This window comes from Medicago sativa, chromosome 5, assembly GCF_051527215.1.
Source record: "Medicago sativa cultivar Bolivia chromosome 5, Bolivia_mono, whole genome shotgun sequence".
NCBI classification, from domain to species: Eukaryota; Viridiplantae; Streptophyta; class Magnoliopsida; order Fabales; family Fabaceae; genus Medicago; species Medicago sativa.
Window position 1 is genome coordinate 47,908,321 of NC_140753.1, and position 65,730 is coordinate 47,974,050.

At 37.3% G+C, this 65,730-nt stretch overlaps 2 protein-coding genes and 1 pseudogene across 2 annotated transcripts; 2 read left to right on the top strand and 1 right to left on the bottom strand.

The window, feature by feature from the left end:
- Positions 1-13,418: 13,418 nt before the first annotated feature.
- Positions 13,419-16,904, bottom strand: LOC146922555 (auxin response factor 17-like; annotated as a pseudogene).
- A 9,754-nt stretch (positions 16,905-26,658) lies between these two features.
- On the top strand, positions 26,659-29,123 carry LOC146922556 (uncharacterized). The gene is made up of 2 exons (XM_085710847.1): positions 26,659-28,561; positions 28,637-29,123. The coding sequence occupies exons 1-2, from the start codon at positions 27,100-27,102 to the stop codon at positions 28,984-28,986; spliced, it is 1,812 nt and encodes a 603-aa protein (XP_085566973.1). The 5' UTR covers positions 26,659-27,099; the 3' UTR covers positions 28,987-29,123.
- A 25,514-nt stretch (positions 29,124-54,637) lies between these two features.
- LOC146922557 (uncharacterized) lies at positions 54,638-55,462 on the top strand. Its single transcript, XM_085711559.1, has one exon. The coding sequence runs from the start codon at positions 54,638-54,640 to the stop codon at positions 55,460-55,462; it is 825 nt and encodes a 274-aa protein (XP_085567685.1).
- The last annotated feature ends 10,268 nt before the right edge of the window (positions 55,463-65,730 follow it).

A 65,730-nucleotide genomic window follows, 5' to 3' on the forward strand; every position in this document is an offset into this window, starting at 1 on the left:
TTGCAATTTAATTTGTACCAAAGTTAGAATGTAAACATTTAGGAGTTTTTTGTAATATTTTCCTTTATGCACTTTTAATTTCTTGGCAAAGAGGCCATAGAATGTATCTAGGGTGTGATGTAAAGGACAATGGACTCTAATGATGTACACCGACACAAGCACCGACACATGCACACACATCACTATATAGTTAGAATATGCATGTTTAGATGTATGTTTAGGATTGTATGTTTAGATGTATGTTTAGGCTTTAGACTTAGAAAAAACCAATTTTCCAAAAAATATGAACAAACTTCACTCCAATCTTTTTCACAATAAACTTTGGGGTCAAAACCCCATTGATTTTCCTTTTCGTTTTCTTAATCAAATCTCAATAAATTTTAATCACACTTTGACTTGTTTTTGCAAAATGACTAATCCAACCTCACAATTTCATAAATCTCATGCCCTTGAGGCCTCTTTCTCATTCTTCAAAACCCCATTTTCAAACTTAAAATCAACCAACAAAAACAAAAACATTTTTGGAAGCGAACTACGGTGGATTTGATCCCTTAAACGGGTACGTAGGCAAGGAACAAAATTCCTTCAATTCGAATAAAATAAAAATCCAAAAACATTCTTCTCCCTCCAATTCTTCATTTAGAAAACCTTTAGGTGTAAATATCATTTCAAAATAGCATTTAAAAATAAAGCGCGCGCGTAGAAAATAAAGACGGTTCCTATAGGATACTATAGTCGTTGTGGGTGCCTAACACCTTCCCGTAGCGAAAACAACTCCCGGACCTCGATTCTCAAGGGTTTTGCTTACTTTTTCCCTTCCCAAGAAAAAATAAGATATCACCGGTTTAAAAGGTTCAAACGTAATCAATGTTTGACACCCGAAAACCAAGATAAAACACACGACCTTGACCATGGCACATCCACGAGTTTTCCCGTAGTGATCATGTGTTGCTACATTCACTTATGGGAATGGAGCACTACAAGTGGGAAGATCCTCATAATTTTTCATCAAATCCTCGTTATTTTGTTCTGCTACAAGAAGGTAAGATATCAAGTCGGAATTTTTTTTAAATCCTTTTTCACGATATTGCTGCTGCAGGAGCACATTAGATGCATAAAAAGTGGAGAACATTATTTCCAACATATCTTCTTTGGTCACTTTTTCTCCACACAATTTCAATCGAGACGTAATTCTAAATACAACAGAGTTATATGCTGTTACAGATTTAAAGTCTTGTAAACACAAATGCATCCATTCATAACTAGCTTTTGGGATGATGATGGTTTTTTGATGTTAATGTATTTCTTTTAAACTATTCCAAAGAACTTGTGAATATTTTAGGATAAGGTATTCATTTTTTAGATCATCATGAAGATGGAAACGAAGGAATATCATGGCTTTTGCATTTTGTTGATCAGATGTTATGTTTCCTTCTTTAATAGTTTCTCCATGACCTTTGACATTTAAATGAATTTCGGCATCTAGAGCGCAAGCCAGATATTTTTTTTCTTCGAAATATCAAGAGCCTAAAATCATGTTTTGTAAGGTTTGACATAATGAGTACTATAATAAAAATTTAAAGAATTTAGATAAAATATATATTTCTGAAACAAAATTGAATAACATTTGAATTAATCATGACATTTCTAACTCGGCCTCAATTGAAGAATATAGGAAAAATATGCCAGATACAGTTAAGAGTCTCACATGGGACAAGTGATGGCCTAACATTGTGTTTATAAGTGGGGACAATCCTCACCTCATAAGCCGGTTTTGGGTTGTGTTAGGCCCAACCACGATTTATAACATGGTATCAAAGCTTGTCGAATTCAAGGGCCACCTACCTATCCACGCACCAAGCCCAAAAAAGAGTGCTGGACGTGAAGGGGTGTATTGGTAAAAAATCCAAGTCCCATATTAGATAGATAAGACTGTTGATAAGAGTTTATAAAGAGGAGACACTCCTTACCTTATGAAGCGGTTTTGTAAGGATAAGTTAGGTCCCAAATTTCAACATGGTATCAAAGCCTCTCTAAGATCTGCTGGGTCACCTGCTATCAGGTTTTCACTATAGTGCCACCCACCATTTATGTCCATGAACCAAGCCCAATAGTGCTGATCGTGAGGGGTGTGTGTTAAGAGTCACACATCAAATATGTGATGGCTTGCCAATGTATTTATAAGTGGAGGCAATCCTCACCTCACAAGCCGGTTTTGTAGGGTTGTGTTAGGCCCAACCACGAATTCTATGCCAATGTATTTATAAGTGGGAGGCAATCCTCACCTCAAAAGCCGGTTTTGTAGGGTTGTGTTAGGCCCAACCACGAATTCTAAGATAAATAAAGAAATGTGAGAAACATACACCAAAAGGTCTATCATCCACTCTTTTCAAGTGTCAAATTGTGTTAAGAGTCCCACATCGGATAGGTGATGGTCTAATAATGTGTTTATAAGTGGGGGTAATCCTCACCTCACAAGCCGGTTTTGTACGGTTGTGTTAAGCACAACCATGATATCTAAGATAAGGTGAGAAACATATAACAGAAGGTCTATCATCCACTCTTTTCAAAAGTGTCAGTTCATTTTGAATCTCTTCTCTAAGTTGAGTTGAGAAGTAGACAAAATTTCAAAGGGTCACAATTCAAAACTTTTTTTTTTTTTTTGAAAGAGAACCCTCATTTTCTTATGACAATTATTTTTACTTCAAAATAAAATTAGCAATTCAAAAAAATTTCAATGAGAAACCGCATTCGTAAAAAAGGTAGTGTCACAAGGTAAATACAGATCAATTTTCTATATCAACGTGAATTAAGATTTTATATTTGACCCTTTAATAACTGTGCTAAATGAGAATGTTAAAAAAAAATCTTGGAATTACATAATCTTATAATAGGTTCAACTTGTGCATAAATATGCTATCATACCGACTCTGAATTATGCATAGATAACCTTGATATGTTCCTATTATTTTTAAAATGTTGCTTTTCATTTATCAAAGGTTGAAAAATTAACTATAAAAAAATGCACTATATTGACGATAATTTTTTTTACGTTACCCCTTTATTAAGTGTGCTAAAGAGACATTAAATTATAATAACTATTATTTTAAGAAGTGTTTTTAACAACTCCTTAAGTTCTACGAATATTATACTTTTTTAGTGCATGTCTTTTAAACACAAAAAAGTGATAAAATTTTATTTTTTGTGTGACATAAAAAGAGAGATATGGTTAAAACTCTCAAGTTTGTGTATGATATGATTTTATTTATTTTCCTATTTCTTATTGCAAAAAATATTGCCGGTAAACTATTTTTTTCTACTTTTCATATTTTCTTCTTTACTTTTTGGAAAATGATATAGAGCACGACAACATTTTTCGTGCATGTTGCACGACAAGGTTATTCTCTCTTTTATTTGATGAGAAATCACAAAATATCTCTTGTGAGTTGTGATAGTGTTATGTACTGTAGATCAATCCTATCCTATTAATTAATATTTAAATAAACTCTCATGGTTTATACTTTATCCCACCGAAGAAAATACTGCTTTGGAGTGTAGTGGTATTGATGATCATAGTGACCATAGCAACAAAGAATATCGATGCTTATTTTTTGTTTTTAGTATTTACTTTATTGTTTTACTATTAATACATATAAACTAGCATCAATATTCAAGGCTATTCATTGAGCAAATTGTATGTAGCAGCGTGTTGTGCAATTTCGTTGGAAAGGGAGTCGTACCATATAGCACAGCTCTTACTTTTTTGTTCGTACAAAATATTTTATCTTATTTTATAACCAATATTTTTTTTCTCTTTTCATTACAGAAAGTATTGAATGCAGAACCGTTGCTGATTGTCCAAAACTTATATCAAGCAAGTTTGTGATCAAGTGCATTAAGAAACGATGTGTAGCACAGTTCTTTAAATAGCAAAATATTTATGCAATATCCCTCATGCTAGAATATTCCGTTGTTGCCATTTAGTTCTCTCGCAATCACTATGTTTTTCATTTCTTTTTATTTACATAATTTCTAGGACCTCGCAATTATGGTTTTTTACCTGAAAACATTGGTAATGAAGTAAAATATGACACTAAAGAATATTAATAAAGATGGAATTTTATTCATCCAAGTTATAGAGCCCTTTGGGAAGCATTTTTGTGTTGGATGAGTTCTTTTATTTGTCCATGAAGTTATCGAATATATTGAAGGTGTTGTTTAAGGTTTATGTAAATATTTTATATTCATTTGCTTGTTGAAAAGTTTAAGTTTTTTTACAATTTTATGAACGTGGGATTAAGATTGTTAACCTCACCCTCTCACCTCTTTCTAATGTCATGCCTTCCTCCATCCTCAATCTAAACCTTCCTATATGATGTAGCTAAGATGGTGGTTGTGCATTTCACGACAACACCGCCATTTAACCATTTGATTCTTATGGTTGGTTTGTTAACCTAAAAGGATCAGGTTCTTACGAACGTTGAAGCCACATTTCAGGTTCACCTCTATCGATTCAGATGTGTAGCCATCGCCAGCCGGCAGTTCATTTAACGGTGTTCCCATCCTGATATGTTCTTTTGTTTATATCGGTGAGCGTTCTCTACCAGGGTTCTTTCTTGATCGTGTTGTTTTTCCTATATTTTTGGTTTATCGTCTTCATTCCAATTCATTGTTCTCGAATTCACTGAGTTCAATGGCATTTACTGATATGGGTTTTCTTGATCTTGCTTCTGAACCTGCTTTGCTTGGTTTGTTGATATGGGTGGTAATTTGAGACTTCAATGACATTCGATGAGATTCCTACTACCGTTGTTTCCTGTTCTATTGTTTGATCTTCCTATAACAAAGGGCCTTTAGGTTTTTGTTGATATTAGCTGAAGGATGGTCAAGCACACATAACACATTATCATACAGTTAAAGCAATTGATTGTTCAAATGAAGGGTTGGTCATTCACAAAAAGAATAGAAAGAGTCTAAATGTTCATGATTTTCTAAACCTTTCTCTTCAATGAACAAAAACAAATTGACAAAACCACTCACTAACTTAACAAATTCAAAGTGTAGTTCAAAGTCATTTTAGGGTGTAACACTCCTAGATCATGAAAATATTCAAAAAAAATCAGATTAAGCTCTGCAACTACTTTCAACTTAGAAGAAATTATAAATCCTCTGAAGTGTCATTAGCTCATATTACACTTGTAATATTTACTTTATTGTAGTTTATCTCTTTCCGAGTTGTTGTAAATATCACCATGTAATTCTTACCCTAAGTCCTCGAGTTAATGGCAAGGAAGTCCTCTAGCTTTTGACAAGGAAGTCCTCTAGGTTGAGGAAAGAAGCCAGTTTAAGGAAAGGAAATCCCGAGTATGTCTAGGTATTCAGATATACTTCGGTAAAAGTCCTCTAGATATGAGTCAAGGATATCAAGGACAAGGTTGTCTCATTAACTCTCTAATCGTTGATTATAGTGAAAATTCTTTTGTGCACAAGGACTGGACTACCTCTGATTTGTGGAGTGAACTAGGATAACTTTTGTGTGTGTTCTTTCTTTCCTTTCTCTTTTTACTTTGATCATTACTTTATATTGCTAACTAAAGTTTAAGAAAAGAAAACACATGAAAGAGAGAAGTATGGAAGTATCAGATACCAAACCAATAACAGAAATGAAGGCAAGATAAAAACATGTCATTACTTGAGTAGGACACTTAAGTATCAGATAACATAGTTCCAGAAAAGGATAAATTTCTAATATAGTGCAAACAAATAAACATAAAAAACATTCTAAAAAACAAATACTCTAGTCCAATTAACACTACAAGAATAAATGCTTGCAAGAGAATACACTCTTGTAGTTTAACGCAATTATGAGAGAAAAATTATACCACCGTTTTGGGGAATAAATTATACAAATTTTTTTTCCTAACACTGGAGCTCAAACCAATCAAAATAGAGGCAGATCATGATGGATGAAAACATATACATGAATGGAAGGAATCTTACTAAGTGTAGTGACAAAACCCTTCTAAAAGCCACATGATGAATAGCGAGAGAAAATTGCTAAAGGCAATAATTAAATCAAAAGCTTTATTTAGTGCAAATCATCTTGATAATCTTTATCATGTTTAATGGATCCATCTGGATTCTACCCACCATTGTTGTTCTAAGCAAATTGGCGGCGGTTCTTGCAGCTCTGACTTGTTGGCGGCGGTTCACAGTATTATGAAAACAGAGAAATGGGAAAAATAGCTTCATTCAACATAATGAGAAATGAAAGTACAACCAGTATTTATATGAATTGGAAATTACACTTAGCCTAATTACATGCTAATCAAACTGAATTAAGACTAAGCATGCTAAGAGACTTGAAGTGCAAGTAATTGCTTGTTGCTTAAGTAACAGCAGAAGCATCTATTTGTTTTTCTTCTTCTTCCTCTAATAGCCCCCCACAAGCTGGAGAATGGTAAATATTCAACATTCCCAGCTTGAATAGGAGAGTATGAAATGGTTGTGGAAGCAGAGGCTTGGTAAAAAAATCTGCCAATTGATCAGCAGAGGTCACAGGAAGCAACTTCATGATGCCTGCTTGCAGTTTTTCCTTTACCAAGTGACAATCAATTTCTAAGTGTTTTGTCCTTTCATGAAACACTGGATTGGCTGCAATGTGAAGGGCACTCTGGTTGTCACAATAGAGCACTGGGAGTTTAACAGTGGTGACATGAAGATCCTGGAGGAGATAAAGTAACCACTGTAACTCACAAGTGGCTGCCCCTAATGCTCTATATTCAGCCTCTGAGGAAGACCTGAAGATAATTAATTGCTTCTTAGTGTTCCAAGAAATCAGGGATTTACCAAGAAAGAAGCATTGGCCAGAAATAGATCTTCTTAAATCCAAACAGCCAGCCCAGTCAGCATCAGAATAGCCTAATAAAAACAAAGAAGAATCTCTGGGAAAGAATAAACCTTGGCCAGGAGCATTCTTCAAATACTTCAAGATTCTTGTAGCTGCCATGTAATGTTTCTCAGTAGGAGAATTAAGAAATTGGCTAAGTTGCTGAGTGGCATATGTGATATCAGGCCTAGTGTTTGTAAGGTAAATCAACCTGCCTATGAGTCTCCTATATGAAGGAACATCTGCATAAGGAGGGCTGCCATCAGCATGCACTTTACAAGAAGGATCTGATGGTGTAGAAGCAGGTTTGGCAGCAAGAAAGCCTGTATCAGTTAAAAGATCAAGACAGTATTTTCTTTGACAAAGAGATATGCCTTGTGATGAATGAGCAACCTCTAAACCAAGAAAATACTTCAATTGACCAAGATCCTTGATCTTAAAGCAGAATGCAGTATGGCTTTGATCTGTTGAAACTCAGAAAGAGAAATACCAGTGATAATCACATCATCAACATAAACAAGCAAGGCTGTGAATGAAGTATCTGTCTTTTTGATGAAGAGAGAGTGATCAAAGACAGATTGAATGAAGTGGTGCTGAACAAGAAGAGAGGTAAGCTTTTCATACCACTTTCTGCTTGCTTGTTTGAGTCCATAAAGAGATTTAATGAGTTTGCAAACTTGATTTGGTTTGGATGGTGTGATACCTTGTAGAACAAGCATATACACATTTTCCTGGAGATCACCATGTAAAAAAGCATTGTTGACATCCAATTGATGAATGCGCCAGTTGTTCATGGAAGCCAAAGCTATAATGGTTCTGACAGTTGTAAGCTTGGCAACAGGTGAATAGGTATCAAAATAATCCAAACCCTCAATTTGGTTGTAACCTTTAGCAACCAATTTGGCCTTGTATCTCTCAATGGAGCCATCTGCATGATATTTGATCTTATAGATCCATCTGCAACCTTTGGGTTTGACATTAGGTGGCAAATCAACCAGTTTCCATGTCCCAGTATTCTCAAGAGCAGACATTTCAGCTTGCATAGCTTGCTTCCAACAATCCAATTTGCTTGCCTCAGTATATGTGGTTGGTTCAGTGTTGGAATCAAGAGACAAGGCAAAAACACAATGTGAAGAAGACAAGTTATTATATGACAAGAAATTAGAAATAGGATACTGAACAGCAGAAGCAGTAGCAGGAATGTTACAGACATAGTCTTGTAAATGAGCAGGAAGTTGGGTAACTCTAGAAGATTTCCTGATGACAGGTGAGGGAGGACTAGGAGAAGGAGAGGGAGTGTCATTAGGAGGTATGTCAATATCAATAAAAGGTGGGGAAGTAGCAGGTGGATGGATGGGAGCTGGTGAAACAAGATTGCTTGGAGAACAAGAAACAGAAGAAAAGTAATCCCAAGCAGTAGTAATAGTAGAGGGATTTGTAAGGTATGGTAAAATGTGTTCATGAAACTGAACATGTCTAGAGATATGAATTTCTCTAGTATGAATGTCTAAGAGGACATAACCCTTATAACCAACTGCATACCCTAAAAAAACAGATTTTCTGGCTCTTGCAGATAACTTGGTTCTGTGTGATTGAAGGGTAGTAGAATAACACAAAGAACCAAACACTTTAAATGAATTTGCATCAGGGAGAGTGTCATATAAAAGTTGATATGGGGATTTGTTGTGAAGAGTTGGTGAATTGACTCTATTAATGATGAAAATGGCATGAAGTAAAGCATATGATCAATAGGAAGCAGGTAATTTGGATTGAAATAAGAGAGCCCTGCCAACATTTAAAATATGTTGGTGCTTTCTTTCAACTCTCCCATTTTGTTGGGGAGTTTCAACACAAGACTTATGGTGGACAATACCCTTTGAAGCATAAAAGGAGTTGAGTAAAAACTCAGGGCCATTATCAGATCTGACCACTTTAGGTGTGACATGAAACTGAGTATGAATGAGGTTTATGAAATTCTTGACATGTTGAGGAACCTCAGATTTGGATTTTAACAAAACAATCCAAACAAATCTACTGTAATCATCAAGAATAGTAAAAAAATATCTATGATTATGTATAGAAGTAACAACTAAAGGACCCCAAATATCAAAGTGCAAAAACTCAAATTTACTAGAGGCAACAGAAATACTGGTAGGAAAAGGCAATTTTCTTTGCTTAGCAAACTGACAAATATCACATGTGGCATGATTGTCAACAGATAGGTTGGGATAAAGTTGAGACATATGATTGAGTCTCTTATTGGACACATGCCCCAATCTGAAATGCCATAAGGCAGACATAGGTATAGTAGAGTTACTAGTGGTAGCAACATTATTAACAGAAGTTTTATTGGAAAACTGACAATGAGAAGGTTCTAAAACTAATCTATACAGACCTCCAACCTTTCACCCAAACCAATCATCCTCTGGGAGTGAAGGTCCTGACTGTGTGGAAAAATGTTGATCTGAAGCAGGTGAAACATGGGCATGATTAGCACTAGCTGAAGAGGAAGGTGTGGAAGCTGCATGAAGCAAATTGACCTATTGTAACAAGCTGACAAGCTGATCATACTTCTCTTGAGAAATACTAGAACTGGAAGGAGAAGCACTGCAACTTCCTGGTTGAACCTCAATATCATCATTGTTACTAGAGGCATTAACTGAAGAGTTTTGTTTGGGAAAGTTTGGATGCCCATGCTTCTGATATCAATAATCAACAGTGTGGTTGCTTTTACCACAAAATAAACAATTTCTAGGAGGTTTATAACTATTGTAATAACCTCTACCTCTACCTTGAGGTTTACGAGAATCAGAAGCATTCACAACAGAGAAAGGTTCAATGTTAGAAGAGGCAATTGACAAGTTATTGCTTTCTTCTTGAACAACAAGAGAATAAACTCTGTTAATGGAGGGAAGAGGATCTAGCATAAGAATCTGCGTTTTTACCACATTGAATTGGTCATTGAGACCTGTAAGAAACTGCATGACTTGATCTTCAAGTCTAAACTGGCGTGCCTCTCTCATAGCAGCACAACGACATGGATAAGGACAAGTGCAGTGAGGCATAGGCCTGTGAGAATTCAACTCTTCCCATAGAGTTTTCATTTCAGTGAAATATTCTAACACTGATCTAGAACCTTGTTTCAAGTTGTTCATCTTAGAACGAAGCGAAGAAATACGAATCTTATCAGCTTTGGAGAAACGTTCTTTAAGATCAGACCAAGCATCAATGGCATTTTCATGGAAAACTAGGGTTTGAGCAATTTGTGGTGAAACTGAATTGATAATCCAGTATTGAACGAGGTGATTGCATCGTTCCCAAGCAGCACGATTCAAATCATCTTCATCAGGAATCTCCAAGGATCCATCAACAAATTTCAATTTGTTTTTCGCGCCAAAAGCTCGAATCATGGATCTACTCCATGCGAGGTAGTTTGTTCCATCCAATGGAGGTGTAACCAGAACAGAGTTTGGTCCTTCACTTGGATGAACGTAGAAGACAGATTCAGTGTCTTGTTGAGTTTGGCGAGGCATTGTAGAGAAGACAGAAATTCAGCAAGACGAAGAAAGAACAAGAAGAATGCTGAACAAAGAAGCAAAAATCACGAAGAATCTTCAAAGAAGGATGAAGATCGAAGCAAAAAATGATGAAGACGAAGCTGTAACTAACTTTTCCGCCATAGATGAACCAAAAAAAGCTCTGGATACCATATTATGAAAACAGAGAAATGGGAAAAATAGCTTCATTCAACATAATGAGAAATGAAAGTACAACCAGTATTTATATGAATTGGAAATTACACTTAGCCTAATTACATGCTAATCAAACTGAATTAAGACTAAGCATGCTAAGAGACTTGAAGTGCAAGTAATTGCTTGTTGCTTAAGTAACAGCAGAAGCATCTATTTGCTTTTCTTCTTCTTCCTCTAATACACAGTGTTCTCTACCATCAAATGCACAAAAAATATAGCTTATAAAGCCGTTGTCCAGTTGTTGTATCATATCATGGCATCTTAGATCAACAGCGATGACAGAAAGGAACATAGTGATCTCAAGTTCTGGTTCAGTGTTGTTTCTTTTGATCCCTATTTCTTTTCTATCAACGCCAATGTTAACAAGAGCAGCAGTACAATGCTGCGAGTATCCCTCAATTTTCAATTGATCCCTATGAACCTCTTTCGTGCAATGATTCTTACCATAACTATTTCTGATGCCTTGATTTTAAATTAACGCCGTGTAAACATAACTGTTGGAAACTTGGTCTTTCCTAATGAGTTTGGTTTTTCAAGGTATAAATTACTTGTTATACACCAAATTGCGGCCAAACAGTGCGGCTTTAGCAACTGCTACATTGAAACTTATGTGAAGGTCCAAAGCTTTTGGACATTTCACTATAACTTTGCCCACTGTTATTTTTGGATTTCATGGTCATTTCACCCTTAAATCTTGAATGGTAATGAAATATGCCCATTCTCTCTTGTTATTTCTTCTCCTCAGAAGAAGCTTTTTCCCTTCTCTCGTCACCTTGTGCCGCTTTTCGTCAGCCTTTTGTGCGACTTTCTGACGGTCACCCACCTACGACATATCGATCCCATTCAAGGAATCACTTGTCTTTATTTTAACTGCATAGACGGTTACTTTACACTTTGTTCGCTAAAACTTATTTGCTTTATATTGAGTTTGAATATATATAGCAATGAACTTTGATTTAGTTGTGAATATGTCTTTAGTCTTGTGTTTTCTACTTTTTAGCTCTTATGTTTATGATATGACTATATGAGTTAAACATGGGAGCTAGGATAGTACGACATGAAGTGACTCAAAAGCTCTGAAGATATTTATAATATACTCCCTCTACATAATCTAGATATCATACGACTTGAGGGCGGGTCAAACCAAAACCCGAAATAATTACCCCAAAGCACATAAAAATAAGAAGGAAAAAGAAGAAAAACGGACCTGAAGGAAAAAGGTGCAACTCAACCATCCGCAGGTTAACCCTTTAAACTAAGTGCTTTAGGAATTGAATTTGTTGAGTGGTTTCTTCTGCTTCTTCGTCCGTTTTGGGTTGCAAAGCCCTCACCTGCCTAAGAAGTTTAAGGTCCTTTTGAAGTACCGGGCAACGGTGTGGAGGGCCGACAGCTTACGACTACAACTGTATTTCAGGGACACTCTCCTCCTCCGGCGACGTATTATTATTATTAACAAGATCCTGGATCTGATGTTTCCGAACATGCTCAACATTCCCCGTCTGGTAAATCTTCTCAATATTCTCAAAATGCTCAACATTTTGTGGAGCTGCAACAAAAACAGTTTCCTACATTATCGTATTCGCATCCAGCCCTTGTGTTATAGTATTGTCCAGCAGTGAGACAAAATGGTGATTTGTTTGCTGAATTACCGGTTCCGAGATGAATGGAATCTGCTCATTACCATTATTTCGAGCCAATGCAGATGTATCAACAATTTCGTTTGTGATATTGTTTAGAACAAAATGAAAAGAGGAGTTGACCTTAGAAGGCTGGACTGGTTGCTTCTCCACCACGTTCATGATTTGTTTCCACATGAACTTCTGATTGTTGTTGCACTGAGGGATCATTGATTTAGATGTATACTAAATGTCACCGAGTTGATTGTGAAGACAATGCAAAGGAGCTTCTTCGATTAATGTGAAATGAGGGCAAGAGCCTTGATTTGATTACCTCTAACTTACTGATTAGAGGCCATGAAAGATATTGATAGATAAAATGAGGTGTTCATTCATGGATATGCATTCAAATATAGTTTAGAGAAAGTGAAAACGTAATTGAATACTTTCTCTTTATTGATTTATTTCATTCAAGATAGTTTTTCCTGTGCATTTTTTGCATAATTAAATAACAAAAAGTTTATTGATTCTTTCTTTTTTGTCAAATTTATTGAATCTTGAACTTCCATATTAAGCTCGAAAACTAGCAAGTCTATGTTTGGGAATCACAAGAAGGCATTGAACATGTGTCAAAATTTAAATCTCTTGTTTGTGGTTTCCATTAGAAATTGTCTGTCTTGTATATAATTGAATTTCAAGTTAATGGTCATTGAAATGATGTGTTAAGAACGAAGTTAAAATAAAATGGACAAAACTTATGTCCATTTCTTGAGTTGTTTTTTTGTATAGTTTTTAGTTAAACTAAACATGGTTTCCTCAAATCCATGAATTTTGCAATAACAAAAGTAAAAAAAGTATCTTAGGTTATTAACCATAGGAAACACCAAGTTTTGTCCAATTAAAATTGCATCTTCCTCATGCTCATAAAACTAACTCACAAACTTATTGCTTATTTTTCTCAAACTAGTTCCTAATTTGGAAAATAAGAAATTTTAGTGTTAGCTGCTTAAAAAACATAACATAATTGAGTACATAAAAAAGAAATCTGGAAGTCTTAAAACCATACACTAGAAAACATGAAATTTGATAGCCAAAATAAAAAATATGAAATTTGAAAGAATACACAATGAAAGTCAACTATTTGGATAATACTCTAGACCATTAAACATCATGTTTCATCATTCTAAGTTGCAGTGATAACCCAAAAACATATATATACATTAATAGACAACTCTATCACTTTTATAGTAGAAAAACTCCACTCAATTAGTAGACATGTACAACTACTTCCACAAAGTCTTCTAAGCAATTGTTATCAAGTTTTGTCAATGCATCAAATTTCATTGGATCCCTTAGAGGAATCTTCTCCCTTGGAACCAGAATCATGGACATCACTTTTCAACGGTTTGTATGATCTTACCAAATAACTTAATTGAACCAGAACCAACTCCTTTTGTGTTGTTGTTGTGAGTCTCAACAAAATCTGTCCCGAATGTGTTCAAACTACTAAGGTTATTTGGCGACAAGTCGTTAGATGTGGGACTGTCAATGTTTAGATTGTTCACAAAGAAACCATAACTATTATCATTCAAAAAGTTGGAAAAACCTGATAGAGATAAATGATCATGCCTGGCTCCCTGCATGCCTGCTGGAAAATAACCCCAATTCAACAATGTTTGGTTCAAAGATCTCATAGGGAACTCTATCATAGGAATGAAGGGATCAACCTTGTTATCACTAAACAAGGCAGAATCCTGAACTAGTCTAGGCTTTTTTGTTGAAAGGAATGGTAGATGCACTGCAGGATTGCGGGAAATAAGTTCAACTTGCCATGGATTGACGCGGTTTTGATTTTGCAAGATTTCAAGTTCATCCCAATTAACCTATGATAAAGAGATAAAAATGGTAAGAATCCAATATCAGTCATTTAAAATATACGATAAGTTATGGTATGTATATGCACATCAAAGGTTTCTTAACAAATACTAACATGTGAGTAAAATATAGATCGTACTTAGGAATAAGAGCAAATGCATTTTATTATAAAAATATGGTAACCTAAATAACTAATACTTTTCCATAAGATACCTGAAGCTTCTCCATTATTTATATGCCCGAAAACACTTGTCACTCTTTTATTCTCGCATTTCATCAATCACTCAATCATATGAGGAGCAAGAAGGGTGCATGGTTTCACATCTAATGATCTCAAATGATACAAGTGCAAGAACGAATTGTGTTGCAGTTGATTCATAATTATGGATTAATTTTGGTATCAACTATAAAATACTTCAAATGTATTTCTAATTAAACTAAAGTATTCTCTTAAAATTAGCTCTGCTGTAAATAAATTGATAAATTGATGTTCAAATATTTCCCTTCTACTAGTGTTGAAGGTAAATAATAACAACACCAAAAAATAGTAAATTAACGACTAACTTAGTTGATCGGATAATATTAGAATTTTATTTATATCTTATCCCATAAGGCACAACAAAGCTATACATAGTATATTAGCCTACACTCATATAACTTAACCCTAATATTTATATACTAATTTGATCAAAGGATAAAACATGAATCTTTAAACTTGGAGCAACAATGATCAAGGCTCTCAAGGAATGTAACTCTATGTTTGCATTCCAAGTTATCTATAACTTCACTCTTCCTCTTGCTGAAACATATATACCACTGTTGCTGCTGCTATTGTGGAGAGAAAAATGATGACACTACTATAATTATTCAGCTAACTATTGTTGTGATTGTGAGCATTGAAGGTTTGTTGTGATTTTTCCTAACTGTATTTTGGTAATCATGTCACATAATTGTTGAATAATATTTTCAGCAAGGATTGTGTTGGTTGAGCTGAGACGGTCAGATGATTGAATACTAATATTAAACATTAATAATTACTTGTATTAGAATTTTGGACATCTATTTCATGAACCATCATCTGATTACAGTATCAACCATAGTCACATAATTCTCTTGCAATGCTGCGAATTGTGAATTGAAACTTGTGTACCGGTTTGTGGTACTTTTAGGAATTGGTTTGCACTAATTCCCCTGTAATTCATGGAGATTGGCGAACCGAGATAAGTGTGTGAAGATCAAACAAAGAGGACGAATTAAGAGGTTGAATAAGAGATAAAGAGACAGAAAAATCTGCGGTGGAGCAAATAAATTTTGTTGGAAAACCTCTTTGAAGCTCTAAAAAGGTGAACGTCTCTTGCAAAATAACATTGATACAAAAGTAAAAAAGTGAAAGAAAAGTAAGTGTAAAAAAAAGGTTTTCGGGAGTGGGCACTAATTTGTTGTAGCTTGTCAATATAATCCTTCTAATTGTTTTTAATATTAAGATAGTTTAGTATACTTAATTAGGTAGTAACAATACTATGAATCGATGCAAGGTTTATCCCTCCGTATGCATCGAATTCTTCTCATGTCGTGTACCGCAAACCCGTAACAACGCGAAATGCGAATTGTGTGACTATAACGTCTAAATGAATCATTGCCTAATCTTCTTCGACAATAATTATAACATTATGCAGTCAAATATAATTAGCCCTTGATTCAAAAAATAAAATAAAACTACAATAAGACCAAAAAAGAAGAGCACCTGAAGCATGCGCCAATTAGGGACACTGGACACATTAGAGATTGTTCCTTGAGGCTGAAAAAATGTCATCTTTGAATTTGAAGATTCATCAATCTTCAAAGGAAGCTTCACTCTCATTCCAGATGCCCAACCAATCTTCATAGCATCATCCACAACATTTGCATCAACTACAAAATTGCACCAAGTAGCCCTAGGGTAATATATAACTTCAAATGCCATATTCTTTTCCGCCAACTCCACTGCGTCAATAACCGCCTTCTCGGTTAGTATTCCCCTTCTCCCGCCTCGAGAAAAACCCTCTCCTTTGACCTCCAAACCATTTTCTTTACCCTCATCCCCCTTCCTATTATTCACTGCCTTTGATTCAGCTGCAGTAAACTTCATGTTTCTGCGGATTCCAACAACTATATCTCCGGCAGTGTTTTTCATGAAAACAATAGAATCACCAGCAACGAGTTTTTTCGTGTTCACAAACGGAGTCCAACCAGTAGTAAAAAGGTGTCTTTTGGGTCTCCCTCGATAGACATGAGCAAACTTCCAAACTCCGTCATGAACATCAGTAACGGAGAGTTCCTGAGACGGAAAAGGAGAATTTAGATCAAGCTTAGGGAAGATCAAGTCAGCACAAAGGCGAGGTACAGAGAATCCACCGCCGTTATTAGAATCAGATTTTGTAAGAGTCTTTACGAAGGAAACAACCTTATCACCGTCTTCTTCTTCGTCAACAACCTCAGGAAGTTCTTGTCCTTCAGTTACCGGACTGAGTAGCAATTTGGCGAAGACCTCATCGGTGTGAGGATCGGCTAGGAGATCAACGGCCGTGATGATACAGGGAAAGGAAGGACGGTAACCATCAATAACGGTGATTGTTTGAGGGTTAGGGGAAGGGCAGGCATGTTCCAAGTGACCATGTGGGAAGTAATAAACTTTAGAAAGTACCTTTGGGACATTCACCGATGGACCGGCACATGTCTGCCAGATTTTGGATTTCACGCGGCGTGCCGGAGGGACAGACATGGTGGCCGGTGGGGAAGACATGGCGGAAAGAGAGAGAAGGAGTGAGCGGGGAATAAAGTTGGATTAGGTTTTACAAACTATTAGAACAATTAATAAGAGTTATTAGTTAAATTACGTGTATCATGTACGAGACTGTTGAGTTGTAATTGTGAGAATTGTGTGCTAAATCGGTTGTAAATGAGAGAGAAAAAAGAGAATATCCCAACAAAATAGGAATTTTTTTAGTGTCCAAGTGAGTAATTGTCAATGTCTTTCCACTAATTTTTCTCCTTCTTTATGCTTGTTCCAAGGAAGGATAATTATGAAAACTAATAGTAGATCGTGGATTTTGTCTTTTTTTTTTTTAAATAAAATTAAGAATGAGCTTTTTTCGAAAGGAAAAAAAAAAATTAAGAATGAGCTTAACAACACTAACTATGATTTTTTCTTCGGTTCCCTCAAAAAAAATGATTTTTTCTTCGGTTGATAAAATCACTTTTGAATATTTTTTGAATTTATTGTGTTAAAAAAAATTATGCATAATTTATAATTTTTTATTTAAATTTATATTTAGTACTTTAAATATTATTTAAAGAAATGTGCATTAAAAAATAAAAACTAATAAAATGTTATTAAAAAAAACTTTTATAGTCAACCTCTACTTATGAAGAGAGTGATGATCATCTAGATCGCAACATGAACACGTTGAAAATGAAAATTTGAACACACAAACAACATACAACACTTGAGCATTGTGATCAATACCTTTTATTTTGGCATATTATTTTGAAAATAATTTTTTTTAACACACAATCATAAAATTTACATCATTTAATTAATTCAAAATACATATTATTTTAATTATTTTATCTTTCATACTTTTTTCAACGTTTAAATATGCAGATGATCCTTGTAAATGTCAAATATTTTGGTTTTAGTTCCTATAAGTTGATTTTTGTGTTTTACTACTTACAAATATATAATTTTTTGTTTTTGGTTCTTACGGTTTTGTATTAGTCTTTGCAAAATTAATTTATATTGGATTTGGTCCTTGAAACATGTAGAATATTTAATTAATTCAAAATACATATTATTTTAATTATTTTATCTTTCATACTTTTTTCAATGTTTAAATATGCAAACGTTTAAATATGCAAACGATCCTTGTAAATGTTAAATGTTTTGGTTTTAGTTCCTATAATTTCATTTTTGGGTTTTACTCCTTGCAAATATATAATTTTTTGTTTTTGGTTCTTATGGTTTTGTTTTAGTCTTTGTAAAATTAATTTATATTGGATTTGTTCCTTGAAACATGTAGAATATTTTTTTTATATCATGTGACATGTAGAATATTATATTCGGTTTGAAGTAGTTTCTATTAAGGTGAAGTTTTTAGTTTTTTTTTTTTAGTTGTACTTATTTAAAAGGCTTCAATTATTTTATTTTTATTTTTGAAAAGTTTCTATTACAATATACGTACTTATCATTTAACCTTTTAATTTCATGACATTTTTTAATAGTTATTTATACAAAATAAATTGAATTTTGAATTAATTTTACATGTATCAAACCATTTTTGTTTTTTGTAATATGGGACTGGTCTCACCCAATGATAGGGAGTTTGACATTTTAACTTAATAGTTACGTGTACGATCATAACTCTTCGTATATGCTAAAAACAGAATTGGAAGGAGAAAATCAACTTGTGTTTAAAAGATTTATCAAAAAAGAATAGTCGCTACTAAATGGTTGCTGAATATTTGTTAAAAAAATAATATTATTATAGAAATGTGGATTCTATTGTTTTGCATATTAATTTGGGGAAGTCTTCATGACGCCTTTGGAACGAAACTCAATATCAGTTCACCTACCATTCACATACATATTGTAAGAGTGGTAGAAGCAGTGCCGGTGGCGGATGGGGATGCCAAATATTTTCAGAATATATATTAAACAATTTTAAGAAATAAACCAAATTGTGGATTAGTGTAGTGGTTTATTTTCTTTGAACTACCATAGATCATAGATAATGGCGGTTCAAGTACCTAAAGGACCTCTTTTTTTGAATTGAATAAAGTATTATTAATACAATGTAAAATAAGAAGCTATCAAGTGTCATCAATCCACTCCAACACCAATGTAATGTTTAATATATTATGCATAATATGATAATTATAGTAAACTTGGGGGATGCAGTGGCACCTGCGGGTCTCCACTAAGATCCGCCCCTGGGTAGATGTATTAATCACAGTTGGGGTGCTTCAGCCTCTCCCTGATGTCTAACCTTTCTGTTTGCCTATCAAAAAAAAAAAAAAAACACCAAAAGATTTGTTGAGAGCGTCTTTGAGGAAATTGGTAGTTTGGAGAAGTTCTTGCGTCTTATAGAGTTCGCATGGAAAAAAAAGTATCCACTAAGGATGGTTTTGTATGAAGATGTGTTCGAAAAGAAATGTAGTACTTTGCTTTGTTGGTATGAGACCAGTGAGAATCTTATTTTGGGACACGAATTGGTACAAGAAATACTTGTGCAGAGTACACATAAAAGCTACAATGACAAGAGGGCAAAATATTTGATATTTAAGGAAGAAGACCACATATTTTGATATTTAAGCTACATAAGACTCAAACTGTTATACCCTAATTTTGGACCTAAAAATACTTATTCAATTCTTCTTTTCTTGCATTATAACTCATTTGATATATCTCTGATCAGTTACATCTTTCTCTGCATTTTATTTCAATATTACTTGCAAAATTCACATAAAAGGGTATTTTAGTCATTTCCTGCATTTAACTCATTTTAATCCTTGAAAATTGTTTGAGTCTTTTAAGTTGGTTTGTATAAGTCCTTGTTTCAATCCCATGTCAAAATTCATTTCAAAAAATATCAGTTAAGTCATTTTTTAGTCAGTTTAGCCCCTAGGGGCATTTTAGTCATTTCCTATGTTAAAATTTCTTTCAGTCTTTTAAAAATTTGGTTGAGTCCTTTCAAATAGTTTGAATAAGTCTTCATTTCAATTCTATGTCAAAATCCATTTTAAAGTTGCATTTGAAGTCATTTTGAGTCAGTTTTGCCCCTAGGGGCATTTTAGTCTTTTCATGTGTTAAAACTCTGTTTAAAACTCTTGAAATTGTCTATGAGTCTTTTATTTTTGTCTGCATAAGCTCTTGTTTCAATTCCCTGTTAAAAATCATTTTTTAAATTGCATCTGAGTCATTTTAAGTCGTTTTAGTCCCTAGGGGCGTTTTGGTCATTTCACGTAAAATCTCTGATTCATTTTGATCTGCTTTGTTGTTTTTAATCGTCTCACTTTACGTTAATTTTCAATTTACTTTTTTCAATTCAATTTTAGTTTTGATTTTCATTTTGGTCCTTGTACTTTTGTTATTTGCATTTTAATCCCTTTTTAAGTTTGTTAGAGTTCAAGTGCCATGTGTCCAAATGCTATTGGTCCTTAAGAGTTTGTTACAAGTCTAGTGCCACATGTCCCACTCCAATTGGTCCAAAGCTTACCACATCACCTATATAAGTCAAAGTCAAGGTCAATTTTCAATTCATTCAATCATTTTACACAAAAAATCATAAAACAAAAATCCATTTTCTTCCCTCTTTTCTTTTCCTCACGTGTCTATTTTCTCACCACCATAACTAACTCTTTTTCTCATCTTCCTCCACCACTCAACCACCCTAACAAACTCCTCCACCACCATAACAAACTCATCAACCTCTTTCCACCACCATAAACCACCACCCTAACCAACCTAAACCACCACAAACCACCACCATTTTCACTACTCAACTTCCATAACCACCAATATTCATCACCAACATTCATCCACTCCACTCAACCGAATCATAAATCCTCACAAATCATAAGCCTCAACACATCACTATCACCGAATCTTCGATCGAAGTCGTCACGTCACAACAATTACGAACCTATCTACCATGAAATTGCGAATTCGAATCAAGCTATGTCCAATCGAGTGAAATCAAGAATCAGCGGTATGGGCACAGAGCCGATTCAACCAAAGCAGTGGTTCTTCAAGACCAATCCTATCAACAACAACAACACGTTTTGAAACTGTTTTGAGGGCGAGTTGCGAAACTGAAGCAGGTTCCAGATTGAAGAAGAAGGTGAGTCTGCAACAAGAAGGAGGGAGAAAGAATAAAGGCGAATCCAGAAGCTGATTTCGGAGAAGATCGGAGAATATTCCTTTCTATTTCCTCCGATTGAATCCTAAGGTATCACCGCTTCATCCTTTGATTCGATCTGTGTTGTTGCTGGCTCTTGCGTTAATCCATCATTCCCTTTTCCTTGCGTCGAATTTAAGCTGTGGATATGTGTTTGTGTGTTTTCGGTGTGATTGTTCATGGCTGTGTGTTGGAGCGATTGAGAGAAAGGGTGTCGTAAGGGAGAAGAAGAAGAGGGAACCGTTTTTTTCTTTTTTGTGCTCACGTGTTTTTATTTTAATTTCATTCAACCCATGAACCTAACCCAAACCCGATCCAAACCCATGGATCCTACCCGTTTTTGATCCTGGGTTGGGCTTGGGCCTTAACTATTTTGAGTTTCTACCTTCTGTATGATTTTCGCTATTCACACACCGTTTTTTGCTGCTTACACTACTGGTTTATTCAAAATTGCATGAAAAATTCCACAAAACTCTAGTAACCTTCTTGATGCATTTTTTTGATAATTTTTGGTGTATTTTGCATGGTAAACCTTGGTCACAATATGTGGAAAATATTTTGGTCTTTTGTTGATTCCACGTGTTATTTCTTGTTCAAATCTTGATAAAAATTTCCTAAAGTTTTGTGGAGTTTGTTGTGATCATTTTTTTTTAGCACTTGATACTAGTTCCTTGAAATGTAATTACATGTTAAAACCTACTTCAAAAATAATGGGTGCTTGTTTTGTCATTTTTGCCACTTTTTTTGTTAGCATTTTTGTGAAGCTTTAATATGGTTTTGAACTTGAAATTTTGTTACATAATTGTGGCTTTAAACACGTAATTTCTTGGAGTGAATTTGCCTATTAAATATGGTATGTGCTTGCTGTTTTGAGTTAGATTTTTGTGGACTTTGTGTTGTAAATAATGTGAAATGCTCTTGTGAAATAAAGTGCATAAGGGACTTGAAAATCTTATAATCTTTGGCACGTCGATTTTCCTTGATTCTCATATCTCTTTCCTTGAAATAAGTCACCTAAAATTTCCAATGTTGTGAGAATTTAGGCCTCAAACTTGCTTTAGAAGTATATTGAATTTCAAGTCCCTTTGTCATTTTTTTTTACTAAAGTTGTTAGTTTACTTTACTTGCAAGTTATATTTGTTTTACTATGCATTTGTCATTTTGTTTCTATATCATTTGGTTCTACTAACCCTTTTGTTTCATGGTTCATAAGCATACTTCATTCTTCCATCTTAGTTTCATTTCTTGCAACTTAATTTCATGCAAAATTTAGAATGTAAAAAACTTAGGAACTTTTGTACTTTACTTTTATGAAATTTTAATTTCTTGCAAGACCATAGAATGTATCTAGGCCAATGATGTAAAGGACAATGGACTCTAATGATGTACACCGACACAAGCACCGACACATGCACACACACCACTTTAGGTATATAGCTAGAATATGCATGTTTAGATGTATGTCTAGGATTGTATGTTTAGATGAATGTTTAGGCTTTATACTTAGAAAAATCAATTTTCCCAAAAATATGAACCAACATCACTCAAATGTTTTTTTCTAAATAAACCTTGGGGTCCAAAACCCCATTGAATTTCCCTTTCATTTTCTTAATCAAATTTCAATGAACTCTAATCATGTTTAGACCATATTTTGCCAATGACTAATTCAACCTCACAATTTCAAAATCTCATGCCCTTGAGGCCTCTTTCTATTCTTCAAAATCCAATTTTCAAACTTAAAATCAATCAACAAAAACAAAAACATTTTTTGAGAGAGAACTACGGTGGATTTGATCCCTTAAACGGGTACGTAGGCAAGGAACAAAATTCCTTCAATTCAAATAAAATAAAAATCCAAACACATTCTTCTCCCTCAAATTCTTCACTTAGAAACCCTTAGGTGTAAATATCATTTTCAAAATAGCATTTAAAAATAAAGCGCGCGCGTAGAAATTAAAGACGGTTCCTATAGGATACTATAGTCGTTATGGGTGCCTAACACCTTCCCGTAGCGAAAACAACTCCCGGACCTCGATTCTCAAGGGTTTTGCTTACTTTTTCCCTTCCCAAGAAAAAATAAGATATCACCGGTTTAAAAGGTTCAAACGTAATCAATGTTTGACACCCGAAAACCAAGATAAAACAGCTGGCGACTTCACTGGGGAGATTCGAGAGTTACGCCTAGTCTTTATTTCCGCGCTTGCGCTCTTTTTACTTGTTTCTTTTATTTGCTTTCCTATGTGAATAAATGTTTAATTTCTTGCAAACGTGTGGGGTGAGAATATCAAAATTCCTGCACCCGGGCTGAGTGAACTTAGGATTTAGGAGGGATATAATCGACAATTCATTCCGGGGGTTGCCTCGTGTTTTGGATTATGCGATCAATCCCACATAGTTGAGGCATTTTGGGGGTGATGTTGTCGGCGCGTGTTGTCGCGTTTAGGCACTTTACTTCTAATTGTTCTATGACGCTATGAACCGTAGATAACCAAACCCATCCATGGCCATTTTTTAGGATGTAGTGCGGAGGCTAAACCGAGTGTTGTCTCGAGTTTTAGTCGTCACGCGATACTACACTCAAGTTAGACCTTCCGCGGATAATCATGGAGCGAGTGTTGTCTCGTGACACCGTGATATACGTCGGAGAGGTTGCAACTTGGGAACCTTTTTAGAACCTGGTTACTATTATCCTAAAGCCCTAGTTTCACCGGACGCCGTGTCCACCCATGACTCCTCGACTTTGAACTTCAACCCACCATGTTTTCTCCGAACTTGAACATAATCATGCATTCATGCATACATGCATACATGCATAAACTTTTTCCATGCATTGTTATCGAAGGGCTTAGACAAGTTGAATTTGTAAACATTGTAGGAATGAAGAGGACTAATTCCTACAAGTTCAAGGAAGTGGATTTGGCTAGTTTGAGAGATTTGGCACTCAAGATTGAGGATCCGACTGGTTTCCGACGTCGTTACGGGGCTTTACTTACTATTCTCCAGACCAATGTGGACGAGAAGCTTTGGCACACTCTAGTGCAATTCTATGATCGGGACTATCGGTGCTTTACTTTTCCGGACTTTCAGCTGGTGCCTACTCTAGAGGCTTATTCTTCCTTGATGGATCTGTCTATTGCTAAGGGGTACCTTTCTCAGGACTTGAGCATCCTCTTACTCCATTGGTTATTGCTAAAGATCTCTCTCTCAAGACCACCGATGTCTCCAAGAATCTTGTCACTAAGGCACGTATCCGAGGGTTCACTTCAAAGTATCTACTTGAGAAAGCCAACCTCAATACCACTTGTCAGGACACTCTCGAGGCTATTCTTGCACTTCTCATCTATGGGCTTATTCTCTTCCCGAATCTTGATGACTTTGTGGACATGAATGCTATTATGATCTTCCACTCCAAGAATCCTGTTCCTACCTTGCTAGCTGACACATACCATGCTATTCATGATCGTTCCGGCAAGGGTCGTGGATACATTCTTTGTTGTGTGCCTCTCCTCTATAGGTGGTTTATTTCGCACCTTCCGGAGTCTTTCCATGACAATCCGGAGAATTGGTCTATTTCACAGAGGATTATGGCTCTCACTCCTAATGAAGTGGTTTGGCTCACTCCCGCTTCTAGAGTCAAGGAAATTATCTTTGGTGGTGGAAAGTTTCTTAATGTACCTCTTCTTGGTACCCGGGGTGGAATCAACTATAACCCGGAGCTTGCTTTGCGACAATTTGGTTTTCCGATGAAAGATAAGCCCATCAATCTTGCTACAGCTCCTTACTTCTTTCGCTACTCCAATGCTCCCACAGGCATAAGAGAGGATTTCATAGGAGCTTGGTCCAAGCTTCGGAAGAAAGAGGTGAAGCACATGGGTGTAAGGTCCGGTGTTGCTCATGAAGCCTATACACAGTGGGTGATAAACCAAGCTGTGGAGATTGGTATGCCTTACCCCCCTATGAGATATGTGTCTGCATCTGTTCCTACCATGCCTTTGCCTCTACTCCCACCTACCCAGGAGATGTATCAGGAGCATCTAGCTATGGAGAGTCGGGAGAAGCATCAGTGGAGAGCTAGATACTATGAGGCTGAGAACTTGATCATGACTTTGGATGGAAAGGATGAGCAGAAGACTCATGAGGTCTTGACACTGAAGAAAGAGTTAGCTAAGGCTAAGAGAGAGATTGAAGAGAAAGATAGGTTGCTTATGAGAGACTCTAAGAGGGCTAGGGGTGCCCGTGACTTCTATGCACGATACTGCAGCTATGAGTCTGAGTCTGAGGATGATGCTTCCACTTCCTATGCTTGAGGATTTCTTTTTCCTGTTGTTATTTCCAGTTGCTTATGTTGTTTTACATTTCAAAGTCTGTCCCTTGGCTTAGCATTTCAAAGGGAATCGTCTTGTAAAACTATATGTTGGTTGTTCGTTTCCCGTTTATGTTCATTGTTGTTTAGTAATGTTTACAAGTTTCTAGTTTGTCTAAAACCCTTCGATAACACATAAAAAGAGTCTTTTTGCATATGCATTTACACATTTCATGCATCATATGCATTTATTTGTCACAAAAACTTCTCTCGTGCTCATTGCCTCCTGGTTTTGTCCGCCGCAGTCTGAAAAGTGGCTTGTGGTCGCAAAATTTACCAACCAGATAGAGTGCATCAAACAAGATTTCACAAGAGAAGGATCATGGCTAACTTTGAAGAAGAAAATGCTCAGCTCCGTGCCGAATTGGCTGCTATGAAAGAAGACTTGGCTAAGGCTCATGACACTATGTCTGCTTTGTTGGCTGCACAAGAACAACCAGCCACATCTGTCCCAGTTTCTACTGAAGCAATTCCATCTATCCCACTGTCTACTGTGGCTACTGATGCTCGGTTTGTCATGCCCAATGGGCGTCCTTATGGGCTCTCAGCTTACTATTCTCCTAATACTGCTGCTGGTGTCTCTGGTTTTGCTGGTCAAGGACAGATTCCTGTATCCACTGCTATGCCTCAAGTAACCACTGTTGTTACCAACCCTATTGTACACACTGTGCAACAGGTGATTGATGTCGATACTCCGCGCGGACAAGATCCCGCAATGGAAGCTATGAAAAGACAGTTAAGGGAGTTGGCTGGAGAACTCCGTGAGGTCAAGGCTAGCCGGGGAAACAATGGTGCTCTTGCTAAAGCTCGTGATCTATGCTTGGTATCCCGATTTGAGGTTCCTAAGAAATTCAAAGAGCCAGAATTTGACAAATACAATGGGACTTCTTGCCCACACAACCATGTCATCCGGTACGTCCGAAAGATGGCAAATTACGCAGATAATGACGCACTAATGATCCATTGCTTCCAGAGTAGCTTGACAGATGATGCAGCAGATTGGTACACTGGTTTGAGCAAAGACAATATCCATACTTTTGAGGAACTCGCTGCTGCTTTTGAAAGTCATTATGAGTTCAACACTCGTCTGAAGCCAAATAGGGACTCTCTTAAAGCTTTGTCTCAGAAATCAGATGAAACCTTTCGTGAATATGCCTAGAGATGGAGAGGGGCAGCTGCCCGTGTTTCTCCTCGACTCGATGAGGAAGAATTAACACAGACATTCCTGAAGACTCTGAAGAAGGAATACGTTGAAAGAATGATAGTCTCTGCTCCAAACAATTTCTCCGACATGGTTACTATGGGAACTCGTCTAGAAGAGGCTGTCAGTGAGGGTATTATTGTTCTTAAGAAGGTTGAATCTTCAACCAGCGCACTTAAGAAGTATGGTAATGGCCATCATAAAAAGAAAGAATCTGAAATAGGGATGGTATCTGGTAATAAGTCTACACCTGCTAATGCTACTCCGTTGCCTTTACCCTATCAATACATGCAGTACTCTTAACATCCCTTCTTCGCACCATTCTACCAGCAATATCCTCTGCCACCGGGTCAACCACCAGCACCCGTTAATGCCGTTGCTCAACAAGTACAACAACAGCCTCCTGCTCAACAACAGCAGCAGCAGCAACAGGGTCCTCGGCCCAGGACTTATTTTCCACCAATACCAATGCGGTATGCTGATCTGCTCCCAACTCTACTTGCTAAGGGACATTGTGCCACCAGACCAGGTAGGCCTCCGCCTAATCCTTTGCCTCCTAGGTTCCGACAGGATCTTACATGTGAATTCCATCAGGGTGCTCAAGGCCATGATGTTGAAGGTTGTTATGCTTTGAAATATGTTGTGAAGGATCTGATAGACAGAGGGAGGTTGACTTTTGAGAATAATGCTCCTCATGTCCTCGACAATCCACTTCCAAACCATGCTGCTGTTAATATGATTGAGGCTTTTGAAAGGATCCACGTTCCTCAAGAGGATCCCATATTGGATGTCCGCAATGTCGCTACTCCCTTGGTGCCGCTACATGCCAAACTGTGTCAAGCTTCTTTGTTTAATCACGATCATGCTTCCTGTTCAGAATGTCTTCAAAATCCTATGGGCTGTTGTGTGGTGCAAGATGATATACAGAGCCTGATGGATGACAAGTACTTAATCGCCAGTGATGTATGTGTGATTGTGCCAGTGTTCCATGACTCTCCTGTTGAAAGTGTATCTCAGACAAGGGATGTTGAGCCTTTGGTGATCAGGTTACCTGGTCCGGTATCATATACCTCTACCAAAGCAATTCCTTACAAATACAATGCAACCATGGTCGAGAATGGAGTGGAAGTGCCTCTGGTATCCCCAGCTACAGTTGATAATGTTGCTAGTGAAATTACAGCTCTGAGAAGCAGGAAAGTCCGTCCACCCTTGTTTCAAAAGAAGGTGGTGACACCCACTGCCACAATAACTCCACCAGTTGCTCCTCCTGTTGACAAGAACCCCGGCCCAACAGGCCAATCTATTGAAGAGTCTAATCTGGATGAGATTCTGAGACTTATTAAGAAGAGTGACTACAAGATTGTTGACCAGCTACTGCAAACCCCGTCAAAGATATCCATCTTGTCTCTGCTCATGAGCTCAGAGGCTCATAGGAAAGTGTTAATGAAGATACTGGAGCAAGCTTATGTTGACCACGAAGTCTCTGTGGATCAGTTTGATGGGATAGTGAGTAATATTACTGCCTGCAACAACTTGGGGTTTGGTGACGATGAACTCCCCGAAGCAGGGAAACACCACAACTTGGCTCTGCATATCTCTGTACATTGTAGATCTGACATGATATCCAATGTGTTGGTGGACACTGGATCGTCTCTGAATGTAATGCCTGAATCCACCCTAAGGCAATTGAGTCATCATGGAATTTCTCTGAGGGGTAGCAGCTATCTGGTTAAAGCTTTTGATGGATCCCGCAAGGATGTTCTCGGGGAGGTAGACTTGCCAATTACCATTGGTCCGGAGACATTCCAAATCACTTTCCAAGTCATGGACATCAATGCTTCATACAGCTGTCTCCTCGGAAGGCCGTGGATTCATGACGCTGGGGCAGTCACTTCTACTTTGCATCAAAAGCTCAAGTTCATGAGGAACGGTAAGATTGTCACTGTGCATGGTGAAGAAGCATATCTGGTTAGCCAAGTGTCATCTTTCTCTTGTGTTGAAGCAGGGTCCGCTGAAGGGACGTCATTTCAAGGCTTGACTGTTGAGGGTGCAGAACCCCGGAGGGCTGGTACTAGCATGGCTTCACTGAAAGATGCCCAGAAGGCTGTTCAAGAAGGGCAAGCTGCCGGCTGGGGCACAGTAATTCAGATTCTGGAAAACAAGCGTAAAGAGGGCCTCGGATTCTCCCCAACCTCTGGTGTTTTAACAGGAACTTTCTACAGTGCTGGGTTTATCAATGCTATTGCTGAAGATGCTGCTGAAAGAAGTCACGTACCTACATTTGTTGTACCAGGAGGCACCGTGAGAAATTGGGAGACTATTGATGTTCCTTTAGTCATGCATGCTTCCATGTAATGTGTCTTGTTGCTCATGTTTTTCTTTGTTTTCAAAATAACAATCCTTTCGCTCTGCCCAAGGCGAAAGTGATATCATTGTAAGGGCATGTTTGTTTCGGCATTGTCGTTATCAATAAAAGTTGTCGTCTTTCTCACGACTCTTAGTTTTTCACTTTTTAGTGCCTTTTTTCTTGGAAATAATGGTAATGCCAGAAAAAACCAAAACATCTGTATTTTTCTTATTAATTTCAAAAATCTGCATGAAAAACTTTTTCTAAAAATCATCCCAATCATATTATGCAGATTGAACCACAATAAACCCGTTGAACACAGTGACCCTATGGTTCCTCCAAATTTTGAATTCCCTGTATACAAAGCTGAAGATGAGGATGATGATGAAGAGATACCGTACGAGATCACTCGACTGCTTGAACAAGAAAGAAGAGCCATTCAGCCTCACCAGGAAGAGACTGAGCTTATCAACCTGGGTACTGAAGAAAACAAGCGAGAGATCAAGATCGGTGCTACACTTGAGCCAGAAGTAAAAAAGAAGATTACTCAGCTTCTCCATGATTATCCAGATGTCTTTGCATGGTCCTATGAAGATATGTCGGGTCTAGATCCCAAGATTGTGGAACATCGGATACCGACAGGACCTGAATGTCCTCCTGTCAAACAGAAATTGAGAAGATCTCGACCAGACATGGCTCTTAAGATCAAGGCTGAAGTGCAGAAGCAAATTGATGCGGGTTTCCTCATGACAGCTGAATATCCTGAGTGGATTGCCAACATCGTACCAGTACCAAAGAAAGATGGGAAAGTTCGAATGTGTGTTGATTATAGAGATTTGAATAAAGCAAGTCCAAAAGACAACTTCTCATTGCCTCATATTGACGTGCTTGTTGACAGTACTGCTCAGTCTAAAGTGTTCTCTTTCATGGATGGTTTCACTGGCTACAACCAGATACAGATGTCACCTGAAGATAGAGAAAAGACGTCCTTCATTACTCCATGGGGAACGTTCTGTTATAAACTGATGTCGTTTGGCTTGATAAATGCTGGTGCTACCTATCAAAGAGGTATGACAACTCTGTTTCATGATATGATTCACAAAGAGATTGAAGTATATGTTGATGATATGATTGTGAAGTCAAGTGATGAGGAGCAGCATGTCGTGTATTTGAAAAAGATGTTTAAAAGATTGAGAAAATACAAGCTGCGGTTGAATCCTAACAAGTGCACATTTGGTGTAAGATCAGGAAAGTTGCTAGGCTTCATTGTCAGTCAAAGAGGCATTGAAGTTGATCCTGACAAAGTCCGAGCCATCAGAGAGATGCCAGCCCCTCAAACTGAAAAGCAAGTTAGAGGTTTCCTCGGACGTCTGAATTACATTTCAAGATTCATATCTCACATGACCACTACCTGTGGACCAATTTTCAAATTGCTCAGAAAGAATCAGCCTGTTGTATGGAATGATGAATGCCAGGAAGCTTTTGATAGCATTAAAGAATACCTGTTGGAACCACCTATCCTTGTTCCACCAGTGGAAGGAAGGCCTTTGATTATGTATTTGTCAGTGTTAGAAGATTCCGTGGGTTGTGTCCTCGGTCAACAAGACGAAACCGGGAAGAAAGAACATGCTATCTACTATCTGAGCAAGAAGTTCACCGACTGTGAGACTCGCTATACAATGCTTGAAAAGACTTGTTGTGCTTTAGCCTGGGCTGCCAAACGCCTGCGTCATTATATGGTGAATCATAAAACTTGGTTGATATCCCGAATGGATCCAATCAAGTACATCTTTGAAAAGCCTGCTGTTACTGGAAAGATTGCACGTTGGCAGATGTTGTTGTCTGAATATGATATTGTGTACAAAGCTCAGAAAGCAATCAAAGGAAGTGTCCTTGCTGAGCATCTTGCTTGTCAACCCTGAAGGTGAGAAAAACACAAGAAGGGGGGTTGAATTGTGTTTTGAAAAATTCTTCGTTTCTCCTAAAAACTGAACACACTGATCAGAAGCTAGGTGAGACAGCTTCTGAAGTGATAATCAGAATCTAAATGCAGCGGAATAAAACTGAGAGAGAGAAGAAGAACGACACAAAGCAATTATACTGGTTCCTTCCACAATCCGGAAGTAGTCCAGTCCCCCTTGCACTTCCAAGGAGATTTCACTATGAGTAATATCTGATTACAAATGCTCAAGCACACAAGCAAGAGACTTCCAATGCTCAAGCACACAAGCAAGAGACTTCCTTTGCTCAAGAACACAATCAAGAGACTTCCTGCTCAAGCACAACTGCAAGAGACTTCCTAACTAAACAAAATTACACAGAAAATTGTTTAAGGTTGAACACTTGATATACAATCAGAGGTGCTCACAATACAAATCAGATACAGACTCAATGGACTTAAGAATTTCTAAGATATGACTTTGAGACACAGAAATTCTAAGTGAATGCAGAACAATTTCAGCAGAGGTTTGGTACTTGTGAAAATCTTGTGAGTCTTTCGTTCAGCGTTCTTGCATTACCAAATCTCTAGGTCTTCACTCCTTTATATAGAGGTGTGAAAGAGACGTTGTGAAATTGCCAGCACACCAAAGAGTCGTTGTTGAAGCTTGATCTTTCACCAATGATCTTTTGCCTGATTTGGTTGTTGTCCTATGAAGAACCAATTTGAAATCCATTCCTTATCCAAAGGAACATATATGCAGGCGAGACCGTATTCTGGAGCTGTTTTCTTGTCTTGTAGCGTGGACACAAAACAGAGTGGTGGAGAACGTGGTTGTACAATTCGTACAAAGTACAATGTCAACGCTTTCGTCCAAATTGCAAGCACAAGCCTTCAAACACCTTTGAAATGACCGTTGCAATGTTCCACTAATTTTCTGCTATGTTTTCGAATCCAATAGACAGCTTTTGCAATGTAGATCCTTCAATCTTTGAATGTTTTGCAAATCCAGTTGATCTTCAGCTTCTGGTGAAATGACTTCTGATGAGGCAGCTTCTGATGAAGCAACTTCTGCAGCTTCTGATGGTGCAGCTTCTGATGATGTGGCTTCTGGACCTCTTGTCTTCAGAAGCAATATTCTTCAGGAGCAGCTTTACTTCAGGAGCGGTATTTCTTCAGGAGCAGCTTTGCCTTCAGAATCATCTAAGCTTCATTTCCTTTGCTCTTTATTTGCTCATTCAGAACCAATGATGATGTAACTTTATAATTATGGTCCTGTACACTTGAACAAATATTAGCTAGTCCAATTTACAATTTTTAATACCTTGTTATCATCAAAACTCTTTAAGGTTCATTGTTAAACACATTTTGTTCCAACAATCTCCCCCTTTTTGATGATGACAAACAAAAGTATTTAAAATTGATCAATTGTTGTTAATCTAATTAACAAGTTGACTTTGGGGTTCTGAGGTTTGTAAGCTCAGAGTCTGAGGTTTGTAAGCTCAAACTCCCCCTGAGTCTGATAGTCTTTAAGGTGAGGTTTGTAAGCTCCCCCTAAGTTCTATCCAGGTTAATTAAATTCATTTTTCGCACAATAAAAATATCAGAGCTTTAAAAAAAAAAATTGAATCATTGAAAGAATTAACTTATAGATAAGAAGAATGGTTCAATTAATTTTACTTGAATTTTGATACTTCTTCATTCGTTCATAGCTTATACCAATAAGGTAAAAAAAATGATAGAAGTTTTTCAAAAATTTCAAATGCCATTAATGGGGCTCAGAGCCTTTAAATACTTGTCACATATACTCCCCCTTTTGTCATTATCAAAAAAAATAATAATAATAAAAAAAAACATAAAAGACAAAAAGATTTGAGAAAAACTCAAACAGGAGAGAGTATACAAGAAATTAATTAATTCAATCAGATCAAAATATATTAGCATGAATATCCAATTATCAGAAGCAGCTAAGCAGTCAGAAGCAGTAAGCATTCAGAAGCATAAAAATAAAACAAGATGGTTTCAGAAGCAAGGACTAAGAATTTTAAAACAAACAACAAACAAAAATAACACAAAGGTGTGCAACTAAGGGTTGGTTTGTTGTTGTTTCTTCATCTCCTCCATTTCTTCAATTTTCTTTTGCAACAGTTCTTCAAGCTGTTGTTGCCTCTGGAGAAGAGCCTGTTCCCTTTCTCTAGCTTCTTGCTGCTGCTGTGCCATCTGTTTCTTCAGAAGCTTACACAACCTTGCTTCTCTGGTCAAGTAATCCGTTTCTAAGAAGAAAGGCTGGTTTGCCAGGAGCAGTGTAGAACTTCATACTCTGAGACTCTGATTCAAATGCTCCATTAGCCTTCTGACTGAAGCTTGCTTGACTCTGATGCATTTAGCCTTGATATCTTCAATAAGCTCAGCTGCCCGGTTCTGAAGAGATGCCCAGGAGTCTTCATATGCACTTGTGAGATCAATTGTCCTTCTTTGATCCACCAGATTATGCAATTGACTAAGGATTGTCAGAAGCTCAGAATTAATATATCCAGATTCCAGGATGTTTGTGGGTGGTTGTTCAAGGGTTTCAAGATCAGAATCACTGATTTCCAGGTCTTGAACATGGTTAGGAACTGGAATGGTAAAGTGTGTTTGTGTGTTTGAAGATGAAGGCTGGTCAGAAGCAATGTGTGTGGTAGAGGTTGAGGCCTGAACATTGACTTGAGAGATGTCAACATCCATAGGAGTTGGTGCTGGGGAGTGTTCAATTTCAGTTGGTGGTTGTTGTGGTGAAGTTGATGTTTGAGTGTTGAGTTGGGGGTCAATGGTAGCTATTGGTGATTGTGGGGGTGTTGTGGGTTTATGTGGTTCAGGTGTGTGTTGATGGGGGTTTTCTGAAACAACATTTTCAGAAGCAGCTGCTTCTGGAGTTGTTTCAGAGGCCTTTTCTGAGGTAGATTTGTCTATAGGTAACTCACCTGAGTAGTGGAGAGCAAGATTGTCTAAGACAGAAGTGTCTTCTATTGGTTCAGGTACTGATGGTGAAGAAGGTGAAATGGGGATAGAGGTGACTGGAATCTGGATTACCTCAGCTGCAGGGCCAGCTTCAGAAGTGATCTTCTGTGGACCAGCAGCTTGAGGAACTACTTCTGAAGTTCCCTCTTCTGGAGCATCTCCCATGAAAATCATCATTTCTTCATCCTCATTGTCTTCAGTAGACTTACCAGCAATGGCTCTAACTTCAGCCAATTTCTCTTTGAAGTACCTATCACAATCTTCCATACCCAAGGCCTTGAGCTTTTCATCTCTTTGATGAGTGTACTGTGCTTTTAGATCCTTTTTGTCTGAAATAAGATCAGAAGCACGTTCATCTGCCATCCTTTTCCTTATTGGAGTCATCTCAACCATAGGACTCACAAGTTGAAGGGGGGCCTTCTTCTTCTTTAGCTTAGGATCAGCCTCTTCTTTCTCTATTTCTTGAAGAGCTTCTTGCAGCTGCTCTTCAGTGATTACTAAATCTGCCTTACCTTTTCTTCTTTTCTGAGGAATAGAGGCAGCACCAACCTTCTGCATCTTTCCTTTATCCTTGATAGAAACAGGTTTAGCTTCAGTCTTAGCAACTTTTTGCTTTTCAGATTTAGCAATAGCAGCTTCTGACTCAGTACTAGTTCTGGCCCTCTTTCCTTTAGTAGGAGCAGCATCAGATTCTGAACTAGTTTTGGCCCTCTTCCCTTTAGGTGCATCAGAAACAGCAGCTTCTGACACAACAACTGCCTTGGCCTTCTTGCCTTTCCCTTTAGCAAGAGCAGCTTCCTCCTGAGAACTTGCATCATCCTCCAAGACGTACTCAGCTACTAATCTAGCTAAGTGTTCAGGATTACTTTCCTTAACTAAGGAAGGAAAGTCCCTGATAATCTCAGATTCTTCTGTGGTCATCTCCAACCACTTCTCATCTTTAGGAGTTGTCTTGAAAAAGTGCATTGAATGCAAAGTCTTGCTACTGATAGTCTTTTCTGCAGTAGAAACTTCGAAGCATTTATCAGAAGCGTCCCTTGTTCTTCTCAATAAATCCAGCACTCTCCCTTGATAAAAGATCTCAGAGAGCAATCTTCCATAGGGCACTTGTTTCCTTCCTTTGACTGTGCCTTCATTAATAGCCCAGCAGAGATGATCCAATACATATCTTGGGAAGTTTATCTTTTCCAGATTGGTCATGAAATAGATTGCTAGCTTCTGTTGGTTGTTGGGTTGATCAGACCCACCTGCTCTTTGAAAGAAGCAATCGTTACTGAATTTCACCAACATTCTGTTGTGAATCTCCATTTCAGAAGGCTTAGCATCTTTGTTACCACCCAGAAGAGTGTTGTAGTAGTTTTGCAGCAGGACATCATCCTTTTTAACTATTTCTTGAAATCTTCCTTCTGCATCCATTCTACAAGCTTTAGCAATTATCTCCTCTGTGATGATTACGGGAATACCCATCACTTCAGACCTTATCTCAAGACTACTGAAGGAAGTGGGATTCAACTCAATCTCCTTCTTTCCTTTCTTCGACCCAGCTGGTTTATCTGCTGCCTTCACAGGCTTTCTATTGACGATTTCAGCCCTTAACCAGAAATCTTTGACCAAGTTCACATATGTTGGCCCATTTAGCATGTTGAAGTATCCAGACAGTTTCTGAGTTTCTACATAGCCTTCCATGTCCACTTCGTACTTCTTGAGTGAAGTGAAGTCCACTGGTGATTCTACTTGAACGATTAAGGATTTCCATGGAATATCCATAGTCTTCTCTTTGTAGATGGACCCAGATTCTGATACGCTTTGCTTGTTTGATGTAGATTCTGAAACTTTTGAGCTTGATGATGCCATTTGATGATTGACGAAGATTTGAAGAAGATGAAGATTTTAGGGTTCTAAGGTTGAGAAAATGCGCTTACTTCGCAAGAGGTTTGAGAGCAAATGTGTTTGTTGTGAGTGAGTAGTGTGTGAATTGTCAAAGTGTTAAAAGTAAAACGATTGCAATTCAAAAGAGACAAACAAACATAACATTAATGACAAAATTGGGGGCGCGTGAAAAGTACTTTCAAAGCTATTAAATCATCATTGCCCTTTTAGTTATACACCAACACATACAGGCCACGTAAGAAGTTCACAGAGTAACTACCAAGTTAGTGGGCCAGAAGTTAGTTTTTAAAAGGTAACTTCCAACGTTTCCACTAATTCAACTATTCAGAAGCAACAAATCCAGCTTCTGGACTTCAGATGCTGACGTCATCATCAGAAGCGAGTTTTCCTCAGAACCTCAATAAAGAGCTTCTGATGGACTACCGCTTCTGAACTGACTTCAGAACCTAAAACCCTATTCAGGAGCAAGCAAGCATTTTAATCAGATACAAAGTGCATGTTCAAATTTTTCTTTATAAAATCAAATCTTTCAACAGTTAAAGGCTTAGTAAATATATCAGCCCATTGATTTTCAGTATCAATGAATTGTATATCTAAAATTCCTTTTTGAACATAATCTCTGATAAAATGGTGTTTGATTTCAATGTGCTTCGCTCTTGAATGCAAAATTGGATTTTTAGACAAACAAATAGCAGCAGTATTATAACAATAAATGGGAATACTGTTAGCAGTTATCTGATAATCTTCCAACTGATGTTTCATCCAGAGTAGTTGTGTACAACAACTTGCAGCTGAAATGTATTCTGCTTCTGCTGTAGACATAGCAATAGTTGTTTGTCTTTTGCTAGCCCAGGATATAAGATTATCACCCAGAAATTGACAATTGCCACTGGTTGACTTTCTTTCAATCCTATCACCAGCATAATCAGCATCACAGAATCCAATTAGCTTATAATCTAAGGATTTCCTATAAAGGAGTCCAAGATTAGTTGTTCCTTTCAAATACCTGAAGATTCTCTTGACAGCAGTCATATGAGATTCTCTATAATCTGATTGGAATCTTGCACACAAGCATACACTGAATAAAATATCTGGCCTAGATGCAGTGAGGTATAACAAAGAACCAATCATACCTCTATACAGCTTCTGATCTACTTTAGCTCCTTCATCTTCTTTGCTTAAGGTGCACGTAGGGTGCATTGGAGTGTTCATCACTTTACAATCTTCAAGTTTGAACTTCTTCAGAAGCTCCTTTGTGTACTTTGATTGATGAACATAGACTCCATCTTTGCATTGATTGATTTCAATGCCCAGGAAGAACTTCAGCTCTCCCATCATGCTCATTTCAAATTCATCCTGCATTAACTCAGAAAATTCCTTGCAAAGAGATGCATTAGTAGAACCAAATATTATATCATCAACATATATTTGCACAACAAGAATATCTTTCTCAAGGGTCCTTCTGAAGAGTGTAGTATCAACCTCTCCTCTTTTAAAATCATTTTTGATTAAGAAATTACTTAGTCTATCATACCAAGCTCTGGGAGCTTGTTTCAAGCCATATAGTGATTTCTTCAGTTTAAAAACATGGTCAGGATATTTAATATCCTCAAATCCAGGAGGTTGCTTGACATACACTTCTTCTTCTATGACACCATTTAGAAATGCACTCTTGACATCCATTTGATATAATATTATGCCATGATTAACTGCATAGGAAAGAAGTAACCTGATTGCTTCCAATCTTGCAACTGGAGCAAACGTTTCAGTGTAATCAATGCCTTCTTGTTGACTATACCCTTGTGCAACAAGCCTGGCTTTGTTTCTTGTTACTTCACCTTGCTCATTCAGCTTGTTTCTGAATACCCATTTTGTTCCAATAATGTTCTTGTGCTGAGGTTTGGGTACCAGATCCCACACATCATTTCGTTGAAATTGATTCAACTCTTCTTGCATAGCTAGGATCCATCCATCATCTGAAAGTGCTTCATCAACTGTTGTAGGTTCAATCATTGAGATTAGTCCAATCATTGACTCTTCTTGTCTGAAATGTGATCTTGTTCTTCTTGGACTATCTTTGTTTCCAATGATTAGCTCCTCAGGATGTGAAGACTTGTGTTTGAATGTGTTTCTGGGAGGATCTGCTTGATGTGAGCCATCTTGTGCTTCATCAGAAGCAGCTTCATCTTGTGCTTCTGATGTGGGTTCAGCTTCTGGACTATCTTCAGACTCAGCTATCTGATCAGGTTCTGGAGTAGCTTCAGGAACTTGTATCTCTGCAAAACTTTCACCTTGCTTTGAAGTTTTATCTTCAAGCTCCTTGTCATCAAATTTAACGTGCATAGATTCTTCAACACAGAGTGTTTCTGAATTATACACTCTGTATGCCTTTGACCTTTCAGAGTAACCTAAAAAGATTCCTCTTTGGGCCTTGGCATCAAATTTCTTTAGGTAGAGCTTGTTGTTCAGAATGTAACATGTACATCCAAATTGATGAAAGTAAGAGATATTGGGTTTTCTTCCTTTAAAGAGTTCATATGCTGTTTTCTCCAAAATAGGTCTAATATAGATCCTGTTTTGAACATAGCATGCTGTATTCACTGCTTCTACCCAAAAATGTTTTGGTAAATTGTTTTCATGAATCATGGTTCTGGCCATTTCTTGTAAAGTTCTATTCTTTCTCTCTACAACCCCATTTTGTTGTGGTGTTCTAGGAGAAGAGAATTCATGGAAAATTCCATGTTTTTCACAAAAAGCTTCAAATGGCTCATTTTCAAATTCTCCACCATGATCACTTCTGATTTTCAAAATTTTTGATTCTTTTTCAGATTGAATTTGAGTGCAGAAGCTACTGAATACATCACACGCAACATCTTTACTCTTTATGAATTTCACCCAAGTCCATCTGCTGTAATCATCAACAATGACTAATCCATATCTACTTCCATATAAGGATGCAGTACTCACTGGTCCAAATAAATCAATATGGAGTAATTCTAAAGGTCTTGAGGTTGAAACAATGTCTTTGGTTTTAAAAGAAGATTTCACAATTTTCCCTCTCTGACATGCACCACAGAGTGCATCTGAATGATAGTCAATGTCTGGTGGCCCTTTCACCAGTTGTAACTTACTAAGCTTAGAGATTAACCTCCAGTTAGCATGTCCCAACCTTCTGTGCCACATCCATTTCTTATCATTCACTGATAGTAGGCAAACCACCTTCTGATCAGCCAGTTCAGAAAAATTGATTTTATAGACATTGTCAACTCTCTTTCCCTTGAACACAATGGATTTGTCTTCCTTGTTGATTACTGTACAGTTGGGTTTTTCAAAAAGCACATCATAACCATTATCACAAAATTGACTAATGCTCAAAAGGTTATGTTCAAGACCATCTACCAACCATACATTATTAATTGAGGTAGAGGAATTACCAATAGTTCCTGTACCTATGATCTTGCCTGACTGGTTGCCTCCAAATTTCACATTTCCTCCCTCTTTCATTGTTAGGCTGAGGAACATGGACTTGTCTCCTGTCATGTGTCTTGAGCAACCGCTGTCTAGGTACCATGATCTTTGCTTTGGCACTGCTCTTAGACATACCTGCATCATTGACATTTTTAGATTTAGGTACCCATTGTTCTATGGGTCCTGGAAGGTTAGTACTTAAGGCTTTACTCTTCACTTCTTGTACCTTGTGCTGTGAGTTGGGTTGCTTCTGATTAACCATCACCTTGGGTTTTGGTACTTCAGAAGCAGTAACTGTCTTCTTCTGAAACTTAGACTTCAGAACCCCAGATTTTGGTTTCACCATACTCTGAGGAATAGGTTCTGATCTTTTCAGGATCCTGACCTTTGAAGTCTTGGAATCAGATTTGATCATAGCCTTTGACTTAGAGTTCTTTGGCTTTGAAGTAATCTTAGCCTTAGGACTAGAAGCTTCAGGTTCTGATTGAACAACAGTTTCCAACTCAGCCCCTTCTGGTACAAAGAATGTTTTCAGACCTTCCTTGATGCATTCACAACAAGATTTTAGATTGGTTTTCTCAAGTTTCACTTCTGGAAAACCAATTCCTCTGCCATTGTTCTTGTAAATGCTATAAATCATAGAAGCTACTCTGCTTCTGTCAATGCCAGATATAATAAAATCTTCAAGAGCAATTTCATGGTTACTTAAAGGTTTTTCATTACACTTTTCTTGTAGCTTCTGACATAAGAACCTGAGCTGATCTTCATATGTTTTACACATGAAGTCAAAGCCCCTAAGTCCTTGTTCAGAAGCTTTCAGATCCAATAGAGTTGATTTTTGCTGTTGTACCAAATCAGCATATTTTTCTTTTAAATCCTTCAACTCATTGGTTCTTACTTCAAAATGTGTAAGAAGTTCTTTAAGAGACTCAACAAGCTCATCTCTGGGAATTTTGGAATATACCTCGTTTTCATCTTCTGAGTCTGAATCTGATTCAGCTTCTGAAGTTGCTGTTGCTACCAACCCAACAGCTACCTTTGCATCTTCATCAGCTTCCTCTTTATCAGATCCAGATTCACTACCCAAATCATCCCAGGTTGCCATTAAACTCTGCTTAATCTGCTTCTTGAGTTTGCTTGGTTTGAATGTAGACCTCTTTGACTTATCCTTTGACTTTTCTCTTTGAAGATCAGGGCATTCAGCAATGAAGTGTCCATGCTTCTTACAGTTGAAGCATCCCTTCTGATCTTCTTTCTTTGAGCTTCTGGAGTTACCCCTTCTGGAGAGAAACTTTATGTTCTTCTTGGCCAGATATTGAAGTCTGTTTGAGAGCATGGCCATTTCAGCAGCATCTGGTTCAGAATCTGAACTTGACTGTTCTTCCTCTTCAGATTCAACTACTTTGAGAGCTTTTGATGACTTGCCTTTGGATGGAAGAGCTATTGATTTACTCTTCTTAGTAGACTCATGTTCATTAAGACTTAACTCATGAACTTTGAGAGAACTAACAAGATCTTCGACACTTAAAGTGTTTAAATCTTTAGCTTCCTCAATGGCAGTCACCTTTGGTCTCCATCTGGCAGGTAAGCTTCTGTGTATCTTGCTTACATGATCAGAAGCAACATAGCTCTTCTTTAGAATCTGTAGCCCAGAAACTAAGGTTTGAAACCTTGAGTACATTTCCTCAATAGTTTCATCATCCTTCATCTTGAATAACTCATACTGATGTACAAGCAGGAGAGCCTTTGCTTCTTTGACCTTCTTGCTCCCTTCATAATTTGAACAGAGAGAAGCAAACATAGCTTTAGCAGTGGATTTGTCACTCATCTTCATGTATTCTGCTTTGGGTATGGCAGTGACAAGAGCTCCTCTGATAATATGATGCTTCTTGTAAAGTTTCCTCAGTTCTGAAGTATGTTTCTTTCTATCCACAGCAGCTCCTTCTTCATCAAGGACTAAATCACCAACACCATCTTCCAGAATATCCCATAATTCTTCATCTAGGCTCATGATGTAACTGTAAAAGTTGGTCTTCCACCAAGAGAACTCTTCAGCATCTCCATTGAACTTTGGAACTTTTCCAACACTGGATTTCTTACTATCACTATAATCATGTGAGACATGTTTATAGCTAGTATCACTAGGACCAGTAGGAGGAGGAGTAGACATGTTTTTCTCAGATCTTTGACTGTTGCACGGTTAAGTGATACACAACAGACCAAGGCTCTAGATACCAATTGAAGGTGAGAAAAACACAAGAAGGGGGGTTGAATTGTGTTTTGAAAAATTCTTCGTTTCTCCTAAAAACTGAACACACTGATCAGAAGCTAGGTGAGACAGTTTCTGAAGTGATAATCAGAATCTAAATGCAGCGGAATGAAACAGAGAGAGAGAGAAGAAGATCGACACAAAGCAATTATACTGGTTCCTTCCACAATCCGGAAGTAGTCCAGTCCCCCTTGCACTTCCAAGGAGATTTCACTATGAGTAATATCTGATTACAAATGCTCAAGCACACAAGCAAGAGACTTCCAATGCTCAAGCACACAAGCAAGAGACTTCCTTTGCTCAAGAACACAATCAAGAGACTTCCTGCTCAAGCACAACTGCAAGAGACTTCCTAACTAAACAAAATTACATAGAAAATTGTTTAAGGTTGAACACTTGATATACAATCAGAGGTGCTCACAATACAAATCAGATACAGACTCAATGGACTTAAGAATTTCTAAGATATGACTTTGAGACACAGAAATTCTAAGTGAATGCAGAACAATTTCAGCAGAGGTTTGGTACTTGTGAAAATCTTGTGAGTCTTTCGTTCAGCGTTCTTGCATTACCAAATCTCTAGGTCTTCACTCCTTTATATAGAGGTGTGAAAGAGACGTTGTGAAATTGCCAGCACACCAAAGAGTCGTTGTTGAAGCTTGATCTTTCACCAATGATCTTTTGCCTGATTTGGTTGTTGTCCTATGAAGAACCAATTTGAAATCCATTCCTTATCCAAAGGAACATATATGCAGGCGAGACCGTATTCTGGAGCTGTTTTCTTGTCTTGTAGCGTGGACACAAAACAGAGTGGTGGAGAACGTGGTTGTACAATTCGTACAAAGTACAATGTCAACGCTTTCGTCCAAATTGCAAGCACAAGCCTTCAAACACCTTTGAAATGACCGTTGCAATGTTCCACTAATTTTCTGCTATGTTTTCGAATCCAATAGACAGCTTTTGCAATGTAGATCCTTCAATCTTTGAATGTTTTGCAAATCCAGTTGATCTTCAGCTTCTGGTGAAATGACTTCTGATGAGGCAGCTTCTGATGAAGCAACTTCTGCAGCTTCTGATGGTGCAGCTTCTGATGATGTGGCTTCTGGACCTCTTGTCTTCAGAAGCAATATTCTTCAGGAGCAGCTTTACTTCAGGAGCGGTATTTCTTCAGGAGCAGCTTTGCCTTCAGAATCATCTAAGCTTCATTTCCTTTGCTCTTTATTTGCTCATTCAGAACCAATGATGATGTAACTTTATAATTATGGTCCTGTACACTTGAACAAATATTAGCTAGTCCAATTTACAATTTTTAATACCTTGTTATCATCAAAACTCTTTAAGGTTCATTGTTAAACACATTTTGTTCCAACAAACCCCTTGATGATTACCAGCCGATTAAGTTTGATTTCCCGGATGAAGAGATCATGTATTTGAAAGCGAAAGACTGTGAAGAACCACTGATCAATGAAGGGCCGGACCCCAATAGCAAGTGGGGATTAGTATTTGATGGTGCTGTTAATGCTTATGGTAAAGGAATTGGAGCCATCATTGTAACTCCGCAGGGGCACCATATTCCTTTCACCGCTCGAATAACTTTCGAATGCACAAACAACATAGCTGAATATGAAGCATGCATCTTGGGCATTGAAGAAGCCCTTGACCTGAGGATTAAGCACCTTGACATCTATGGAGATTCTGCACTTGTTATTAATCAGATAAAGGGTGAATGGGAGACTCATCATGAGAAGCTGATCCCTTACCGTGACTATGCAAGACGTCTGTTGACATACTTTACCAAGGTTGAGCTGCACCATATCCCTCGGGATGAAAATCAGATGGCTGATGCTCTTGCTACTTTGTCTTCCATGTTTCGAGTCAACCACTGGAATGATGTGCCTGTAATCAAAGAACAACGTCTTGATAGACCCGCTCATGTGTTTACTATTGAAAATGTGCCAGATCAAGCTGATCAAGATGTGAATGATGGAAAACCTTGGTATTACAATATCAAACAATTCTTGCGGAGTCATGAATATCCACCTGGTGCTTCCAACAGGGATAAAAAGACATTGAGGCGATGGGCTAGCAAATTCCTTCTGGACGGAGAAATCCTATACAAGAGGAACTACGACATGGTCTTGTTGAGATGTGTTGATAAACAAGAAGCTGAGAAGTTGATGCATGATGTACATGATGGTACTTTCGGGACCCATGCTTCGGGCCACACCATGTCAAGGAAACTGTTAAGAGCCGGCTATTACTGGATAACTATGGAGCGTGATTGCCACAAACATGCCAAAAGATGTCACAAGTGCCAAATTTATGCTGACAAGATTCATGTGCCTCCACATGCTCTCAATGTTATCTCTTCCCCATGGCCTTTCTCTATGTGGGGCATTGACATGATCGGAAGAATTGAACCTAAAGCTTCCAATGGACATCGTTTCATTCTAGTGGCAATTGATTATTTCAGCAAGTGGGTTGAAGCCGCTTCCTATGCAAATGTGACCAAGCAAGTGGTAGTGAAGTTTATCAAGAATAACATCATCTGTCGATATGGTGTTCCCAACAAGATCATCACTGACAATGGTTCCAATCTGAACAATAGCATGATGCAAGCTTTATGTGAAGAGTTCAAGATTGAACATCACAACTCTTCTCCTTATAGACCTCAGATGAATGGTGCAGTTGAGGCCGCTAACAAGAACATCAAGAAGATTGTTCAGAAGATGGTCACTACTTACAAAGACTGGCATGAAATGCTACCGTTTGCCTTGCATGGTTACCGTACTACAGTGCGCAGTTCAACCGGGGCAACTCTTTTCTCTCTTGTGTATGGCATGGAAGCAGTTCTCCCTCTGGAAGTGGAGATTCCATCTCTTCGAGTGATCATGGAAGCAAAATTAACTGAGGCTGAATGGTGCCAAAGTCGGTATGATCAATTGAACCTGATTGAAGAGAAACGTATGGATGCTATGACTCATGGACAGTTGTATCAAGTGCGAATGAAGAATGCGTTTGACAAGAAAGTCCGACCTCGAGAATTCAAGGAAGGCGAACTTGTATTGAAAAGAAGGATAAGTCAGCAACCCGACCCAAGGGGCAAGTGGACACCTAACTATGAAGGTCCTTATGTTGTCAAGAAGGCTTTCTCTGGTGGCGCTTTGATTCTTACACACATGGATGGTGTTGAACTCCCAAATCCTGTTAATGCCGATATAGTCAAGAAATACTTTGTCTAGAAAGAAAAGAACAGCGTGGTAGGTCGAAAACCCGAAAGGGCGGCCTAGGCAAAAATGCGCTTCCCGGTGGATCGAAAACCCGAAAGGGCGATCCAGGCAAAAGTTAGGGACAAAAAAAATAAATATGAAAAAGCTCGCTGAGATTGTACGCAACTCAGGCAAGAATGAGCGCCTCGATGAGCCGAAAACCCGAAAGGGCGGTTCAAGCAAAAATGAGGTTGACAATAAAAGACAAGTAACTATATCTGGCAAATCACCATCACCCCTTGGGGCACCTGCAACTGTCAATGATCATCTTCATCAGAGGCTTCTGTACTTGTGAATTCAAAATTTCTATGAAATGTAGCGGTCATCGTGTTCAATGTATCACCAACCAATAAAATTACCATTTTCCAAGCTTTGTAAATCCGTGAAGTCATGCTTTTGGCTGATTTTCACTCTTCTACATCAATTTGAGCCTGTGCTATTGTTTGAAACTCTACTTTTCTTTCTACTTTCAATGCTATATACAAAATATTTTCTTTCTATTTGATAATGTCAATGTCTGAAACAAACATTTTTGAAAATTAAAACATCTTTTCCTGTCTATTTTGAAAGCAAACCTGAGCAATAGGGTACATTTCAATGAAACATGCATGAATAAATGAATGTCAATGTCTATTTCAATACATGTTACAAGCAGGTTACTCCCCAGGATGATCTGTGGTCAATGGCAAGAATGAAAAAACAGAATGAAAATGAAAATGAAAAGCTCGCTAAGTTGAAAACCCGAAAAGGGCGGCTTAGGCAAAAATGAGCACCCCGCTGATTGACAACCTATGAAGGCAATTCAGGCAAAAATGGGGCAATGAAAAGAATCTTACTCCCCGGTGAATCGAAAACCCGAAAGGGCGGTTCAGGCAAAAATGGGGTTTGAAAATGAAAAATGAAAGCATGAAAATGAAATAAAAGCATTGACCACAGATGCGAACATCCAATGTTTACCCAGCACTGATACGCCTAGCAACGGCGACCTGTATCCAAGAATCTTCCAAGGTTCCCCCCTCTACAAGTCTTATTGCCCTCAGCCATGGATTCGATACGTCTCTCAACGACGGTCTCTCCAAAGAGGTTTTCCCCTGTGAATATGTTGCAGCACGAGCCACTACGTGCCCAATCTTCCAATGTTTTGTCTGCCTTTGTGAAACTTCTCTGTCAAACTACAAACCAATCATGCATTTCAAGCATTCATACATGCATAATCATGCATTTTATGTGCTCATACATCCAATAATCTTGTTATACCATACATACATATTGCATATCCAAAATCTCAACTGTCAAGTTCAATTCAATTCCCAATTTCAATCCAGCTTTAATCTCAATTCAATCCAAATTGCAACTGTCAAACTCAATTTCAATCTCAATTTCAATTTCAACTGTCAAATCCAATTCAATTTCAACTCTCCAATGTCAAATTCAAATCAATTTCAATTCAACTGTCAAATTCGATGCAATCTCAATTCTCCAATCTCAATTTCAAATCATTTCAACTGTCAAATTCGATGCAATCTCAACTCTCAAATTCCAATTTCAATTCAATGTCAAATTCGAAGCAATCTCAATTTCAATTCAATGCCAAATTCGAAGCAATCTCAATTTCAATTCAATTCAAATTCGAAGCAATCTCAATTTCAATTTCAATTCAATCTCCAATGTCAATCCAATGTCAATGTCAATATCAATGTCAATTTCAATTTTCAATTCAATTCCAATCCAATCTCAATATCAATTTCAACTCTCAATTCAATGTCTATGTCTATGTCTCTGATTATTCTCATCTCTCAATGCCTCTTTCAATGTCAACTTTCAATTCAATTCAAATCAATGTCAATTCACTCTCAATTTGCTTTTGGGCCAACAAAAATGGTCATGTCTATTTTTAAATCAAATCAATGTCAACTTACTCTCAATTTGAATCTTTCTAAATCCAACTTCCAATTTGTATCTTGTTATCGGTCAAGTGGCAAGTTCGATCCAAAGAACAGCTTGTACCTGCTTATATGCCTATGTTTCAGGTCAAACGGCAAGTTCGATCCAAAGAACAGTTTGTACCCTTTGCTTATGTTTTGTTATCGGTCAAACGGCAAGTTCGATCCAAAGAACAGTTTGCACCTACTTACATGTTGTGGTATTGATCAAGTGGCAGGTTCGATCCAAAGAACAGCTTGTATCTACCCTTTGTCTATATCTCCGATCAAGTGGCAAGTTCGATCCAAAGAACAGCTTGTATCTGCCTATATGGCTATGTTTTCAATCAAGTGGCAGGTTCGATCCAAAGAACAGCTTGTACCCATCTTTTGTTTGTATTTCCTCGGTCAAGTGGCAGGTTCGATCCAAAGAACAGCTTGTACCCACCTCTTGTTTGTATCTCTCGGTCAAGTGGCAGGTTCGATCCAAAGAACAGCTTGTACCCATCTTTTGTTCCCTGGCTTGTTTACCCTGTCAATGTCTACCTAAATCCCCAGTGATATGACATGCTCTGTTAGATTCCAGTTGCTTGTCTTGCATTCATAATCAAAATGTTGCATAGCATTCATATCTTTGAAACTCTGAAAACGTATTTTTACGTCCAAAAGCAGTGCAAATGTTAATATTTAAGTATCTTCGTCCCGTCAACTCAAAGACTTCGTCTCTTGACTCTCCGGACAAAGAAACTTAAATAGGGGCAGCTGTTATACCCTAATTTTGGACATAAAAATACTTATTCAATTCTTCTTTTCTTGCATTATAACTCATTTGATATATCTCTGATCAGTTACATCTTTCTCTGCATTTTATTTCAATATTACTTGCAAAATTCACATAAAAAGGTATTTTAGTCATTTCCTGCATTTAACTCATTTTAATCCTTGAAAATTGTTTGAGTCTTTTAAGTTGGTTTGTATAAGTCCTTGTTTCAATCCCATGTCAAAATTCATTTCAAAAAATATCAGTTAAGTCATTTTTTAGTCAGTTTAGCCCCTAGGGGCATTTTAGTCATTTCCTATGTTAAATTTTCTTTCAGTCTTTTAAAAATTTGGTTGAGTCCTTTCAAATAGTTTGAATAAGTCTTCATTTCAATTCTATGTCAAAATCCATTTTAAAGTTGCATTTGAAGTCATTTTGAGTCAGTTTTGCCCCTAGGGGCATTTTAGTCTTTTCATGTGTTAAAACTCTGTTTAAAACTCTTGAAATTGTCTATGAGTCTTTTATTTTTGTCTGCATAAGCTCTTGTTTCAATTCCCTGTTAAAAATCATTTTTTAAATTGCATCTGAGTCATTTTAAGTCGTTTTAGTCCCTAGGGGCGTTTTGGTCATTTCACGTAAAATCTCTGATTCATTTTGATCTGCTTTGTTGTTTTTAATCGTCTCACTTTACGTTAATTTTCAATTTACTTTTTTCAATTCAATTTTAGTTTTGATTTTCATTTTGGTCCTTGTACTTTTGTTATTTGCATTTTAATCCCTTTTTAAGTTTGTTAGAGTTCAAGTGCCATGTGTCCAAATGCTATTGGTCCTTAAGAGTTTGTTACAAGTCTAGTGCCACATGTCCCACTCCAATTGGTCCAAAGCTTACCACATCACCTATATAAGTCAAAGTCAAGGTCAATTTTCAATTCATTCAATCATTTTACACAAAAAATCATAAAACAAAAATCCATTTTCTTCCCTCTTTTCTTTTCCTCACGTGTCTATTTTCTCACCACCATAACTAACTCTTTTTCTCATCTTCCTCCACCACTCAACCACCCTAACAAACTCCTCCACCACCATAACAAACTCATCAACCTCTTTCCACCACCATAAACCACCACCCTAACCAACCTAAACCACCACAAACCACCACCATTTTCACTACTCAACTTCCATAACCACCAATATTCATCACCAACATTCATCCACTCCACTCAACCGAATCATAAATCCTCACAAATCATAAGCCTCAACACATCACTATCACCGAATCTTCGATCGAAGTCGTCACGTCACAACAATTACGAACCTATCTACCATGAAATTGCGAATTCGAATCAAGCTATGTCCAATCGAGTGAAATCAAGAATCAGCGGTATGGGCACAGAGCCGATTCAACCAAAGCAGTGGTTCTTCAAGACCAATCCTATCAACAACAACAACACGTTTTGAAACTGTTTTGAGGGCGAGTTGCGAAACTGAAGCAGGTTCCAGATTGAAGAAGAAGGTGAGTCTGCAACAAGAAGGAGGGAGAAAGAATAAAGGCGAATCCAGAAGCTGATTTCGGAGAAGATCGGAGAATATTCCTTTCTATTTCCTCCGATTGAATCCTAAGGTATCACCGCTTCATCCTTTGATTCGATCTGTGTTGTTGCTGGCTCTTGCGTTAATCCATCATTCCCTTTTCCTTGCGTCGAATTTAAGCTGTGGATATGTGTTTGTGTGTTTTCGGTGTGATTGTTCATGGCTGTGTGTTGGAGCGATTGAGAGAAAGGGTGTCGTAAGGAAGAAGAAGAAGAAGAAGAGGGAACCGTTTTTTTCTTTTTTGTGCTCACGTGTTTTTATTTTAATTTCATTCAACCCATGAACCTAACCCAAACCCGATCCAAACCCATGGATCCTACCCGTTTTTGATCCTGGGTTGGGCTTGGGCCTTAACTGTTTTGAGTTTCTACCTTCTGTATGATTTTCGCTATTCACACACCGTTTTTTGCTGCTTACACTACTGGTTTATTCAAAATTGCATGAAAAATTCCACAAAACTCTAGTAACCTTCTTGATGCATTTTTTTGATAATTTTTGGTGTATTTTGCATGGTAAACCTTGGTCACAATATGTGGAAAATATTTTGGTCTTTTGTTGATTCCACGTGTTATTTCTTGTTCAAATCTTGATAAAAATTTCCTAAAGTTTTGTGGAGTTTGTTGTGATCATTTTTTTTTAGCACTTGATACTAGTTCCTTGAAATGTAATTACATGTTAAAACCTACTTCAAAAATAATGGGTGCTTGTTTTGTCATTTTTGCCACTTTTTTTGTTAGCATTTTTGTGAAGCTTTAATATGGTTTTGAACTTGAAATTTTGTTACATAATTGTGGCTTTAAACACGTAATTTCTTGGAGTGAATTTGCCTATTAAATATGGTATGTGCTTGCTGTTTTGAGTTAGATTTTTGTGGACTTTGTGTTGTAAATAATGTGAAATGCTCTTGTGAAATAAAGTGCATAAGGGACTTGAAAATCTTATAATCTTTGGCACGTCGATTTTCCTTGATTCTCATATATCTTTCCTTGAAATAAGTCACCTAAAATTTCCAATGTTGTGAGAATTTAGGCCTCAAACTTGCTTTAGAAGTATATTGAATTTCAAGTCCCTTTGTCATTTTTTTTTACTAAAGTTGTTAGTTTACTTTACTTGCAAGTTATATTTGTTTTACTATGCATTTGTCATTTTGTTTCTATATCATTTGGTTCTACTAACCCTTTTGTTTCATGGTTCATAAGCATACTTCATTCTTCCATCTTAGTTTCATTTCTTGCAACTTAATTTCATGCAAAATTTAGAATGTAAAAAACTTAGGAACTTTTGTACTTTACTTTTATGCAATTTTAATTTCTTGCAAGACCATAGAATGTATCTAGGCCAATGATGTAAAGCTTGGTTGAACGCATCTTCTGTTGATCTGGAGCTCTGCCATTGAAACCAATATATTTTTCTTTGAAATACCAACACGCTTCCATGAAAGAGTAATGAGATAATTTTTTTAAAAAAACTTAATGAATTTATTTAACCAATTTAAGTGTGAAAGATTCAAGTTTTAATAGTTTAAGAAAAAAAAAGAAATGAAATTTAGTGACACAAGGGGCTTTTAGGAACCGCAAGCAAACACCATTTTTCTTTTATGCAGAAGATGCAAGCAAATTATTGAACAAGCAGAAAATCCATTTTTCATACCCCAAATTTTGACCACTTTTCTTTGTTTTTAAGTTTTTATTCGTATTTTAAACTCTGAGTAATTTCGTCGTTTCAGACGGAATTTCGGCAGAGAGGTATTTTAAAATACCTCATTTGGTTACCGAAAGGGACAATTTTAATTAGACTTTTTTATCTCTTATTATTAGTGTTATTATCATTTGTTTATTAAGTATTTTAACTCATTTAATTTTTTCTAATCATCTTATTTTAATTTTCATTTTAAGCATTCACGTTTTTTAGTCTAAGTATTTTGGTCCAAGGTCCTTTATTGTTTTTTATATAGATATATAATCCTTGCTCCTTGTCAATTTGGTCCTCATTCCTGTCTATCATAGGGGCGTTTGGGCCCAAGCTTGCAAAGAGGGGACACCTCATCTGATCCAGCACACTGTACCTGCAATCAGAACCTTAAAAAAGGGCACTATATTTACATTCAATGATTGGCAATGAAAGGGGGACTGACACAGACTAACAGCCGCAGAGCCCAATCAATTCACATCACAAACCCTAATTCCTTCTCTCTCTCAACTTTTTCGGATCAAACACAAAAATTATCCAAGAAACCTCAAGAACAACATGAACATCATCAGCATTTTCCAAATTCACTAAGACTCAATACAACACCAGATTCAAAATTCTAACACAAATCATCAACAAATTCACCAACAAATTCGTCGCAAAGCTCATCACTATTTTCGTTTTCAGATTTAACAGTAAGACTCATCAAATTCGAATTATCCAACACATCACATAAACCGCATAACCAAATCGGCCTACTCTTGATCCTTTCAACGAGACAGATTTGAGAAGAGTTGGAATCGAAAACAACGGTGAAGAATAAGGGGAAATCGAAGCTCGTTACAAGCACAGAGGAAACAAAACTGAATCCACCACCAGGAGTGCAGATCGGAACTGCAAAAGAAGAACAAAGCCGATTCCAGACCGGAGGTTTGAATCCAGTTCAAATTGAGGAAGAAGGAATCGTCCAGATCGAGCCTTGTGTGAAGTTTTCCGCTCTAATCCACTATTTTCTCCGTTTTTAGCTCAGTTATTCGCCCTCTTCAACTATTTATGCGTGTGTGCTTTGTTTTTGATGCTTTTGCCGTCTGTTTCTCTCATCTACGGTACCGATTTAAGGCAGGGCTGTGTGTTTATGTGTTGATATGAATTGTATGTTGAATTTGTTTGAGAGTGAAAGGAGAAGAGAAGGAAAGATCGGTTGAGGGGAAGAGAGAAAGCAGCCGCTGCTGCTGTTGAGAGGTTAGCAATTAGGTTAAAATGAGGAGTCTGAGTGTTAGCATGTTTTTATACCTCTACCAATTCCTATGTGTGTACGTGCATCCCCTTATTGTGTGTCTCTTTTGCTTGAGCCGTTAGATCTTTGATCTAACGGCTGCTGTGAACCCTCCCGTCATCTTGTGGTGCTCTAATCTTTGTTTACTTTCGTGCTCCTTCGTCTCTAACCGTCAGATCTACGATCTGACGGTCCCTGTGTTGTTTGTTTTTAAACCCTATGATCTTTGTTTTGTGTGGCTATGATGTGATTCCCTGAGATCAGATCTGAAGCTTCTGATCAATCAGACGGCTCAGATCTGATCTGCCTGAGCCCATCCTTTTTTACTAAGCCCATTTCTGTTTTAAAGTCACTACTGTTTTATTACTGGTACCCCCCAGCAGTGCTTTTGCACCCCCTCTGCATAGTTATTTTATTTTTTAAAACAATTTCATACATTTCTTTTTCAATTCCTTTTCAATTAATTTTGTCTCATCCATTTTTAAGACTTTAATTTCTATACCTCATTTTATTTTTGTTCTTTGCTTTAAAGTTTCATCTCATGCATTTTTAAATGTCTGGTTCAATATTTTTACATGTGAATCTTGCTTTATTTTATGCTTTGCTAAAATTTTCGTAACATCATTGCATTTCATTCTAATATATGATGCTTTTAAATTTCTCTTTATCTTATTATATCATGATTGCTTTAATTTTAGTACCTATTCATGCATTTCTTTTCTTATTGCAAAGCCCCATAATTTGTAGTGTGTATAATTAGGGAAGTGATGTAATTTATTTTGGGCTTTGCATGTCTCTTAGTGTGTATCTAGGAAGGGTATGTACAAGCGTAGTAATTGCACACACCGACACAAGCACCGACACTACACCATTTTTATTCATTGCTTTATACTTGCTTTATTTCTTCGCATCGTTACGCTAGTTCACCGTTAGTTAGTGAAACCTTTTTATCTCAAAAATCAAATAAGCAAAAGTCAAATTATTTTCTTAATAAACCTTGGATCCAAATCCAAGTTGTTTTCCCTTTTATTTTCTTAATCAAATTCCTAAATGAATCTTAATTAAACTTAGACCAAATTTCTCAAATAAAATGAAACAACCTCACTTCTATTTTATTATTCTATACCTTGAGGTCTCGCAACCCTTCTTAAAACCATTTTCAAAATCAAATTAAAATCAACCTAACCCACAAAAAATATTTTTAAGAAAGAACTACGGCGGTTTTGATCCCTTTTAAGGGTACGTAGGTAAGGGTTTATTCCTTCCAAATCGATCAAATAAAAATGACAAAAACTCCTACTTCTTCTCCCTCCATTCTTTCACTTAGACTTTTAGTAATAAATTTTCAAATAAAAATAACCTAGTACAAGATAAAGTTAGAAAGAGGTTCCCACGGAATATCGTGGGCGATGCGGGTGCCTAACACCTTCCCTAATCGTAACCGACCCCCGGATCCAAATAAGGGTTTAACTCATTTTCCCTTCCCACGAAAAATCGAGAAAGTCCAAACGATTGAGGGTTCAAAACCAATCAATGGATTGACACCCGAAAATCATGGTCTACAAAATTGGCGACTTCACTGGGGATCCTACGCGGGTTAAGCCCACCTTTCTTCCTTTATTTTGTGCTTTATTATTTGTATATACTTTGTAAATATTTTTACGTGAGTGGTGAGGTAAGCTCTATACTCGGGCTTGTGTGAAACATAAGATAGGAGTGGTAGACTCATAGTACCATACCGAGAGTATTCTCGTGTCTTGACACACGTGAGATAACCACGCTTAGCGGAGGAGCTTGAAGTGATATATGTCGGCGGGTGTTGTCACGCTTAGACTCTATTGGTTTTAAGTTTCCGTTGAACGCTAAAGACCTTTAGTAATGCGGTATTAGTCGGTATTATTAGTGCGGTAGGCTAACCGGGTGTTGTCTCGGTATTAGTCGACTTGCAATGCTACACTCGAACTAGACTTTCCTACGAACGATGTTGGACCGGGTGTTGTCACGGTATCCAATTAAGTTCTGTGGCGGTTGTAATTCGGGAACCTTGGTAGAACCCTTGTTACTTATGCAAATGAAACCATAGTCCTTACCAAATGGCGTTGTTGTCCCTAAGCTCCAACATTGTATACCTTAAACCTCATTGTTTTCCATGCATAATCATACATACATGCATCCATTCATAAATACTTTTTTCCATCAAATATTGAAGGACTTAGCCAAGTTTTTTTTGTAAACATCAAAGGTATGGACCTTGTAAGAATGAACACCAAGCAACACAATTTCAGAAAAAATCTTAACTAAGCTTTTGCTTTTGTTAATGAACTTTGTCCTTGGTTTCGTTCTTACCTCTTGAAAAAGGAACCGATTGCGATAACTTTTACAAATTTTCAAATGAAACCATGTTCCTCTACAATGTTTACAAATTAGCTTCGATAAGTCCTTCAAAAAAGAATTTGTACATTTTTGCATAAACATTTCATGCATCATGTGCATTCATAGTTTCTAGTCCATGTCTTATACTTTGTCTCTGTCTACAAAAGGTCAATCCATCAGTCTACTCGTATCTACAACACTCGAGCAAATCAGAATGGATCATCTTGAACAAGAGAACCACAAGCTTCGTGAAGAGGTGACGACCCTCCGGGCCAAAAATGAGATTTTGAGGAACTTAGTATCTTTGATGACGGTTGCACAGAGTCAGCCATTATCTCTTCCAGTTGGCAGCACTCAAGCTCAGACGGTTGCTTCCACAACTCCGATTTCAACAGTGTTTGCTAGTACTCCTCAACATGCTATGCTTGAAGGTTATCTCTGGAGCACACCTTTGAGTTCTGGTGAAGTATTCTGTCCCGATGTCTCTAAGGTTCAAACTCCTTTTGTGCAACAGACAATGCCTATCCCTCAATCGGGCCCTCAGGCTGCTATGACTTACTCATCACCGTTGATTCATACTACTCAGCGGGACCATGAACCCATCTATCACTCAGGAAGTGTGGTTGCATACAACCAGGTAGAAGAACTGAGAGAGAAGTTTGATAAAATGCGGTTGGAATTGAAAGCTCTACGTGGGGAAGAATCGTTCAGGGAAAGTGCTTATGATCTCTGCTTGGTACCAAATGTCGTGATACCACCCAAATTCAAGGTCCCTGATTTTGAGAAGTACAAAGGGGATACATGCCCTAAGGACCATTTGACAATGTACGCCAGAAAGATGTCCCCTCAAATCGACAATGATAAGCTTCTTATCTACTGCTTTCAAGATAGTCTGACTGGTGCCGCTTTGAAGTGGTACATGGGCCTAAGCCATGCTAATGTCAAAACTTTCAAAGATTTGGGCAATGCTTTTGTCCAACGATACAACTATAACTTGCACTTGGCCCCAGACAGAGATGAACTGCGGGCTATGACCTAGAATGATAATGAATCCTTCAAAGCATATGCCCAACGGTGGAGAGATTTTGCTGCTCAAGTCCGTCCACCTCTAAATGAGAAAGAGTTGACCAACATTTTTCTGAATACTCTGGATCAGTTCTATTATGAGTATATGGTTGCAAGTCCACTCAGGAACTTCAAAGAAATGATGACCATCGGTATGCTTATTGAAGAAGGGGTCCGCGAAGGACGTTTGGTTAAAAAAGGTGTTTCCACTGATGTTTCAGACGAGGAAGACCGGGAAATGAGTGTGGTGGAAAGTCAGCCGGAACAACAGTATCTAGCTTATCACCATGTTGCCGCTGTTATGCCTATCATAAATGTTGTTCAGAGTTCGGGTTATCAACCCCAGTTTCAACAATATCAACAACAGCCCCGACAACAGGCTTCAGGACAACCACAGTTTGATCCGATTCCCATGAAGTATGCACATTTGCTTCCTCGTTTTCTTAAGAAGAACATTGTCCAGACCAGACCACCTCCTCAGGTACCTAAGAAATTGCCAGCTGGGAATAGGCCCGACCTCTTTTGTGCCTTCCATCAAGGGGCACCAGGTCATGACATTGAGAAATGTTTTGCTTTAGGACTGAATTCCAGAAGCTGATCAAAGACAATCTCATACCTTTTGAAGAGTTTGAATTGGAATGTGCAAGCTAATCCGTTATCGGATCTTGGTGTCTAATGTTGTTACATGGAATGTTTAGCTGCAACTGGGTCTTCGTTGATGTTTATTTCTACTGCTCATTTGTTTAATTGATATGTTTCTTTGTTGCTTTATGTTTTTCACAAAAAAAATCCTTTCGTCCCACCCGAGACGGAAGCGAACTTGTTTTGGGCTTTTTGCTTTATGTATTTTCATCATTAATTAAAAGGTCGCTTTGATTGCGACTTTGTTTTTCATTTTGTGCTTTTTCTGGAAAAATGGTAATACAAAAAAACCAAAAAATTCTTTTTCTTTAATCATTTCTACATATCTGCATAATCATAATGTTTATATCAATGATCAAATCATGCATTAATAAACTCGTTGAACACTTTAACCATGTACTCTCTTTCGACTTTGAGTTCCTTGTGTTTGAGGCTGAAGAAGAAGATGATGAAGAAGTTTCCAATGAGATTTCTCGCCTACTGGGGCATCTTGGCCATCGAAGCTGCAAATATCAAGAAAGATTGTCCTGAAGAGGACTTTCATACACAAAGACTGGCACGAGATGCTTCCATCTGCCTTGCAGGGATATTGTACTTCAAGTGCACACTTTAACAGGGGCAACCCTCCCACCATCCCTCAGTATACAATTTAAAGGCAGTGTCTCACATGGAGGTCAAAGTCCTGTCAACGGAAGTTCCAACGAAAGTTAAGCTTGATTGAATTTAAAAGTGTTATTGCCGTGTGCCATGGACAGTTATATCAAAAGGATAAAGTAAGTATTCGACAAAGAAGGGTCGTCCCCGTGAATGTCAAGAAAGTGACCTTGTGCTTCAAAGTTATATGATTACAGGGGCAATGAATGCCTAATTACAAAAGATAGTGACAAACTTGTATGTCCTGTGAATACCGATGTAGTCAAGAAATACTTTGTAAAAAAAAAAAGAGCGTCTCGATGGACTGAAAACCTGAAAGGGCGGTCCATGCAAAAGTTAAAGACATGTATAAAAAAAATGAATGATAAAAACAAATGTGTTTATCCTGATAGGTTGAAACCCGCAAGGGCGACCTATGCAAAAGTTAAGGATTATGACAAAGTAACTGCATCTGGTCGGACATGACTCAATTGGGGCACTTCGGTCAACAAAAGATTTCTGATTTATGGCAAGGTAACTGCATCAATTTAGATATGATTCATCTGGGGCATTTTCAACTGTCAAAAGACCTTCGACATGAAGCATCTGCAAATCAAAGACTCAGAACAGTGGAATTCAAAGTTGTTAGGGAGCATAGCGGTTATTGTGTTCAATGTACCTTTCCCATATAATTACCATTTTCCAAGCTTTTTAAAAATCCGTGGAGCCACGCCTTTGGCAGGTCACCTCTCCTTTACATCTAATTTGAGCCTGTGTCCATTTATTTGAAATTCTCATTTATTCTGTTTGCATAATTTTCTTCTATTTTTGATGTGAATACTTAAAGCAAAAAAAAAAATTTTAAACTTTTTTTAATGTCTTTTGAAAAGCATAAACAACAAGTACATCTTCTTTGAACTCATGAGTAGTAGAAACATACATGAACATTCGTCTCAAAGACAGTTAAACTCTGCAAGGTAAGCATGACCAAAAGCTGTGAGATGACCTCTGTTAAAAAAAGAGAAAAAAAGAATACCAAAAAAAAGAGCTCGCTAAGTCGAAAACCCAAAAGGGCGGCTTAAGCCAAAAATGAGCGTCCCGGTGGATTGAAAACCCGAAAGGGCGATCCAGGCAAAAATTAGGGGCATACAAAAAGAATATATTCCCGGTGGATTGAAAACCCGAAAGGGCGATCCAAGAAAAAGTTAGGGATTTTCAAAAAAAAAAATAAATACAAAAAAAAAGAAAAAAAACAAAGACAGAGGCATCACAGTTCAAGTGGATCAAATGGAAGAATGCACTTTGTGCTGGTTTACAAATGGCGACTTCTGCTAGATTGATTGATTGATGAGTTTTACCCCGAGAAATGGTGACTCCTGCCTATGGTTTGATTGAAGGTGTCTCCCATCTGTGGTTTGATTGATGTATTTTATCCCTTAGAGATGGCGACTTCTGCCAAATTGTTGATTGATGAGCTGTTTCCCCAAGTGGATTGATTATTGGGCTTTCTCCCCTCAAGTGGTTTGATTATGGCGCATTCTCCCTTCAGTGATATGATTAATGGGTTGTTTCCCCTTCAGTGATTTGATTAATGGGTTGTTTCCTTTTCAAGTGGTTTATTTATAGGGTTTTACCCCACCAATGGTTTGATTATAGGGATTTACCCCATCAGTGGTTTGTTCGAAGGGATTTACCCTCTCAGTGGACTTTGCCCCGACAGTGTCTGACTCATCTCCAATAATGTTATCCCCGATGAAGATTGCCGAGTGTTTTTACTGTGATGTCTGTCCATCTCTCATCTTACCTGTCATGTTTCGTTTCATCGAGTTCACCTGTCATATGCAGTCATACAGTCATATAAGTTTCATGCACTCATTCATATCCATACTCATGTATATAAACATTCAGACACACATAACTTGCATATCAATATCATTCATACATGATTGCATTGACCACCTTGTGTCTTATTTCAACCGTATTTCAAAAGCGTCATCCCCAGGTGTGTCTGGTCCAAATGTATCACCAACCTTCAGTATTTCAAATGGCATGTTCTTCATCGAATAGTTTGAAAATACCTTTTACCTTGTTTCATCAGTATTTCAAATGGCATGTTCTCCATCGAACAGTTTGAAAGTACATTTTTACCCTATTTCACCAGTATTTCCAAATGGCATGTTCTCCATCGAACAGTTTGAAAATACTTTTAACCTTGTTTCATCAGTATTTCAAATGGCATGTTCTCCATCGAACAGTTTGAAAGTACATTTTTACCCTATTTCACCAGTATTTCCAAATGGCATGTTCTCCATCGAACATTTTGAAAATACTTTTAACCTTGTTTCATCAGTATTTCAAATGGCATATTCTCCATCGAACAGTTTGAAAGTACATTTTTACCCTATTTCACCAGTATTTCCAAATGGCATGTTCTCCATCGAACAGTTTGAAAATACTTTTAACCTTGTTTCATCAGTATTTCAAATGGCATGTTCTCCATCGAACAGTTTGAAAGTACATTTTTACCATATTTCACCAGTATTTCCAAATGGCATGTTCTCCATCGAACAGTTTGAAAATACTTTTAACCTCGTTTTACCAGTATTTCAAATGGCATGTTCTCCATCGAACAGTTTGAAAATACGCTTCTACCTTGTTTCCCAGTATTGCAAGCGACATGTCCTCCATCGGACAGTTTGCAAACACCTGTAGTGAACTTCCCCAGTATCTGCTCAGTTTTACTTCTTGTAATGTCGTCTTTACCAATTCTAAAGGTAATAGACATGTGTTTATCTTTCTTGCAATGTCGTCTTTACCAATTCTAAAGCTAATAGACATGTGTTTATCTTTCTTATTGTCATCTTTACCAATTCTAAAGGTAATAGACATGTGTTTATCTTTCTTATTGTCATCTTTACTAACTCTAAAGGTAATAGACATATGTTTATCTGTCTTGTAATGTCGTCTTTACCAATTTAAAGGTAATAGACAGTCTTTTCTCCCCAGTGATACTTATCAGTTTGTTCCCCCAGTCAGTTTATTTTTGTCGTCTTTGCATTCATACTTGCATTGCATGCATTCATATCATTATATTCATCGCATTCTCAGCTTTTCAACTAGTCAAAATTCGGTGTACTTAGTATTTAAGTCTCTTCGACCCATCGATTTAAAATTCTTCTTTCAAATCTTCGTGACGAAGAAACTTAAATAGGGGCATCAGTCATACCCCAAATTTTGACCACTTTTCTTTGTTTTTAAGTTTTTATTCGTATTTTAAACTCTGAGTAATTTCGTCGTTTCAGACGGAATTTCGGCAGAGAGGTATTTTAAAATACCTCATTTGGTTACCGAAAGGGACAATTTTAATTAGACTTTTTTATCTCTTATTATTAGTGTTATTATCATTTGTTTATTAAGTATTTTAACTCATTTAATTTTTTCTAATCATCTTATTTTAATTTTCATTTTAAGCATTCACGTTTTTTAGTCTAAGTATTTTGGTCCAAGGTCCTTTATTGTTTTTTATATAGATATATAATCCTTGCTCCTTGTCAATTTGGTCCTCATTCCTGTCTATCATAAGGGCGTTTGGGCCCAAGCTTGCAAAGAGGGGACACCTCATCTGATCCAGCACACTGTACCTGCAATCAGAACCCTAAAAAAGGGCACTATATATACATTCAATGATTGGCAATGAAAGGGGGACTGACACAGACTAACAGCCGCAGAGCCCAATCAATTCACATCACAAACCCTAATTCCTTCTCTCTCTCTCTCAACTTTTTCGGATCAAACACAAAAATTATCCAAGAAACCTCAAGAACAACATGAACATCATCAGCATTTTTCAAATTCACTAAGACTCAATACAACACCAGATTCAAAATTCTAACAGAAATCATCAACACAAATACCATTTCCTCCACACAAACCATAAAAATCTCACAAATTCACCAACAAATTCGTCGCAAAGCTCATCACTATTTTCGTTTTCAGATTTAAGAGTCAGACTCATCAAATTCGAATTATCCAACACATTACATAAACCGCTTAACCAAATCGGCCTACTCTTGATCCTTTCAACGAGACCGGTTTGAGAAGAGTTGAAATCGAAAACAACGGTGAAGAATAAGGGGAAATCGAAGCTCGTTACAAGCACAGAGGAAACAAAACTGAATCCACCACCAGGAGTGCAGATCGGAACTGCAAAAGAAGAACAAAGCCGATTCCAGACCGGAGGTTTGAATCCAGTTCGAAGTGAGGAAGAAGGAATCGTCCAGATCGAGCCTTGTGTGAAATTTTTCACTCTAATCCATCGTTTTCTCCGTTTTTTAGCTCAGGTATTCGCCCTCTTCAATTATTTATGCGTGTGTGCTTTGTTTTTGATGCTTTTGCCGTCTGTTTCTCTCATCTACGCTACCGATTTAAGGCATGGCTGTGTGTTTATGTGTTGATATGAATTGGATGTTGAATTTGTTTGAGAGTGAAAGGAGAAGAGAAGGAAAGATCGGTTGAGGGGAAGAGAGAAAGCAGCCGTTGCTGCTGTTGAGAGGTTAGCAATTAGGTTAAAATGAGGTGTCTGAGTGTTAGCATGTTTTTATACCTCTACCAATTCCTATGTGTGTACGTGCATCCCCTTATTGTGTGTCTCTTTTGCTTGAGCCGTTAGATCTTTGATCTAACGGCTGCTGTGAACCCTCCCGTCATCTTGTGGTGCTCTAATCTTTGTTTACTTTCGTGCTCCTGCGTCTCTAACCGTCAGATCTACGATCTGACGGTCCCTGTGTTGTTTGTTTTTAAACCCTATGATCTTTGTTTTGTGTGGCTATGATGTGATTCCCTGAGATCAGATCTGAAGCTTCTGATCAATCAGACGGCTCAGATCTGATCTGCCTGAGCCCATCCTTTTTTACTAAGCCCATTTCTGTTTTAAAGTCACTACTGTTTTATTACTGGTACCCCCCAGCAGTGCTTTTGCACCCCCTCTGCATAGTTATTTTATTTTTTAAAACAATTTCATACATTTCTTTTTCAATTCCTTTTCAATTAATTTTGTCTCATCCATTTTTAAGACTTTAATTTCTATACCTCATTTTATTTTTGTTCTTTGCTTTAAAGTTTCATCTCATGCATTTTTAAATGTCTTGTTCAATATTTTTACATGTGAATCTTGCTTTATTTTATGCTTTGCTAAAATTTTCTTAACATCATTGCATTTCATTCTAATATATGATGCTTTTAAATTTCTCTTTATCTTATTATATCATGATTGCTTTAATTTTAGTACCTATTCATGCATTTCTTTTCTTATTGCAAAGCCCCATAATTTGTAGTGTGTATAATTAGGGAAGTGATGTAATTTATTTTGGGCTTTGCATGTCTCTTAGTGTGTATCTAGGAAGGGTATGTACAAGCGTAGTAATTGCACACACCGACACAAGCACCGACACTACACCATTTTTATTCATTGCTTTATACTTGCTTTATTTCTTCGCATCGTTACGCTAGTTCACCGTTAGTTAGTGAAACCTTTTTATCTCAAAAATCAAATAAGCAAAAGTCAAATTATTTTCTTAATAAACCTTGGATCCAAATCCAAGTTGTTTTCCCTTTTATTTTCTTAATCAAATTCCTAAATGAATCTTAATTAAACTTAGACCAAATTTCTCAAATAAAATGAAACAACCTCACTTCTATTTTATTCTTCTATACCTTGAGGTCTCGCAACCCTTCTTAAAACCATTTTCAAAATCAAATTAAAATCAACCTAACCCACAAAAAATATTTTTAAGAAAGAACTACGGCGGTTTTGATCCCTTTTAAGGGTACGTAGGCAAGGGTTTATTCCTTCCAAATCGATAAAATAAAAATGACAAAAACTCCTACTTCTTCTCCCTCCATTCTTTCACTTAGACTTTTAGTAATAAATTTTCAAATAAAAATAACCTAGTACAAGATAAAGTTAGAAAGAGGTTCCCACGGAATACCGTGGACGATGCGGGTGCCTAATACCTTCCCTAATCGTAACCGACCCCCGGATCCAAATAAGGGTTTAACTCATTTTTCCTTCCCACGAAAAATCGAGAAAGTCCAAACGATTGAGGGTTCAAAACCAATCAATGGATTGACAACCGAAAATCATGGTCTACACCATTGTTTGGATATTAATAAAGGAACACAAATTAATTAGCTAGCTTATTTAGTTTTTCTTTTACAATTTCCTTTCATTATATTAATCTTGAACTGGGACTAATCCCCTTCCTTTGTTTTCAAATTCCTTGTCAATTTTCACAATCGATTATGGATTGATTATCGCAAGGAGGGAGAAAGATTTGTTCGGGAAAACTAAAGTAGTTGAAGAAGGAGAAAGAGAAGAGTGAGAATGGAAATTGATAAGGTGTTGGTAGTGCATCATAACAATCTTGAAAGCTTACAATCTAACGGTTAATAATACTCTCTCACCGTGAGAGACCTATCAAGGTCGCTCACCCTAGAAGGCGCCTGATTGGTTAAGCCCAAAAAGTTAACATATAATACATTGGTTCTTGTTTTATCTTAGAAAACATTGGCAAAGTGTGGCATGTTGAGTTGCCTTGCCAACTTTTATATATTTTTTGTGTACTTTTAATAGCCGTCAAGAGACCATGTTCAGTTGACGCACATTGATTTATTTTGATAAAGTGACGATTATTATTTGTTTCGCAATATGAGTTTGTTTAAAATCAATACAATTGGATTGTTATAAACCGGGTGTTACATTTCCCTACTTCAACACAATGGCATTAGAAAAATTCATTGGATTATTATTGCTTCTCAATGAAAGTTGGCCATATGTAGAGCCCATTGCAAGTTTGATTTAATTCGGGAATTCTGCTCTTTACCCAAACGGTTTTGCTCATTCCCAAAGTAAATGTCCAAAATACCTCTACGCATGTTAACTCACGCTAGTGTAAATGGAAACGTGAGTTAACACACGTTGCGTGAGTTAAGCCACGCCGTAAAAAACACATTGAAACCCAGCGTGAGTTAACTCACGCTGGTTTCCTTTCCCCTAAAATTCACAATTCACACTGAACCTTATAGTTTGTTATTATACATGTGCTACCTTTGAGTATATCCATCATATATCAGAAGGAATTAAAAAGGCTTTTAAAAAGATGTCATATGGGAATGCTTTTATAGCAACCCTATTAATTTATCCTTGTCTTGAACTTGGCTAGTAAGATTGCAGCAGCACATATGAGAATTAATTTGCTAACAACAACAATGGAAGTATTATTTCTCTTTATGAAGGTTGACTGAGTTATTAATTGTTCTCACAATTGAAATGAAATGATGGATGAAACAAAACCAGCGTGAGTTAACTCATGCTGGGTTTTCGTGTTTTTTTTTTTTTGCGTGATTTACGTCACGCAGCGTGAGTTAGCTCACGCAAATTTAACACTAACGTGAGTTAACTCACACTGCGTGAGTTAATATGCGTAGGGGTATTTTGGACATTTACTTTGGGAATGAGCAAAACCGTTTGGGTAAAGAGCAATTCGGAGGCATTCCAAACAAAATTCTGGTCAATAAGGCGTAGCATTTGTTAAAGGAACATTTGTACCTAGATTTGCTTCAAGATGTTTCTAAAGTTCTACTTCCAAAATTCTCTTGAAATATAACTTCATGCGGCAATTCCATTAAAGATGTCTTAAGGCTGGAATTACTTATCTCTTGTTCATTATTTTCTAAAATCTCATTGCCCTCGGTATAGAAGTAATCGCTCCAACTTCTCCATTGGTTACATTTGTACCTGCAGAACCATCATCAAATTTCTTAGGATTAAAGAGTTGTACATTTGCTCCAATTGAATTAGCACATGCAGGATTTACCATGATTTTAGCATGTATAATTTCCTTTCTTGAGGATGGCTTTTCGAGCACCAAATTTAATATTCCTTAAATTCATACATACTTAAAACTCTCAAAGTGTCTAAAAGTGTAATTTTGTTTGTATATGAATGCAAAATTTACTCGAATCAGTCCCAATGGATTTGCCAATTTATTGCGCATGTGTTGATTTTTACTATATCAACAACCATAAAAATAGAATGTTTAGATGTGGGTTCTTGAAATTGGCATAGAAATTGTCGTGGACAGAGAAGTATTTCTAAGAAGTTAGATCGAGGAATGGCTAATATGCAATGACGTCTGGATTTTCCTGAAGCTTACTTAGAGATTTTATGCAGAACAAGCTCTGACCATAATCCAATTTTTCTTAGGCGTGGTGGTCTCCCATTCAGATTTGAAGCAGCTTGGATCAATCATTCAGATTATGAGTGTTTGGTTGAGAATGCTTGGTTTGCTGAGAGAGGTTGTCCCATTGCAGGGCTTGCCAAAGTTAAAGATGATTCCATAACTTTTAACAGGGAAGTTTTTGGGGATATTTTTAAAAGAAAGAGAAGTTGAAAACAGACTCAAAGGCATTCAAAATACTCTAGAGAGAGTTGACTCTATGTGGCTGGTGCGTCTTGAGAATCAACTTCAACATGAGTTAGATAAAATTCTTTTCCAAGAAGAGGTTCTCTGGTATCAAAAATCTAGGGAAAAATGGATTAAATTTGGAGATAGAAACACCAAGTTTTTCCATGCTCAAACTGTCATAAGGAGAAAGAAGAATAAAATCCATGGCCTAAATCTTCCTTGTGGTGCTTGGTGCACTGATGATTCCATGCTACAAGAAGAAGCTAATAAGTTTTTTAAAAATCTTTTCAGCTCCGGTGCTAATACTGCTTCTGCTCCACTTTTTGTCAACAATATTCCTCAACTCAGTGCCGAGAATGTGTCCAGCTTAACTCAACAAGTTACTAGAGATGAAGTTTTGCAAGCTCTGAACAATATGCATCCCTTTAAATCACATGGACCTGATGGCTTTCAAGGTGTCTTTAAACAATATTGGCATATTATTGGTGAAGATATTTCTCGT

Bases quoted from the DNA above. Each gene is read 5' to 3' on its own strand.
- LOC146922557 (XM_085711559.1), top strand. From the start codon at position 54,638: ATGGATCATCTTGAACAAGAGAACCACAAGCTTCGTGAAGAGGTGACG.
- LOC146922556 (XM_085710847.1), top strand. From the start codon at position 27,100: ATGCGGTATGCTGATCTGCTCCCAACTCTACTTGCTAAGGGACATTGT. The intron at 28,562-28,636 runs GTAAGATTGTCA...GTGTTGAAGCAG, and splicing joins GCTCAAGTTCATGAGGAACG to GGTCCGCTGAAGGGACGTCA.